Source organism: Salvia hispanica, chromosome 4, assembly GCF_023119035.1.
Source record: "Salvia hispanica cultivar TCC Black 2014 chromosome 4, UniMelb_Shisp_WGS_1.0, whole genome shotgun sequence".
Lineage (NCBI taxonomy): Eukaryota > Viridiplantae > Streptophyta > Magnoliopsida > Lamiales > Lamiaceae > Salvia > Salvia hispanica.
The window spans coordinates 9969346-10041434 of NC_062968.1; the positions used below are offsets into that span (position 1 = coordinate 9969346).

General features: G+C 36.8%; 5 protein-coding genes across 7 annotated transcripts; 3 read left to right on the forward strand and 2 right to left on the reverse strand.

Moving 5' to 3' along the window:
* Positions 1 to 3927: 3927 nt before the first annotated feature.
* Positions 3928 to 5419, forward strand: LOC125218773. 2 transcript variants are annotated; one of them, XM_048120531.1, is made up of 6 exons: positions 3928 to 4119; positions 4361 to 4484; positions 4603 to 4730; positions 4828 to 4890; positions 4968 to 5036; positions 5148 to 5419. In XM_048120531.1, exons 1-6 carry the CDS (start codon positions 3928 to 3930, stop codon positions 5220 to 5222), a joined length of 651 nt encoding a protein of 216 aa, XP_047976488.1. In that variant the 3' UTR covers positions 5223 to 5419. The 2 variants fall into 2 exon arrangements, with proteins under 2 accessions (XP_047976488.1, XP_047976487.1); XM_048120530.1 differs by having other exon boundaries at positions 4968 to 5419.
* Positions 5420 to 30143: 24724 nt separating this feature from the next.
* LOC125222011 (golgin candidate 6-like) lies at positions 30144 to 38111 on the forward strand. Of its 2 annotated transcripts, none has more exons than XM_048124386.1 (20): positions 30144 to 30279; positions 30376 to 30469; positions 30618 to 30670; positions 31064 to 31191; positions 31288 to 31340; positions 32295 to 32441; positions 32507 to 32580; positions 32664 to 32733; positions 32811 to 32864; positions 32983 to 33078; positions 33312 to 33362; positions 33447 to 33533; positions 33642 to 33755; positions 33863 to 33934; positions 34963 to 35148; positions 35380 to 35483; positions 35563 to 35611; positions 36250 to 36315; positions 36453 to 37220; positions 37437 to 38111. In XM_048124386.1, the coding sequence occupies exons 2-20, from the start codon at positions 30446 to 30448 to the stop codon at positions 38001 to 38003; spliced, it is 2763 nt and encodes a 920-aa protein (XP_047980343.1). In that variant the 5' UTR covers positions 30144 to 30279; positions 30376 to 30445; the 3' UTR covers positions 38004 to 38111. The 2 variants fall into 2 exon arrangements, with proteins under 2 accessions (XP_047980343.1, XP_047980344.1); XM_048124387.1 differs by having other exon boundaries at positions 30163 to 30279; positions 30398 to 30469.
* Positions 38112 to 38433: 322 nt separating this feature from the next.
* LOC125185669 lies at positions 38434 to 40353 on the forward strand. Its single transcript, XM_048082239.1, has 6 exons — positions 38434 to 38794; positions 38875 to 38995; positions 39073 to 39154; positions 39236 to 39287; positions 39904 to 39958; positions 40039 to 40353. The coding sequence occupies exons 1-6, from the start codon at positions 38465 to 38467 to the stop codon at positions 40215 to 40217; spliced, it is 819 nt and encodes a 272-aa protein (XP_047938196.1). The 5' UTR covers positions 38434 to 38464; the 3' UTR covers positions 40218 to 40353.
* Positions 40354 to 41125: 772 nt separating this feature from the next.
* Positions 41126 to 44572, reverse strand: LOC125220325 (LEAF RUST 10 DISEASE-RESISTANCE LOCUS RECEPTOR-LIKE PROTEIN KINASE-like 1.3). Its single transcript, XM_048122484.1, has 4 exons — positions 43801 to 44572; positions 42839 to 42865; positions 42443 to 42760; positions 41126 to 42343 (listed from the first exon to the last, which is right to left on the reverse strand). Exons 1-4 carry the CDS (start codon positions 44570 to 44572, stop codon positions 41454 to 41456), a joined length of 2007 nt encoding a protein of 668 aa, XP_047978441.1. The 3' UTR covers positions 41126 to 41453.
* Positions 44573 to 67404: 22832 nt separating this feature from the next.
* Positions 67405 to 68229, reverse strand: LOC125220326. The gene has a single exon (XM_048122485.1). The coding sequence runs from the start codon at positions 68227 to 68229 to the stop codon at positions 67405 to 67407; it is 825 nt and encodes a 274-aa protein (XP_047978442.1).
* Positions 68230 to 72089: the final 3860 nt, after the last annotated feature.

Below are 72089 nucleotides of genomic sequence, written 5' to 3' on the forward strand. Positions count from 1 at the left end.
ATCCAAACCCGAAATCTTAAAAATATTATACCCAATACGAGACCCTTATGTAAATTCGGGTATCCTAATACCCGATGTGGGTACCCGAACCCAATTAATCAGGTACCCATAAACCCAAAATTATTATATTTTAAATTTATTCTATTTATATTTATATTGTTGAGAATAGAAATTATTAAAAATAACACAATGTTACTATTTATTGACAATTATTAAAAGTTTAAACTTCAATTTTAATGCTTTAGCTTTCTCTATAGATTATGATTCTATGACACATCTATCTATACATATATATATAAGGCGAGTTTTGAGAGCTTTTGAATAATTATTTTATGATAAGGATGTAATTGCAATTAAATTTTTTTATTAAATTACCTTAATTCCACTTTAATTGTAACTGTCACAATTGTATTAATACTAATATTCAAATGCGTGAAAATGTTTTGAAATAAGATCCTTATATTTTAGTATAACATAACATATCTTAGGAATTATCTATTAAACGTATTAATATATAGCCTATTCTAACAAACGTGTAAGGTTATTAAACCAGGGAAACATTAGGGTCCTATTACCCCCTTAGTGTCTTTTTCCTTCTTAATATCAACCATTAGATTAGTAGGATGGATGGACTAGATGAAGCATCACAAAATCATCCCGTGTTGCATTATTAGTCTCATTCTGTGCATTATACGTGTATAATTGTAAAACAACAATGAATTAAAACGGAAGGAGCACGATTTCAGCGAGATTTTCATAGACCTTCCATCTACTCACACTCTCTCTCACTCCTCAAACCCACGATTCAACATCGTCTCCCCGAATCCCCTCCCCCCCCCCAATTTCCAAACCCTAGCCACCACTCCATGCCACCGGAAATCAACAACTACACGGAGAAGACGAATTCTGCCGGATTTTGCTCACTCGCTCGACGCAGCAACGTTTTAATCGGTGGAAGACTTGCAATCAACATCAAGGTAGGGTTCCTGATTTTGGGTTTTTCAATTGGGTTTTTCTTCATTACTAATTGATTGGTTTGCTAAATCGGAGCAACTACACGGAGAAAATGAATTATGTCGGATTTTGCTCACTCGCTCGACGCAGCAACGTTTCAATCGGTGGAAGACTTGCAATCCACAACAAGGTAGGGTGATTTTTCAATTGGGTTTTTCTTCATTACTGATTGATTGGTTTGCTAATCGGAGCAACTACACGGAGAAGACAAATTCTGCCGGATTTTGCTCACTCGCTCGACGCAACAACGTTTTAATCGGTGGAAGACTTGCAATCAACAACAAGGTAGGGTTCCTGATTTTGGGTTTTTCAATTGGGTTTTCTTCTCTGATGTAACAAATTCATTATATATACCATTTGTTACATTATTGAACTCTATCTGCTGCATCATTTAGGTCTGCCATTGTTGTAGATTTAATTTATGCTACATTATATGGACTTGTTGGTACATAACTGATTTGCATGAAAAATGTAATAGCATTTGGTACATTTTTTTATGTTTTTCCTTGAATCGTCTACTTCAACTTGGTTGTATTGAAGTTAATAGTTAATTACTGCTTTACAATTGGGTATTGCTCGATTTTTTAGAGGAAATCTTATTGTGCATTATTGGATTGCTTTCGATTGCTTTATTTGATTGCTTTCGTACATTATTTGCTTGCTTTTGTACATTATTGTTTATGTCGTGTCTAATAATCATGTTTATTATAATTGTATTGTACGATTATAGTTATTTAATGCATATTTCTTACCGAGTAATGCACGAATATAGTATTTTAATGTATTTTTTTCTGATTTTGTTTGTGATCAGATGGGCCACCATGAATTGAGAAACTCTACAACACTGAAAGATATAGAGAATGACAAGGAGAAGCATACATGGAAGAGAAAATATTGACATTTTTTAGTTTGTTTTCTAGAAAATATTATTTTTTATACTTCCTTTAGGACGTACATTATTTAGTAGTTAAGTATTACATTGTTTTGGAGTTGTCCTACTTTGTAATTTTATCTCTACTATTATTATGTTATAAATTTACTATATACGTTTGACCCTTGGATTGGTAAACCCAAAGGGCATAAATTCAAGTTCCCTGTAACATTATTCTCTGCAATATGTACATTATTCACCGTTACGAATGTACATTATTAGATACTATTGGTACATTATTCACTGTACCAAATCTAAATCAAACATTAAAAAATGAAATTTAATTCATGTGGTGGTATTATACCCTAGTCCCATGGGTTGCTAAACCCAAGGGGAATGATTCAAACTCTCTGCCCTTTGTGATGGTTCCGTTTGTGAGTGGGTACTACAACCTAGCCCCATGGATATCTAAACCCAAAGTACATGAATTCAATTTCCTGTCATCATTATTCTATTCAATTTATACATTATTCACTGATCCGTGCACATTATTAGATAATATTGGTACATTACTTACTGTACCGAAAATGCCCTCCATGATATTTTGGAGAATTTTCAAATGTAGAGGAGTATAAAAGATCGACAGGTACCGAAAATATAATTTTTAAGGACCAAATAAACTATAAAATTTTTTTACGAACTATTGATGCATTTTTTGATAAGATCAAGAACTATTAGTGTAGTTCACTCTAACTAAAAACAATATAATAATGTGTGTAAAAAAATGATGGCTTGGGTGAAAACGAAGCGCGCGGGCGCCCTTTATATTTCTTGAAACAATTTATTTATTCCAAAAATATTCAAAAAAAAAAAAAAGAAATTGCGGTCCAGCTGGCTGGAGGAAGGAGCGGACTCCAAACAGAAGTTCAAATGTGGCTAATAAAAATTGAGACGAGCCATGCATGACCCAGTCAACCGGTCACAAAAGCTGTGGCGCAACGGCACCAATGAGGGCATGGGTCCACTGCTATTTGGCAGTAGCCGGTCACTTCCATTCCTCTAATGGCAGTTAGTCTGCATTTATTTCATGCTCTCCTCCCTTCTCTACAATCCAATAAAATTCCTCCTCTCTCCAACTGAAACTTCTATTCTCTCAGATCCCTGCTATTTTTATTTTTTTAATTGGATCATCACACTCTCTCTCTCTCTCTAGCAGTCCCACTCCGTACTGCATTTTTGAAGAGAGGTATGCTGTTTCTCACTTCAGTCGTATTACTTCTGAGATCCTGTTTTTTTTCTTTAGTTACTGCTATTGCTGCTCTGTGATTATGCGTTTAATCACCTTAAGTTCTGTGTTATTTAGTGTTTACTGACTTCAGATATAATGTTGATATGCTTTTAGGAATTGTTATAATCCCGTTACTGCTATATTGCTGCTCTGTGATTATGAGTTTAATCACCTTATTTCTATGTAATTTAGTGTTAATGACTTTAGCTATAATGGTGATATGCTTTTAGGAATTGTTATAATCCCCAATCTAACTGCATTCTGTATGTATGCATTTGTATGTGAGAGATTATTTTTTGAATTTATAATTTGAGGCCGCTGATTTGATGCTTCCTTTAATTGGTTCATTTGTTTTAATCAAATGCATTATATTTGTAACTACCGTCAATACGCGCTTAAATTAAACTAATTTGTCATGGACTTTTGTCGTCTTACTCGTAATTACATTTGTAACTACCGTCAATTTTTAATGAATTTCTGTTTGTGATCGAGATTTTGGACTACCTTTATGTCACTGCCTGACAATATTTTCTTAGCATCTGATTCTGTGGTGGAAATTTGGTAATCCAGTTAATATTTTCTCACACCTACTGAAAGGGCTATGACCATGAAGATTGGAATCTGTCTATGAATATATCCACACTATGTTGGGACATATTTGGAGCTGTGTATGTAGCAGTGAAGGTGGCTCTCATGTACGTTGAGTCGTAGAATTTTAAGATATCATTGCTGTTGAGTATCTGCTTAGAGGGATATGATGGAAACTGAATCTTGCCCTTCACGGGTTTTATCACCATTCCGTGAGGAGAGTGGGGATGAGGAGCTCTCTGTTCTTCCGAGGCATACAAAGGTTATTGTGACTGGTAATAATAGAACTAAGAGTGTTTTGGTGGGGCTGCAAGGCGTTGTCAAGAAGGCGGTTGGCCTCGGTGGATGGCATTGGCTGGTATACTTTCCCATCTTGCAGTTTATGTGATCTTAATGTAGTATACTGTCTTTCTTTAACATCAATTGAAATTGAGAGGCTGGATCTGAGTTTTGTTGTGATGTTCATTTTCAATGTAGTTTAAGTATTATATATGATAGATAGTTATAGACATTTTCCTTGTATAGTTAATTCTATTGAGTTCCTCATTTCCCAAAGTTCAGTTTTTAGCTTACTTCCTTTTTATGTAAAACTGAACCAGGTTTTGAAGAATGGGGTTGAGGTGAAGCTCCAAAGGAATGCTCTGAGTGTGCTGGAACCTCCAACTGGAAATGAAGAAGACGATGATTATGATTTTGACGATTCTAGCAGTGGTTCTGATATTGGTGAGAAAGACCATCTTCCCTTCTCTAAGCTATTATTTACATCTGGTTACAGTTATTTGTTCTGTTTTCCCTGATAGCCTATCTTATCCAAAAAACTCTGCGATTCCTTCTCGTCCAGCTTCTGGCTTTCAATTCAGCAAGATAAACAAACCACAAGCTCGGTATAGTAGACCATGGTCTCCAATGAAGTCTGTCAACCGCAATAGTTGCAGAGAAGTTCAGTTCAAATGCCATACAGCCCAACTGGTAAAGAAAAATTGCCACTGGGAAATTACTACTGTGTTAAAAATTTATTTTGATATTTATATGAGTCTGATACGTACATGCTTCTTGATTTGAGTAGAGAGTGAATTTATCGAAGCTTGGAACTGGATCCCTGTGGAGATACTGGCGGAGCTTCCATCTCGTGAGAATCTCAATAATCTCTCAAAGTGTTGCATATTTGTGATCTTGCTTTGGTTTTTCCTGACCGTGGCTCTGCAGGCACATGTTAGTCGTAACCCTACCAAGGAGCAGCTGGTCAGTGCTATCCAGCAGCATTTTTCTTCACAGGTATGTATGCATATTCACACACACACACAATCAAGAAGAGAGTATCATCACAGTCACAAAGTTGAAGAAAATGAAGTAATGTAACATGTTGCGTTTGTGAATATAACACAGCATGTGGATGAGGTACAAGTGATTGTGGATTTTATCCGCACAGCCAAGCGATTACAACCGGTTGGCATAAATTGAGTGAGATATATGCCTCTTTACCTGTAATATATATGTGTATGTAGTAACTACTCTAGCTTTCACCTTTAATTAACTGCTAATTTCAGAGATCAGGTATGTATGTGAGTTTTAACTTATTCCTAGTCTCACAACCCTAACCTTGTATCTTCACATTAATATTATCCTCCACAATTTTCTAATATTTGAAGTTAACCCAACATTTTGATCTAGGTTTAAATTTCTAAAATGCTATATGCCTGAAGTCAAAGAGATATTTTTTGGTTGAGTAATTATATCTTATTGTCTCATTATTGCATGACAAGCAAAGGATATAATATTATAGATTATGCGTTATTCGTGTGGACAGGCTGTCATTTGGTGCTTGATGTTTTGGTGGGATTGGGACAGGGTTTAAATGCCAACCAACTAGAATCGATATGTGGTTTTGCCGTATTTGTAGAAATATTGAGTTCCTAATTGTATTCATAATTTGGAGGTTTTGGACATAAAATTACAGCAAAATCTGAAGTGGGTCCCTTACGACAATTTTGTGGTACGACGTAAGGCGACTACTTTAATATGGCCGGATTTGAAAATCTTTTTTGGGCCCATTCTTTGTTTTTAAAAGTCCTTTGGAAGGTTTCAATTATTCTTATTTGAATAGTGCTCCATGTTTTTAAAAAGATTACTTTATTTTTAGTACCACAATGGTTACTTAATTTTTATTTTCAACACACTAGTTTTATTCCCTCTATGTGCTTTTTCATTTGCGTTGTATATGATTTTTTAAGATGTAGCTATATCCGAAAATGACTTGTGAGTTTAACATCATAAATTGAAATAGGAATTAGTATTACACCCGTGCCATGCACAGTCCATTTGATTTGGCTTCAAACCGCAGTTTTCCAAAAAATTTGTGTATAGTTCTTGCTTTTTATAGTTACACTTTTTTTTATGTGATTATTATATTGCTAATATTTGTTGTTTGTGTTCTTATCAAATAAAGAAAGTTGACACTATGGATCTATAAAAATAAATAAATAAAAATATCTTGTCATAAAAAATCGTTTCCAATATTATATGTGTATACAATTTGTTATTTTAAAAGAAAATATCCCTATAAATTTATAAATCTAGCTCTAAAACCGTTCTATACATTACATATATAAAATTTTATTTTCAAAAGGAAAATATCCCTATAATTTAGCTCTCGAAACCACCATCAACATTACATAAGTAGGCCTTCTCATCTTTTTATTAATCTTTGTTGTTGAAAACCGTTGCTCTCTTTGTAGTTCATCTGCCGGGTATATTCTACAAACACACACAAAAATAATACACACCCTTAAGAATAATTTCATTTCGGTAGAGAATTTGTATAGTTGAGAAGCTCACTCTTCGCCTTCGAAAGACCTCTCATTAGATACGACCCTTCCTCTTGCAAGAACTCGAGCAACTGGAACATCAAACGCCTATCCATGAAAAATAAAGTCGTGAGTGAGTGAATTTTTAGATACCAACTACCAATATTTATAGTTCCTACAAAATGGAGAGTTTCTATCCATATAAACCTATGTGAAACATGGTGAGTGAGTGAATTTCACTGCTTCAAATGGTCAAATTTATAGAAATTTAGTGTTCTTTGGCATTCTTCTCGGTTGGAATATGACTCTTTGACTACAATATCATTTCTATAAATTAAATGAATAGTAAATATTTTGTGGACTAAATTTTCAACCTTTCGGATTAGGGTTTTAATGAAAAATAGTTTTGGAGCCGTTACATCACCGAATGCACACACCGGACTCTAATGACTGATTTGGTATTGCTAGGTGTCAGATCATCATGATGGGATCGTGGAAAATGCATTCCAATGAGATTACATTGGATTTGTCTCCATGTTTAATTAATTCATAAATATGCACGCACCATACTTTAATGATTGATAAAATAGTGCTATGTTGTAGATCGTTAAGGAAGGTGAATTCCTTATTTTTACAAAAAAAAATGTGATGCAATGACGAAAGAATGAAGAAGTGAATTATAATCTTAAAAATATTACATATTTATAGACATAAAATATTGAGAAATCATCATAAACGTAAACGTTGCCGTTACAAATAACAATCAATTATGTTTCCTATGAATTATTGGGATTATTATAATATAAATATGCATATGCATATGCATATGGGTCGTATTACATAGTTGCAATCATTATTTTAATACTTTTACAAATGTTTACAATTTTTTTTAATTAGTGTAACGGCCGTCAATATTCCACTCCTATTTAATTTCTTTTTAATGTCAATTGTCGAATAAACCATTATTATATACTTAATATATTCTAAAATATGGAGTAGTATAAAATAAAACTTTCACATCCAATAAACTTATGACTTTTGTGTATTTAATTTGTAATGATGGCAATTCTTTAAATCTACGTTACTCCTACTATGAATTATAACCTTGTATTTTAGTGATAGAGTCTACACCATATTAACATTCATGATTGTAACTGAAATGATAATCATGAACTTGTAACTGCAATGATAATCATGAACAAAAATATAAAACGCCTGAATTAGAAACGGTTATAAAATTTTGTGACCAAATATATAGATTTATTGAAAATTTTGGCCAAAATTTATATTTATTTAAATTTATACCTAAAACTTACAAATATTCAAAAGTAAGGTCAAAACTCGCCTTTTATATATGTACTAGTATTAATCCACGTGCGATGCACGATTTAACTTATTTCTATATTTGTATATTTAATATCGTCAATTAACAATATAAGTATGAGAGTACATCAGGTCTAGGCACTTGTGAAAAATACCTTTGACAAACCTTTACATTTCTATACTATTAAAACACAAACAATTTTTTCTAACAAATAGTTAATCCACGACTTACAATATTCAAAATATCAAAATTATTACAAAAAAAAATACATTTTGACACAAATATAATTGATTAATAATAATCACTATTGCTAACTTATTTGTTTTCAATTTCAATTGGGAACGCTTTAATGCACTCAAGTCGTATAGTATAAAACAGAAAATTATTGGATTTCACTACATAAGCTAAAATGACATGTAATGAAAATGATATTATGGACTTCTTTAACACTTATACCATAAAAATAATATCACCACATATCAATTCAATGCACTAAAAATGGAACATAAAATGGTAGAAATTTATTGCATTATAATAATGTTAAACGTATATAATTAGACATTTATTCACACTAATTCTAGATGATGAAGAAATGATACAAAGTGGAATGATGAATTTGATGAATTTCTTTTGGATATGAGTTTTAAAAAAATTAATATTCATTGAGTTAAGTGGAAAGAATTAAGTATAAAAGGGGAAAAAAGTAAAAGAGATAAACAGAAAATAAAGTAAAAAAGAGAAAATAAAGTAAGAGAGTGGGAATAAAGTAAAAAAAAGATTAAAGTTCAATTTTGGTCCCCTACATTTATTCTAAAATTCTTTTTGGTCATGTACATTAAGTTTGTGACATTTTGGTCCAAAACATTTTGTTTTGGTCCAAAAAAGCCATTTTCAGTTAAAATAAATGATCAATGTGTTTGACCAACTTAATAACTTAATTATAATCTAATTAACCTAATTAAATTAATTAATTTAATATTAAATTTTATAAAATATTTTTTTATTCAAATAAAAATTGATTAAATTAAAAGGAAATTTATTTTGCTCATTTTTCCTATTATAGATAATAAAATATGCAAACTAATTAGCTTTCCACAAATCGTCACAAAGTTTTAGTGGTTTTTAAATTAAGTGGATAGCAAGTATAACACAGATTATCAAGTATAACACATTATATATGAATCAAACTCATATTGAAAATAGGCAAAACAAAAAAAGAAAGATAGGAAAAAGATGAATTTGTACAAACAGATGTGGCTAGAGCATTGTCGATGATAAGGATGAGAAATTCATTATAAGTTGTTTGTGGCAAAAAAATGGTAGGGTTGTCAAGCGAGGGGGAGCAAGTGAGGTGTTCACGCGGCGACGCGCGGACGAGCGTGGGCTCGTGCACGCCGCCGGCGAGACCACCGGTCCCGGAGTGCTTCAGAAATTGCCGCCGATCAGTGGCAGTATGCGTAGCGATCGACCGACGACATGAATACGAGCATGGGCTCGTCCACGCCGCTAGTAGGACCGCAGTCCAGATGATGCTCCGGCACAGCGGCGATCGACGGTGGTGGAAGACGGCGGAGCTCACTACTCGTCCGAGAGCAGCGGCGGTTCTTCCATCACAAAACCCTATCCCAAACGGAACCCTAACCCTAGTCGAACTCCTAGGATGCGCGACGCTGAACCGAGAGCTGCGCTGGTTCTAGCGAGGTCGGCGACGATGGAGTGAGGTCGGCCGAAGCAGCATAGCTGTGGCTGCGCCGCTGGACGACAACGTTGGAGGGAGCAAACGGCGTTTCATGCCTGAGAGGAAAAAGGAAGCAACAGCGTTTCTCGCTGACTGCCGGTGATAGCTGGATGGTGTTTTTGTCTTTCCGGCGAGCTGATCGCCGGTGATGTTCGTCGTCGTCGATCGTGCGAAAAGATCTTATTATTTAATTTAATCATATATATATCTATCCTTAAAAGGATTCTAGATATATATAATAATTAGGAAACCATTAAATTATTCTTGTCCATATCATCTAGGAATAAAATAATTATATTTATTACCATAGATATAGTCAATAATCAATATTCCTAAAATCTAGGGAAATCTTCCCAAAATATTTTATTTCCATTAAATAATAATATTTTAATGATTTATTTTAATTTCTAGAATTAAATAAAAATAATAATATTTCTAAATATTTAAGCGATAATTACAAACTATGTTTTGTATATGGTCTCCATCGATTGGTCCACAAGTTATGAAGCCATTTTCTAAATATTATCGCCACCCATTGTCACGACCGCATTTTCTAAGGTTAGAAAACATGGTTGTTCGCGACTAGGGGAAGATTTTAAGAAGCGGGGAAGAAAGAGGGGAAACAATCAACGAGCTCGCAACATGAATCAAAACGTTGAATTTCAACCTTTCCAAATCAGAGTGTCAATTTATAGTGGTTCGATGGTTGAAAGAAACAATATTCAATGATATCCACAAATAAATGAAACAACGTTCAGCGGAAGCATTCGAGACACGAATAATATTATGTATGAAGACATAATATATTTGGAACTATTATTTGCTTTTTTTTCACTTTCATGCTCCGCGCTCGTCACAACTCAACCTGCACATAGGGAAAACATATGCAGGGCTGAGTACTTCATGCACACAGTGAACTTATGCCGAAAATATTTTCATAAATTAAAGTCATGTCATGCCATCTTTAAGTGTACTCGAATTATACTTTTAAATCTGCCGAGAAACACTAAATTGTTTTCAACTTTAGAAAAATGGTGATTGGCCGATCTACTATCATCATCATCAACTGTCACATACCATATCCGAACCATCATGTGAAACGAGAATGTAGCCACAAACTCGATCACTGTACCGGCCGACCTGAAAGACGGCTCACGATCCATATCTGCGTACACTAGCCTGAGTAAGGGCTCACCCCCTAGTCAAACCCGAATTCGTAAACTATCAAGGTCTAGAGGGAATCAAACCCTGTACAATCAGATTGGCAGCTCCTCAAAAACCAAAATATGGCAAGACATAACATATTTGCAAAGAGATACATCATTCATAATTTAGCAAAGTATTTCAAAATATTTAAAAAAAAGCCCACCTCAACAGCTTAGTATTTTCCTTTAATCAAATGTCTCTATCCGACCTTAACTTGCGTGCGAACAACCTTTTCGAAAAACAAATAAACTACACACCAATATAGTAAAGATAAATATATTGGAATGCATGATCTTGTGAGATGTTCAATCTTACCCATCGATCTTTCTTAGTAAATTTAGAAATTTTCCGTGACTTTAGAATGTCTTATTCTTCATCTTCCTCTAAATTTTCGCGGCTTCCTCTCCATTGGCCCAACACTTGAACATTATTCCCATTAGTCCAAAATAAATACTACTACAACCAAATCTCCTCTCACCCCAACTCATTTTTCTCAAATTCTGAATAACTGATGCACTATTTTTTAGCACTATTAATACATGCAAGTATACAAAATAGAAATAGTATAACCAAAAGGTCAGTACCGGATATCGAACACGGGGAAGACGAACACAAAGTGTCTATCCTCTATTAGAACTCAATTACTATTTGGAAAATCGAAAGATGTTGTTTTGAAACAGAAAACAATGAAAAGCAAATAACAACTGATTGCAAATAAATCACGGAGATAAAATATAGAGATAAGGGGAATTCCAGGGATGTGCATTCACAGTTATGGTTATACAAATTCCAAACTACAATACCCTAGCACAGTTATTACTTTAATAGAACGAGTCACCTAGCTTATGCTAATGCGATACAAAAGTTGATTACAATATTAGGGTTGTCAATCCTAACACGTAACTCCAAAAAGCTCCTAAGACCATTGAAAAGTCCCCACTCTCAATTAACATTGCCGTTTTAAGTGAAGCTAACTGTAGCGTCTACTAAGTGGACCTAACTCACTAGAGCTCTCTCACAGTTATGAAGCAAGTTGTATTAAATCATACATAATTGTGTCACTCAATCATGTAGCATCAAGATTACTTAGGGAAGAAACAAAGTAAAAACAAAACGGATATGAAATAGAAAACTGGAATTGTATAACCAAAGTCGTTACTAACACATCCCTAGAATCCTATATGTTTAGTTACACATAATGGAATAAGCTAAACACATAGATTGAATGGAAGACAATTTGAACATAAAACTAAAGCAAATAAAACACGTAGGTTGAATCCTTGTCGTTCTTGATGTTCTTGAAATCCTTCTTCAACTCCTTACACAATGACGTACTCTAACTTTTAATCTCTGGGAATTTATGTTGCAAAAAAAAGCTCTAGAATTAGGGTTGGAGGAAAAGTCTTGGAGACTCCCCTTTTGGGGGCTATGGAAGGGTTGAATTCTATGAATTAGGTTATGGGGTATATATAGGTTTGAGAAAGATTTAAATTTGGTATAAAGTCTCCTCAAAGCAATAGGAAAGATGGAATTTTCGTTCCCCATAGTAGAAGGATAAAATTTGGCTTCATAAGGTAATATCTTATTTCCTTCTTCAAATTTCCGCCTAAACTGCATTTGACAGTTTTGTGCGACTTTAGTAGAACGGCCATAATTTTCTCCACAAAACTCCGACTGACGTGATCTTGGTACCAACTTAAAGCTCTTTTCAAGACAAAGAGAATGGTGTGTAGAACGCCTTGATCGGACCTCAGGATCACCAGAAAATTGAGTTTGAATATAGCTGTCGCGCGCCGCGTTTCTGTGGCGGGCCGCCGCACCTTGGCCGGCGGTCGCCGAACATTGATCAGAAGCTTCTGACTCCTTGTGGCGGTCGCCACGAACTTTCCGGCTGTCGCCGGGTGTGTCTTTGTCACCGCTGAGTGCCGGCGGTCGCCGGACGCTACTTGAAGCTCCAGATTTCCTACTTCGTGTTTTTAACTCCCTTTTTAGGCTCAACTATGCACATTTCTCACGAAACACGTTAAAATACCAAAATGGATAAAATATGCAAATAATGGACATGTAATGCAACTTTGATATTAAAAACGGACCAAATAATGACCTTAAAACAGTGCAAAATCCGAGCTTTCAATAACAATGTCTCTTTCTCAAATCAAAATCAGGGGATCCAAATCCTAAACTCATTCCTTTCCCTTTCAATCCCATCGCCGGCATCACTGCCAGATCCGTCGCCTCCGTTTCCTCCACTAGCACCGGTGGTCTCCGCTGTTCGCCTGGGCTCGTCGCTGCTATTCGCAACCGATGCCGGTGCCACTGCTCCCTCAGCTGACATTCCCCTCCTCACCTTCGGTGGTTGTCGCCGGCAAAACACAGCAGCACCACCGCCAATACGGTGATGCAGCAGGATCTGTTGCTGTTCGAGACTCGGCGTGCAGGTGCAGCCGTGGTCGCTGCTGCCAGCACAGAGCTGGTGCTGCCTTCTCCTTCTTGGCTTCCAGCCATCCACCGCCATTGCTGTTGCTGCTGTTCGGGAGTCCCGTTACAACCTCTGCTCTCTTCTCCGCTGATTCAGCGCCATCGGCTCCACGAGCAGCCGCAGCTCCTTCCGTCTGGCCGTCGCTTGGAGTCACTCACCGTGGGGATTGTTTGGGATTAAACATGTGATCAAATTTAGTAAACTTTTGGTAGAAATCAAAGGACTTGTATATTAATGGTATTTAATGTGTTAAAAAAAAAATGAATTCCAAGAGGTGCAACTCTCGTAACTGCTGAGTTGGGGAAGTAAGAAACGATAGATGTGCTTGTGCATGCTTTGGGAGAAACTCAAACTTGAGCCTAAGACGATCTCCAAGGGTATACTAAAACCTAAAATGAGATAGGTATTTAGTTCCAATAGTACTTAAAAATCAATCATATTTTTGGTTTTTTAGAAAAAAATACCTATTTTTAGGTTTACACTAAACCAATACCTAAAAGTTTTTCAAATTTTATAAGTAAAAAAGGCATAATATAGAGAATATTCTTTTAAGTTTGAGTTTAGTGTAAATGATTGGAGTAAAATCAATATTTAGTGTAAGATTTACTCTAAAATGAGTTTGAGTTTAGCGTAAGATTTAAAAATAAGAGTAAAAAAAAAGGAATGGGTTTTGAAGAAGAAAAACGTATTTGGCTCACAAGAATTTATTTGTGAAATGGCTATCCAAATAAGATTGAGATCAAAAAATTGTTATTTGATTTGAACACTATCTTTTTTTCTTTTTTTTTTATAGACAATCCCAAATACAAAAATAAATTCGTTTTGCTCCCAAAGAAACATGGATTAAACATAAATAAAACTTCTCCTTGAAAATCAACTTTGTTTCGAGCTCAACTAAAAATTAGAAAAAGTCGGGGTGTTACACCCATGCTGTGGGAACAATAATCCTAAGAAATAGGGAGTGCGTATATATGGACTTCTCAAATGTGAATAGTATGGACTAGAAAGTAGTTTCCAATATTATCGTCACCCATGCTGTGGGGGCAATAATCTTAAGAAATTACAAGTTTACTAATTAAATTGAGCCCCAATTTAATATAAGTCCAACAGAATATTATTATTCTGGAATAAATTCCAACCGGCCGGATTTTTGAATAATAAATCTTTTTTCGAACACCTCTTGAGGATATTATCAAACTGGACTTACCCAACACATGATTCATTGCAATAACAATACTAGCACTTCTAGACATTGATCATCACTAGCCAAGATGTCAGGATTTTTGGATTACGAAAAATCCGCACCTTTTAATAAATCAAAGTAGTGCATAATCAATATTGTATGCTCAATGTTATATCAACAATGATTAAGAAATAATAATCACCGAGACTTCGTCTTTCAGTAAATATCAAGAAAGACTTATCTCAACGGTTAGATCCATCAGTGCTATACCACACCAATGTCGCTTATTTTCTAAGGTAAGGAAACATGCGGCCTGACACTGTAACCTTTCGCGATAGGTTGCCAAAGTGAAATTCTATTTCTCTTCTACAAAAAACCGACTGCGTTACCTTCTGTGAACATCGTTCACGACCAGTCTACTATGCAGAAGTATTAGACTTGTTTGCTTCTTATAAATTTAAATGTTTGAGAAATATCTTATAAATGCATAAGCAAACACCAATAATATAAAATTACTTCTTCTCGCCTTGAGTTAAAAGTGGATTGTAGAATATATTGTATACAAGCAATTCTATCCCTGCAACATGCTCGAAATATGCTTTTCAGTATACCAATCCTAACAGAGGTTCCCGTATGTTAATTATTTCTTATAATAAAAATATTTTTTTATCTTTTAATTTATAATGATAATTAAATAAGTTAATTAGATTAATTAAATTATAATTAAGTTATTAAGTTGGTCAAATATTTTGACTGTTTATTTTAACTGAAAAGGTCTTTTTTGAACCAAAACAAGCCAAAAGGTCACAAACTTTATGTAAGGGACCAAAAAGAATTTGAGGGCAAATGTAAGGGTTCAAAATTGGAATTTAGTCTAAAAAAAATAAAGATGTTGCTTTTTGCCAAAAAAGGAAATCAAGCAGTTATGATGGGATAACCCAAAATGGAAAATTGATCATTTATAGTGGGACGAGGGAAGTATGCACTCTACAGAAAGTTTCAAATGAAAAACACGTTCTTAAAAATTATGTTCATCATTCTTTTACTTATTATGTAAAAACCATTATAAATGAAATGTTTACTAAAACAGAAACAATACTATTTCTATTTTTTCATCTCTTCTGCTTTACTCTCTATTCATTAACTCGCAAAACAACTCCACTTATAATTTCGTGCCAAAAATCCAAATGTTTCATACTCCCTCCGTCCGCAAATAAGAGTCATGTCTTTCTATTTTAGTCCGACTGCGTATAGAAGTTTCGGCTCATTTTTACTAAATATTAATAGGGTCTCATATTGTACTAATTCATTATTCTCACATGATACGACCATGGAAGCCGCGCATCCAAGTTCGTCCTGCAGCTAGTTTTATTCGGTATTCTTCCTGTCAAGATGACGTCCAAAAGCCTGGAAACTGCCACCATTGTCTTCTACTTTGAGAGAGCTTCGCGTGAGTATCTTACACGCCCCGATTGGAGTCCGGAGGAGGGAGATATGGCCGCTTTACGGAAGTCGCGCAGTGCAGAAAAAGATCCACCTGGCCGGGTGGCTTTTGGTAACCCAAATTCCACCCGGGCGGGTGGCTACCTGAAGGCATGGTAGAAACAACAAGTTCCACCCGGGAGGGTGGCTATCGGCCACCAAATTCCACCCGGGCGGGTGGCCCACGAAGAGACTAGATTGTTTGGGCATTTTTCTTGGAATTTGGCCTCCAACTATAAATAGGACGTAATCTCATTTTTCTTCTTAGATTGTTATTTAATTAAGATATCTCCTTTGTGAGTTTTTCCTCTTTGAGGAATGTATCCAATTCCTTCCTTGAAGGTTGCTTGTTTCAATTCCATAGATTGATTCAAGTAGAGGTATGCATCAATGGAGTGTATCCATTGAGTAGTGGAGCCAAGGGATGATAGAGCTAATGAAAGATGCCTAGGGATGTCTCCATCTTTTTGGTTAAGGTCCTATGGTTGTAGCTCTTTTATCTCATCCTTATACACATGCTTTCCATTCCTAATCTACCATCCTTTCTAGTTTAGTTTCAATTTTTGTGGTTGGGTCTATCTTATTCTTTGTTTTATTGATAAATTGAAAATCAATCCCTCACAAAAATATCTAGATCAAACATCATAAATGGGTAATTTCTTGGAAGATGGATCCTAAAATACTTGGATCCACATCGTTTGGTATCTATGGCTAGTACCCACTAGGTGCTTGATCTATTGCTTCCTTGAATTTTCTTTTATTCCTTGTTTTGATCTGTTTTTGTGTGGATGATCGGATTGATCAAATGTGCTTAGATTAAGCTGATCTTTTATGTGAATTATCTATGTTATGTGACCTATCCTCCTGCAAAATTTCATCGAAAAGTTCTCTCTTTTGCCTAGTTAACTGTGGGGATTAACATCATTGCCATGTTTTGGCATAGTTAGGAAAAACCATACAAAACCTATCCAATTATCAAAACTGACTATATATGACTATTTTTTCCTTGATCTAGATTTGTTTGTGAATCTACCCACAAAAATTCATCCAAATTGGGCTGGGGAATCAATACCAAAAAAATTCATAAAGATCAGCCAAATTTCAGCAAAAGCTTCATCCCTTTTCCTGTGTCTTTGGTGTGTGTGTGTGTTTACCTTAGGCCTAGTTGCCTTGCTTTCATATGTTTAATCATTATTACTTTGGTATTTACTACTTGGTGTCTATATTTTCTTGAGATGTATACCTTGATTGAGTTGTCCGGGCACCAACGAGTGGGAATTGGATCGAGAGTGTGTGATACTAGCCCCACTATCTTCTAAACCTACCGACTGACATTGGTGAGTGACTTGGGGGGGGGGGGATACTACATTGGGGTGAGTTAAATCTCTCTATCTTATTTCACTAATCTCTAAGGCTAGTCCCTAGTATTTGTCTTTGTGTTTGTAGGTAACTTGGATGCCTCCTATTACTCGATCCAACAAGATGGGGGACATCCACGAGGAGGAGGTATGGAAGGGCACGGCCTCAAGTAGTTCCAAGCCCGAAGGGGATGTCGTCAGCATGATGGCCCGGATGATGAAGGAATTCAAACAAGATGTGATGACCCAAATGGATGCTCGGGCGAAGGAATCCGAAGCTCGTATTTTTGAAGAGTTCAACACTTTGAAGGAAGAGTGGAGAACTAGACCTCCCACTCCTGTGGGCAATGCCATGCCCAATGAGGTCCCGGAGAAAGTTGTTGAAGAGGAGGTATATGAGGGATGGCAAGGAGGGAATGTTCATGATAGAGTTAACAACTTGGAAAATGAAAGGTTTGGTGGGAATAATGGAGCCAATAGACGGTTTGGAGGAGGGAATGAAAGGTTTGGAATAGGCAATCAACGAGGGAGAGTTGAGCTCTATGGTAATGTAGAGTGGCATTCTAGGAGGGTGAGAGACCATGTTAGCCATAAGGGGTTTGAGAGGCCAATTGAAGAAGAAGTCTCATATAGAGCTCGATTGAGGCCTACCTACCCACTTGGTGGTGTTGACACAAATTAAAGAGGTAACCCATCAAGTCATTTGACTACATCCTCTTCTTTCCATTTCTCACATGAGCCTCTTGATGTATATGGAAATGTCTCCTCTTCGATGAACTTAAACCAAATTAGTAGAGAAAAAGAACGAGAGAGGGAGAGAAAAGGCTTGAGAGTAAAAGAGCGTGATAAAAGACAAGAGTGTGAGGTGCAAAAGTCAAGAGAGAGTGGTGGGGGTGAGAGAAAGGAAAAATATCAAATGAGAGAAAAACCACAAGCACAAGTGAGTAAAGGTGCTTGTTAGATTCAAAGGCCAACCTTGGGTGGACACCAAATGATCCTTTGCCTCTTTCCCTTGTTGAGGAAAATAAACCCTTACCCACTAACACTTCTTCTATGTCTTTTTGTGTTGATGAATTTGTAGAAAATTTAATTGAAGGCATGGAAATGAAGCATCAAATTGCACATGGCTTGGAAACTATGCCCCCGGAGAAGGATCAAGAGGAACAAGGGCAAGTGGATGAACTCCTTGCCCAAGGTTCAAGTGCACTATCCTTATCTCCTTGTGGTGATTCGTTGAATGTAATTACATTAGAGAAGCCCATTTGTGTTGATAGAATTGTTATTGATGGCTTGTGTAAAAAGTGGTTGCATGAGCTTAAATCTTTGGATGCTAAATCTATTTTTGCCCCATATATTGATCATTTCTTGATAAGCACAAGCATTGAGAGACATGAAATTTCTCTTGTGGATTCAACCTTGAATGTTGGAGTTACTTCATTACATGCTAAGATGTCTAAGCTTTCATTTGTTAGTAATTTTGAGCTTCATGAATTTGTCGATGGGAATTGTAGGACCAAGAGACGTGAAATTGTTGATTGCTTTAGGACTTGGTGTTTGCTATATTTTCATGGCAAAGTGATTAAACCCTTCAATGGGATTGGAGTGTTATATGGCCGTTTTGTGAAGGATTTTTCACTCACATGTCTCTTGTGGATTGTGTTGTGTTTAATGGCATAAGGATACATTGTTCCCATAGTTGTGGTTGTATTCTAAAAGTTTTGGAGCAATTATTTGGGGATTATTTTAAAAAGTTTCTCATTACTTGATATTGTTTTTTATAAGTGTCACATGCATGGTGTTGTGCCTTATCTGCATGTTGTGCATAGTGGTTTATGGACACATTGCTCCCTTATTTTTGATAATCTCTTGGTTGGGGCAATGGAATGAAATACATTTTGATGAGGTTGGTTTGTTGGTTGATACACCTTCTTGCAAGCTTGGTGTTAGTTGTGATGAACGTACTCTATGTGTTGAATATGGGCTTGTCAATTTGTGGAGTAGCTGATCAAGAATGATGTATCAATGGATCCTTATGATCTTTTATTGCATAATCTTGAGAATAGGAACCTTCTGATTAGACCTTGCTTGGTTACTTTTGAATATACACACTATGAGGATCCTTTCTTTTATATGCCTAGTGATGAGAATGTCAAATCTTTTGTCAAGATGTTCAAGAATTTGGGCATCATTTGTATGAGAAATGATCGAGCCAAATAGAAACAAGGTGCTTGGGGCATGTGTGTTTTGGCATGTTTATTGCTTTTATTGCATGTCCATCAAATCGTTCAATGGAATCGGGATGTTTTATGGTCTTTTTGTTAAGAACTTTGTATCTAATGGCTTGGTTTGGGACTACATAGTGATGTTTACTTGTACCCACATCTTGTTGCTGGGGTTTGGTGCCCCTTGCACAGCGGAAGACTAGTACAAAACAAATAAATCAGATAAGGATCTATTTGATCGATTATGCGATTAATTAATTCACATGTTAAACAGATAATTGCATGCTAGAACGCAAATAATTCATGCTCAAAGAATATAAATCCTAAACATGAATACTACGGTTTAGAGTTATCGATTTGATTCTCCAAAGAATCGACGATTGCTCGCGCCTTCTCCACGTGATGATCTTCGATACTAGACCACGGATCTTCTCTCTGGTTCCCGAACTGTATCTCGATATTAGGGTGGGTTGATCTTATCAAAATACTAGGACTCGAATAAAGAAGACAGAAGAAATCCTTCTCCAATTAGGAGAGAAATTCGAACTCCTCTAGGTAGAGGGGGACGAAAATTATGAGTAATAATAATTAATGATTTCTGTCTCCTTTATTCTCCTATTTATATTAAGTTCCTTTTGAGCCCAGACAGGGATCTATGGAAGGTTTTGGATATGGGCTCCCCCAATTAGCTTTTTACTAATTAAATTGAACTCACAATTTAATACAAGCTTATATTGGAATATTACGAGCAGCCACTACAGAAGTATTATTGAACTCTCCCCATCCAAATCTGAAATGACAAGTAATCCAGGTTTCCACTTTTATTATTGATTTCCCGCGTTTAAGATATAAATGTCCATTAATTAATTAATGTCTGCTATGGACTTAATTAATTAATATCTTATTAATTCCAAGAGTGGACTTAGCAAGAAACATTTATTTATTATTCATAGAGTAATAAAACTCCAACTGGCCAGTTTTCCGAATAATAAAACCTTGTTCGAGCTCCTCTTGAGGACATTATCAAACGAGACTCACCTCGCGCACGTTTCAACATAATAGCAATCCTAGCACTGCTAGATATTAATCACCACTACCCAATATATCAGGATTATTGGGTTGCGAAAAATCCGCACCATTTGATAAGTCAAAGTAGTGCATAATCAATGCCGTATGCTCAATGCTAACATATGTAGATTAAGAAATAGTATTTTACCAAGACCTAGTCTTTCAGTAGATAGCATAAAGACACGTCTTGCTGTTAGATCCGTACCACACCAATGTCATCTTATTTCAATAAGGCTTAGAAATATGCGGACTGACATTGCAACCTTTCACGATAGGTAGTCTAAGCCTATCTAGGTTGTGAAATTCTTCTTTTTCTTTTGCAAAGCATTGCATAGATCTGACCGTGTTACCTTAAAGTGGACGCCGCCCACAACCGGTCTACTAAGCAAAAGACTTAGACTTTGTTTGCTTCTTATACATTTAAATATTTATAAAACATCTTATAAATGCACAAGCAAACACAATGTAATAATATACTGATTATATTCGTGCAAAACTGCTCGAATAATACTGAATCGGGTTAAAAGTGGATTATAGAGTTTTACGTATACAAGCAAGATTCTATTCGAGCGAAACTTGCTCGTAACATGCTTTTCAGTATACCAAACCTAACACTTGTACCTATATTGTTAGGTTATTTGAGTTTTGGTATGAAGGATATCTTGATGAATTTGTCTTGATTCCTTATGGGTGGGATTTGGGCTCGAAAGAATTCATGTTTTTGTGTTCCCACATTTATTGTGACTTGGCCTTGATCTTAATGGAACATGAATTTGGAGGTTCATACAAGGTCTTTGATGTAGTATTGTCTCTTAGAGCCGTTAGTGGTTTTAACCCTTTTCATCATACCTTGATATTTGATTTGCTCTCGTTCCATTTTATAGGTGTGCGGAATCCGGATTTGAGGGCAAAATTGATTTGGCGACTAAGATTGTGGACAAGATGTTGGCACCCAAATTCTTCCTTTCCAACAGATTTTGGGTGAGGATTGACCCTTTTCTTGAAGGCCTTTGTACATGTTTTTTTTCTTTTGGGCTGTTTTTGTTTTTTGTTGGCTTTCTCCTAGGTTCTTTTGCATTAGTGTAATGGTCTTTATAGGGTTTGGTAGCGTTTGAGTTCTAAGGAAGTTTGATAGTTGGGATAGTTTTTGTGCTTGGTTTTGCCGCCTTGCGAACCTGTGCTCACCACTCATGGTTTGAGCCTTTTATTTTTATATAAAAAAAATATTATGTTAGTTTTTAATCATTAGTCACACACATCATCATACTATCACTTATCCACCTCAATATACTTATTAGGCTTTTTTTTTCTTTCTCGTATCATATTATTGATACTATATTAAGGTCATGTATTCATAACTTCCACATGTCACATAATAAATAAATACTCCCTCCGTCCACAAACAATAGATCTATTGTTGTTCGGCACGGGTTTTAATGTAGAATTGGTAAAGTAAGAGAGATAAAGAGAAAAAGTAGGTAAAGTAAGAGAGATAGGGAGAAAAAGTGAGTAAAGTATGAGAGAGGGAAGAAAAAGTGGGAAAATTATGAGAGATAAACTTTCCATTTTAAGAAAGTGATCTATTTTTTGTGGACGTCCCAAAATGGCAACAATGATATATTTTTTGTGGACGGAGGGAGTATGAAACTTATATTTTCATAACTTTTATATGTCAAATGCATTTATCGTTACTCCCTCCATATTTTTTCAAAATAGGAACTTTTGAAACGTCACAGGTTTTAATGCATAATTGGTAAAATAAGAAAGACATAGAAAAAAAAAGTGTGTTAGTGAAAAATATGACCCAGCTCATTCGAGAGAAAGAAAATATTTCAAGAGAGTTCTTGAAAGTTGTGTGCTGTTGGCCTGCAATGGAGCTTACCAAATAAGTCTCAAAACTCTAAAAAAAACTATAGAATTGAAACAAGAATCAAACAAAATAAATCAAACAGAAATAAAATAAAATATTTTTAAATCAAATCAAACCTAAATACCTGATCATCCAAGAAATCGAACCAAGATACATGAAGCAAATCCAAAAACGCCGTCGTGTTGGGGTTATCGCAGCAGAAGACATGGAAAACAAACATTTTCTTATGGGCCTATTTAGGTGATTATGTATTCGACTCCAATTTCATGCAAATTAAATTAGATCTAAAAAAACACATCAAAAACATATACCGTATGCTATTTGATGTAGATTTGTTTGTTACCTCTTTATCCATTGAAGGATTGTCGTTGCTAGCTGCATCTCCCGGTAATCCTTGATTACTCTACCACCAATCTTCCATTCTATTCCCACGTCCTTGATTGTTCATCCGTGTGGGCGGATCTTGAAGAATCAACAATAGTTTTGTTAGGATTGTCGGCGTCGACAGTATTAGTTTGATATTGTCCGCATTGGGTCAAGCCCGCCGGATTTGTTTTTGGGTCACTCCCAAAAGGCCTCAAACTAATTAGGGTTGGACAGGAATTATATACACCTTCCAACTTCCCTCAAATGTCTTAGGTTTGTACTAACAAACCTCTCCCTCAAACCGAGACCACATCGAAACACATAATGGGCTCCGACTCAGACGGATCGTCGGCCCCACTCAAACATGGGCTCTGATACCACTTGTCAGGATTGTCGGCATCGGCAGTATTAGTTTGATATTGTCCGCTTTAGGTCAAACCTGCAGGGATTTGATTTTGGGTCACTCCCAAAAGGCCTCAAACTAATTGGGGTTGGACGGAAATTATATACATCTTCCAACTTCCCTCAAATGTCTGATGTGTGATATGTTTGTACTAACATGTTTGATAAGATCTAGGAAGAACATTACACAAAACAATTTATCTCGATTCAATTCTATGGATTTGAATGAACAAGACAAGACAAAACCAAAAACTCTAGATCTCCATTTTAGTGTGGCTCGAAAATCGAGCCTTAGGGAGAGAGAGAGGTCGAGTCAACGGCGGCTAGGGTTAGGGTTTGGGAGTTGTGAAATGTGTGTTCTTGTTTTTCCCATCTCTTCTCACTATTTATAGGTTTGATTTGGTTTGGGTTAGAATGAGGATCCACTGAGTGAATTAGATGTTGGGCTCACCCATTAGATAAACTTCTAATTAAATTAATTAACCCATGATATATTAATAGAATATTATTTTGTTCCACTAAAGAATAATATTGAACTCCCATCGGAATCACCAAATTACGAAGAACTTGGGTTCCATTTTGTTTTATAAATATTTCTCGCGTTTAAGATTATCTTGATCCATTAATTTAATTCTTTGTCTACTATGTGACTTGAATTAAATTAATTCTCCAAAGAGTTTTTTTAGTTTGAAACTGTATTTATTATTCATGGAATAAAATTCCAACTGCGTAGTTTTCTGAATAAAAATTCCTTTTTCAAACATCTTTTGGGGATAAAATTATACCACAATGGGCATGCGAATTCTATGAAATAATATTCTAATATTTTCATGTTATTCAATTACTACCACCCAAGATACCATGATTGAGTTGCGAAAAACTCTCACATATTGATAAGTCAAAGTGGCATCTGATTAAATAAACAATATTAATATTATTTCCACAGACTACGAAATACTAAAATTTCTGAAGTATATATAGATAGCAATAAAGAATATATTTCGTGTTAATCATTTCAGTGCTTTATCACACCAGTGTTACTAATCTCTTTTTAGGTAAGAGAGAATTATCACAAACACTGCAACCATACCAATAGTTAGCCAAGGCATATCTAAGTTTTGAACTTGTTTTTCTTCTTACTAGATCTGGTCAAGTCCCCTACTGGAGAACCTATGAGATTCCCTACTTTAACATTCTTAGTCAAAAGCCTTAGACCTGTTTATTTATATTTTGATAAATAAACCATTATACTATATTATTTATTCTCATAATTAGGTAAATTGGTAGACGTGACATTTCTCGTATACATGCACAAGCTGACTGTAAAAGGGCATGTACGCTCGAAGCATCTTTTAGTATATAAACCCAACAATCTCCCACTTATACTCAAAGAATGCTTTCGAGTATACTAACCGATTTATTGGCCTTGTGCTACACATTCACACATTTTCTCCCACTTATACTCAAAGCAGGATTCGACCACTATATACTCAAACTATAATTCTATAATCTTATCTACCAATATAGTTTGCTAGAGTACACAAAAACGAAAATACAAACTTGTTATTTATATCCTTAATTCTTACTTAGTAGCACGTTTATTTATTCAAGATATTACTAGGTCCTCTGATCAAGTGGAATAATTTTATGTGTCTTTCTCAAGTGTACTTATACATATTCCTCAATCAAAATTCAATAGTCTTGATCATTCTGAATTTCTACTGATTGTACGTAGAATACTTATAGCAACATAAAGTTCTAATTATGCCGAATATACTTTCATAAAAACATTAATTGTATAATCCCAATTTAACTTGGTATTATCCTTGCTTTAAAAACATTAACTCGTGATGAAAATATATGTATGAACATAATTGTTTCACCACAATGACTAATTGAAAATTAGTCCTTATAACAAAATAAAATTGAATGATTGCATCCTTTGTTTTTATAGTCATAAATTCTAAGAGTTTATTATTTAATCATTTTTATGATTTGTAACTTGAAATACTTTCTTTGGAAATCCAAAGTATTTCTAAGTTTTAATAGTTAAATGGAAAAAATTTAATGTTATTAGAGTTTTGAAAGTTGTGTAAATCACCACTCATTTCATTATAGGGTGTGAGCCCTTTTAACTCTGTCGAACATTATTTTAATTCCATTTATGAACATTCTATGAGATAAAATTTAGCTCCCACTTTTAAAAGTAGAAAATTAGAAGTCTCAATATTCTCTAAGCTATTAAAACAAATTAAACAGCGTTTGGAGTTAAATTCATCCTAGTTTAATAAAATGAGCTATGAAGCTCTTATTAAATACTTAGAATTTAATTATTCTTTAAGAAATGTTCCCACTATTTTAATTATCACTTTCACAACAAAATAAATAAACACCAATTTAAATAGTTAACTCTTAACTTGGATCTTTAAAATAAATTTTAATGTGCACACTGTATTTACTACTCCCTCCATTCCTTCATAGTTGAGGCGGAACTTTTCGACACGAAGTTTAAGAAATAAATGTTGAGAGTGTTAAAACATATAGATAAAAAAATAAGAAAGAGAAAAAATAGAGATAATAAAGTAGAAAATGAATAAAGTAGAGACAATAAAGTAAGAGTGAGAAAAAGTATTACTCCCTCCATCCCAAAAAAGATGTCACACTTTCCTTTTTAGTTTGTCCCATAAAAAGATGTCACATTTCCATTTTTGGAAAAAGTTCTCTCTCACATAAATATAAAAATAATATTTTCTCTCTCCATTTAACACACAAAATAAATCCTCCTAAAATCTCGTGCCGCCCACAAGTGTGACATCTTTTATGGGACGAATGAAGTACTATATATGGAAATGACTCAACTATGAGGGAATTGAGGTATTATAACATACAAGACTTTCTAGTATTTAAAATAAATATTTTTCTTGTTAATAATTGAATTAATTTACTTGTCTTGTAATCAATTATATTGGTTATCTTTCTTTTATCCTTATTTGAACAAACACGACCAAATGATCATTTTGTTTTGTTTTGAATTCATGTCAAACATAAAATGTTCTACTGATTCATTTACAAAATAATGGTTCAAAATCTAAAGGAAGAAATTGAATAATAAACAACTTAGGAGTAAAACTTCTTAATAATTGAATCAACAAGAATATACACAAGTAAACATTTTGATATTAAATTTGGTTTCATTCGATGTTATTGCTAATTGGATAGTCAAAATTCATTTTTCCAATAATGTCAGCATTATAACATGATATTGATACTCCAAAACAGTAGTTGATAATTTAGGAATAAATTCCAAACCAATAATCCAATGTGACATCAAAAATAAAATCCAAAATATCAAAAAACTAAAATTCAACATCAGTAAATATAAGCAAAATAAACTCCCACTTTTCAAAAACACAAAAGTGCTACGACTATATCGAAATTAAACCTTTCTTCCATTCATATGAACTAGACTTGAACTTTCTGCCATGTCAGATTCGCGTCCTAGGTCAGAAGAGTTCTCTGTCACATTTCTTTGCATTTTCCTCATCTTGATTTGAGCATCAATAAGCTTGCTGAAGAGTACTAGAATAGATGTTGGCCAACAAGTGTACAAAATCTCATTCTTTACATCTTCATAGTGTTGGAGTTTGTATACTAGAAATCACCTTTCGAGTGATTGAATACTGTAAAAACTCTTATTTTATTTTTCAAGAAATAAAACAGATTATATTTGTCGTAATGTTGTTATGTTTACCTTTAATGGATGTTTATTGCATATTTAAATGTATAAGCAACTTAACAAAGTCTAAGTCTTTATTTTAGTAGACCGGTTGTGGGTGACATCCACCTTATGGTAACACGGTCAGTTCTGAACAAAGAAAAAGAAGAATTTCACAACCCAGATAGGCCTAGACTACCTATCGTAAAAGGTTGCAATGTCAGTCCGTATATTTCTAAGCCTTACTGAAATAAGATAACATTGGTGTGGTAGGGAACTGAACAGATCTAACAGCGAGACGAGTCTTTATGCTATCTACTGAAAGACGAGGTCTTGATAAATGTTTACTTCTTAATCAATGTACATTAGCATTGGACATACGGTATTGATTATACACTACTTTGACTTATTAAATGGTGCGGATTTTTCGCAACCCAATAATCCTGATATAGGGTAGTGGTGATTAATATCTAGCGGTGCTAGAATTGCAATTATGTTGAATCGTGTGCAAGGTGAGTCTCGTTTGATAATGTCCTCCAGAGAAGCGCGAAACAAGGTTTTATTATTATGAATAATAAATGAGTGTTTCAAGCTGGTCCGCTATTGGAATTAATAAGATGTTAATTGATTAAGTCTATAGCACACATTAATTAATTAATGCACATTTATATCTTAAGCACGAGAAATGAACAACAACACGGAAACCCGGATTACTTGTAATTTCGAATTTGGATGGGCAGTGCAATATTATTTCTGTAGTGACTGCTAATAATATACAAATATAAGCTTGTATTAAATTGTGTATTCAATTTAATTAGTAAAAAGCTAATTGGGGGATGTCATATCCAAAACCTTCCATAGATCCCTGTTTGGGCCCAATATGAACTTAATATAAATAGGAGAATAAATGAGACTGAAAATATACTTTATTTCACTCAAAAATTTTTGTCCCCTTCTCTATGCAGAAGAAGAAGATTTCTTCAGCTCTCCTCTGTGAGATTTTTCTGTCTTCTTTATTTAAGTCCTAGTATCTCAGTCCACACTAATATCGGAATACATTCGGGAACCAGTCAAAAGGTTTGTGGTCTAGTACTCAAGATATTCACGTGGAGAAGTAGCGAGCTATCGTCGATTCTTTGGAGAATCATCAAGGTATTATTCTTACTCCATAGAAAAGCATGTTTTAGGTTTCGATTATATCTAAAGCATGTTTTAATTCAAGTTATGAGCATGATTAGGGGTGTGCATTCGGTTTTTCGGTTCGATTTTTGCCCAAACCGAACCGAACCGAAAAACCGAATTTCCTTGAAAATCAAAACCGAACCGAACCGAAAAACCGAACTTAAAAAACCGAATTAAACCGAAAAATCGAAATTTTTAATAAAAACTGAAAAACTGAAAAAAATGTGGAGTATATATTAATATATAATAAATTAAAATATATAATATAAAATTAATAGAATATATATAATACATACTATATAAAATATATTTAAAGTATATATTATATATATGATATACTATATTTAAATTAATAGAATAAATATATATAATATTATATTTAAAATATAATTCGGTTTTTCAGTTTTTTTTCGCCCGAACCGAACCGAATAGAAAAGCTGAATTTTTTTTATTTTTAAAACCGAACTGAACTGAAAAACTGAAAAAACCGAACCGAATTTCAAAATTTTGGTTTGGTTCGGTTTGGATATTCGGTTTTTTTGCTCACCCCTAAGCATGATACATGTGATAATTACGCGAATAGGTTTTATCTAAATAATCTGCTAAATAGATCGAAATTATTATCTGATTTATTTGATACGCGCTTCCGTTGCCAACCTCTTCAATTGGTATCAGAGCCAGTCTTTGATTGTGATTATTTGGATTTAAATTTCGCGAAATTCATATATACATGTGTTATTTGATTTCGGAGAATGTTCTCGTCTTTAGTTGTTATTTTATTAGCATGATGAACTCAAGAACTATCAAATCAAAGAACTTGAATTGTTCGAATATACGAGATGTGCGATCCATCGGCGCTCGCGCCAAGATGGATCGCGCTGTGTATGATCGAAGTAGGGATGTCAACGTAGTGGGAGCAAGGGAGGTGATCACACGACAAGGGCTCATGCGCGCCGCTGGCGAGACCGCCGGTCCCGGGGAGCTCCGGGAACTACAGACGGATAGTGGGAGAACGAGGCAGCGATCAAGCGGCGACGTGCATACGACCAAGGGCTTGTCCACGCCGCCGGCAAGACCACGATGCCGATGGAACTCCAGCACAACGACAGTCGACGATGGGTTGACATCGACAGAACCACTATTCGTCTGAGAGCAGCGGGAGTTTTCCATCGCAATACCCTAACCCACACGGAATTCTAACCCTAGTCGAGCCCTGACTTGTGCAACGCTGAACCGAGAGCTACACCGCCTAGGGCGGTCGCCGCTGGTTGAGGCAAGGTCACTGACGGAGGAGCGACATCGACCGGAGTAGCGCGGCGCCGCCGGAGGGTGCGAGTGATGCCATGCGCATCCTCGTGTTGAACGGCGTCTTCGCCGCTGAGGGAAGCCGAAGGCAGCCACGTTTGTCGCGGGCTACCGGTGGGAGCATGGCGACGCGTCACTATGCCGGTGAAGTGGTCGTTGGATATTCATCGACATCGATTCGTGCAAACCTCGATCGACGAGATATCGATAAATATATTATTTTATAATTTTTAATTCTTGAAATTAAAAGAAATCATTAATATTTTTTTGAGAAGATTTCCCTAGATTTTAGGAATATTTTAATTATTGACTATATCTATTGAAATAAATATATTTTATTTACTCCTAGATGATATGGACAGGAATAATTTTAATAGTTTCCTAAATATTATATATCTACAATCCTAAGATAGATATGTAGGAATCAGATGTTGTAGCATTATTTTACCAATTTTTGCATAAAAGTGAAAGAGGTAATATGAGTTTAGGAGTTTTAATTAAATAATTTTTAAATTCGTAATTATTTTTTTCTTTTAAAATACTAAAATTTAACTAAAAATATAAGCAAAGTAATTAAACAAAATGAACTAATAAAAGACATGAAATTGATGTCCACTTTGTGACGTGGCACTATAAGTCAAGATTTTGTATCAAGCTCTCAGCCCAACCCAAATTGATTTTCTTGACCCGATCCATTTATATACCATCCCCTTTCTCTCCGACGATCTCTTTCTCCTTCTCTTTCATTCTCCTACTTCTCAGTTTGGGGCTTTTCTCCGGTCTTCACGTGTTTGCTTCTCTTCTTAAATTCTCGGTATATATTCGTGAATTATTGCCCTTCTGTTTCCAAATTGCGAGTTTTTTCAAACATCTCTCTTAATGTTGCGATCAAAACCTTTGACCTGTGCAGTTGGAATATTCGGTTTGTGCAGTACTTTGCTTGGAGCTCGGGAAGCTTCAATTCTTTCGGGGAGGGCAGGATGGATTTCGTATCGAAGTATCAGGTAATGTTTTGTTTATAGTCGACTAATCTACTGTTAACCCCTATTTTCTCTCTGTCTACGATCTTTTAAAACTAACTTAGGGTTTTTTTTTGCTTAGCTAATTTAAAGTTTTGGGTGCTATTATCTGCATTTTTGAATGTTGCTGCAGGGTGTGGTGGGGCGCGTTTTTGGGAATGATAATTCGACTTCGGATGATGACAGGTGATTTTATCCATCCATGCTTCTTTTATTCATAATGTGTATGTGATGCACGTCCCACTGAATATACTAATAACTGCTTTACAATTGGAGTAACATTGATGAATCTTGTCTTTCTCGGTTTCTGCTCAACTTCATACAGAATGCCTCCTCTTAAGATTGGGGTTCCTTTTGTTCTGCTTTTTTAGTAGGATTGGTATTTATGTTCTCCAATTGCAACCTCAATAAACAAATTATACTGATAAGAGATCATTTGATGAGGAAAATAAAATAGATGTTTTTTTTTCTATATGTGCTATATTTGTTATCTTCCTTTGATTGAGCAGTTTGAAGTTTGTCTTGTTTTGTTTGGCCGCTTCTCAAATTTAATTTGTTCATGGCCATTTTTATCGACAGCTATGTGGAGCGCTTGCTTGATCGCATTAGCAATGGCACACTAGCTGACGACAGGAGGAATGCCATGACTGAACTTCAGTCTATTGTGGCAGAAAGTCATGCTGCACAATTAGCTTTTGGTGCAATGGGTTAGTTCATTTTTTCTTAATGGAACAGCTAGCTCTCTGATTCTACGCTTTATCATGTAAAATGTCATTTATGCCCTAAACTCAATGTTAGTGCAGGCTTTCCGGTACTGTTGAGTGTCTTAAAGGAGGAGCGCGATGATGTAGAAATGGTCTGAACTCTTTGCCCCTTGACTTGAGTTTTTCTAAATTCATCACTTTGTTACCTAGTATTTAGTGTTACATTCTGGAAAATATATCCATTGTTGGCAATTCTCCATTATACTCAATTTGAACATGCATTTATTATTTGAATAGGATGTGGATACAAGTCTGTTCTTGAACCAAAGGCTTGACAACTACATATTTTTCCCTCCGTCCACCAATAAACGTCCATGACTATCATTTTCGTCCGTCCACCAATAAATTTCCCATTTGCTTTTTTACTACTTTGGTAATGGACCCCACAATCCACTAACTCTTCACTCACATTTTATTATAAAATTAATACATAAAAGTAGGACCCACCTTTCACTATCTTTTTTCATTCCATTTTTATTACATTTCTTAAAACCCGTGCCCAGTCAAATTTGGCCTTATAATCGTGGACGGAGGGAGTAGCTCTTAAAAGCAGTATTTGCAATGTCTTCAACTGATTCATTTTGTTGACAGTTTTTGACACCATTCACAGATATTTTTAGTACCTCATGTGTAAGAGTTCCTCAAGTGGCTGTGGACTCTAATATGATATTCTGTCCATAATGTTTTTATGTAAACTTCTATGGCCAATAGATACTATCCCTAGCTGTTAGCTGATACTCCCTCCGGCCACTAAAAATAATCCCATTTGTGGGCGACGCAGGTTTTAATGTGAAATTGGTAAAGTATGTGAGAGAAAGATATAAAGTAGGTAAAGTAGGAGAGAGAAAGAAAATGTGGATAACGTATGAGAGAGATAAAAAATGAGTAATAAATAGGGAGTAACTTTTCATTTTTAGTATGAGACTAATTTTGGTGGACATACGAAAATAAAAAGAGAGACTATTTCTGCATTGTGCATTATCGATTGAGTATCCACTTTAGTACTGGTTTATTATTTATCCTGATTCGGTACTGTATTTATGAAGTTACGGGGGGCTATTGAAACTCTTGTAAGTGCTGTAAGTCCTACTCAGCATCCAAAATTATCGAAGAATGAGGTTCAGCCAGCTTTGATGAACAGTGACCTACTTTCTAGGGAAGTAGAAAACATCTCTCTTCTACTGTCTCTTCTGGTAAGAGTGCTTTCTTACATTGAACTTGTATCTTATCGTCAGTGAATAATTTGATACTTTTGCAGTCCGAGGAGGATTTCTATATACGATATTATACGTTGCAGTTGTTGACAGCACTTCTAACAAAGTCTCCAACTAGGTATTTTATTTCTTTTTTTGTTCATGAAAAGACATTGATCCTCTCAAGCTAGTCTAAGAGCATGCTGTTGGGTATTTCCATAGGCTGCAGGAAGCTATTCTAACTATTCCCCGTGGTATAACAAGGCTTGTGGATATGCTCATGGATCGTGAGGTATTTTTTTACTGGATACCTATTTATTTTTCACCATTCAGACTGATATATAATTGCACTCGTCTATGTATTTGAAGGTTATACGCAATGAGGCTTTGCTGCTTCTAACATACTTGACTCGTGAAGCTGAGGCAAGTTTGTTTCTAAAATATATAATATATATCACTGTTATAAGTTTCTTTTTCTCTCTCTGATAATAATATACTTCATTTCTTATTACTGGCATTCATTGTGACATTTGACATCCAGGAGATTCAAAAGATTCTGGTCTTTGAAGGCGCTTTTGAGAAGATATTTAGTATCATAAGTGAGGAGGGTGGTTCTGAAGGAGGTGTTGTAGTACAGGTGTTCAGCACACTTATTACTGATTGTTTGTATATGTTTTATGATTTTCAATTAAGCATTTGTAGTTAACTATATATAATTTTTGACAATCTAGTAAATTTGATCTGTGTGTTACGACCTGTATTTATAGGAGAATATGTAATCAATCTGTAAATACAGCTATATGTAAATACAGATAACATTGTATTTATAGGAGAATATGTAATCAATCTGCTCTTTGATCTTGCAAACAGGACTGTCTGGAACTGTTAAACAATCTTCTTCGAAATAACACCTCAAATCAGGTTCTGCACATTTATAATCCACCTTTCTCATACGATTCTAAATACAGCTATATGAATTTTCTTACCGCTTTTAAGGTGCTGTAGGTATTGCTTAGGGAGACAATTGGCTTTGATCCACTGGTACCAATCTTGAAGCTCAGAGGAACCACGTATAAGTTCACACAGCAAAAGGTTAATTCTTTTCTTACTGCTAGCTGGCTCATATTTTTTACTTCCAGCAAATGAGGTTGCTTAAGCGCTCATTCTAACTTTCTCCTGCATTCTACTCATTGCCAATAGACTATCAATCTACTCAGTGTATTGGATACGATAACTTTGTTGGTAAATGCTGATCTACAAACTGATCCTGGAAGAGACTCCAACGGGTTGACAAATAGGACTGTCTTGGTGCAGGTTTGAGTTCGATGTTTAAAATTTTACATTATGAATCTGACAGATTCTACCTAATCTTACTTTGCACTAGTTTTAGTCTCACAGATAACCTTTTTCTATACTTTCAGAAAAAAGTGTTGGACCATCTTTTGATGCTTGGCGTAGAGAGTCAATGGGCTCCTGTTTCTCTTCGTTGTATGGTGAGATAGCCATTCCTTATGAATGAATTATTTCTCATACTCTGAGTCCATTCTTTATCCAGTGCTCTATCATTTCTCTGCAATGGTGTGAATGGATTTTAATGTTTTATGAACGCTGATGTGAATGGATTTTAATGTAAACATCCACTTTTTTGTTTTAATTTCTTTTAGAATGTATCTATGAGCTTTACCAGGAGCCATCAAGGTGATTCAAACTATAGAAAATTTCATTAGGTGTTTTTGAAGTTTTTCCTGCACCAAAAACATGTTGAAATGTCTGAAGGAAGCAATTTTTCAGTTGTCAAAGACTCAAACGATATATATCAGAGACTACTATTATGATTTATCAAATCAGAATGAGTTAGAAGGGTAGATAAGATCCTAAGACAGTTAAGTATTACTTTGATTAAATAATAAGTGGTTGACATTTTACTCTATATCTTATGGTTTTCTCTGGAAGCAATGCACACCTCATAAGTTACAAGCAGAATATATGTGAGGGAGAGGGAGGCCCGCATAGCTGCACCTGACTGGCTCATTCTATGTTATGATTAGTTATTTTACTATGTATACAGTTAGTTTTGTGATTTAATTGTTAGTTTGGCAGTGGAATCCTTTCGTGGGCTTTGGCTTAACCTAGGAAATGAAAGGGTTCTTCTTAAAAGAAGTTGTCTAGGGTATTATTCTTGATCTAATCATGGTGCCTGGCCCTTGGGCAGAAGAGAATTATGATGATTGCTTCGTGTTTATTTGGATATTGTTTATGTTTATTCACTTGTAATCCAGCACAAGCTTATATTTTTGGTCTGAATCCCCTTTACTCTACATTATATACAATATTGTATAACCTCAATATGACTACTTTGAGTAAAGAATGAGTTTTTCCCCACAATTGTACATGCTTCCTTTGGTGAACCACTAGCTAAAAGTTGGTTGACACACAACATGTTGGAATTTTTAAGAAGTGCATGGTATTTGTAATTTTCTTGAAGTGCATATTTTCACTTGCATTGCTATAACCATTTCAGGCACTCAGATGCATTGCAGATCTGGTGATTAATCATGCAAAAAATCGTGATGCCCTTGCAAGTAAATTACTTGGAGAGGAGCCACAAGTTGAGCCCGCATTAAATTCTATCCTCAGAATTATCTTGCGTGCTTCTAGCACACAAGAGTTCGTTGCAGCTGACTATGTTCTTAAGAACTTCTGTGAGGTTTGTATTATTAGTCTTAGGCCAGCTATATTATTGTTAAGCAAGTAGACATAAATGTTGGATATCCATGTTTTTATCAACAACTATGTTTCCTAAATTTGGTAAATTCTAATATCCACGCATGTAAGATGCCAATTTTCGAACTGTTTTATTACTCTTTTTTGTATACACTCATATTTTATTTTTCTAATATGAGCCCTTATGTCCTTATGATCTTCCACCTTGGAATAGAAAAATCCTGATGGCCAATCAATGCTTGTTTCAAGCTTACATCCTCAATCAAGCTCAACAGTTCGTTCTCCCTTTGAGGAGGATGTTAATGCATCATTCGGGAGGTTATATTTATTTTCAGATGTCTATCTATTCTACCCTTTTAGCTGTTGATTAAATGTCTGATATTACTGAATTTTGCAGCATGCTACTGAATGGCCTGACGTCGAGTGAAAGTGATGATGACCTTGAGGTAATGCTGTAGATTTCATGTGAATTGCTCCTTGAGGCACAATAAATTAGGAGCAGAAATAACAACTATAACAAACTAACGAAAGCTAGGAACCTAAATAACAACTATAACAAATGCCGAGATTGCTGCTTCCGGATCCTTCTCTACCCGCTAGGTCTCTTTGTCCTCCACGTTGTTGCTTGGCCAAACAATTCCCCGATCCCCGCGCTTGTAAATCTTCCATCCGTTATCCGTAACTGAAACCATTTAGAAAAATATGTCCTCTTGAGCTGGATTGGTTATCTATCTGGCCATTGTATTTTTATGAATTTTGAATTAGGGAATATTTGCCATTTCATTGCATAAGAAGATCTGATTTGTCCTTTCTTTGTTTTCCTTCTGCAATCAGTAAATCTGTGATCCTGAGGCTACTGAGTTTTATCTGACTTGGTCAGACATTTCATTGCACGGGAAAATCTGATTTTGAGTTTTGCTTTTGGTCTCCAAAATTTTGAAATAGTCAGGCACCTTCTATATAGTTGTGGTAGTTCACTATCTGTAAAATCAAGGATACAATGTGAAAGAGGTTTGACTGTTTGGTGATGTTGATCGAATTTCATTAAGTATCCACTGTCAAATCATCTCCCCAATTTGTACAGATTTGCTGCAGAGCTGCAAGTGTCCTATCTCATCTTTTGAAAGATAATATCCAGTGCAAGGAGACGGTATGAAATTTCATTTCATGTACATGTGTGTATATCTTTTTTCAACATAAATATTTGTATATCCTTGTTCTCTAAGAGTTGCTCGTTCTATCCAAGAGCCATAGCGACTCAGTCTGACTGACAATGGGCTGATGCAGGTTCTTCAAGTTGAACTTGAAGCTCCTACGCGATCATTGGGATGTGCAGAGCCTTTGATGCACCGTTTGGTAAAGTACCTGGCACTTGCGTCGTCCAAGAAAAGTGAAGATGGAAAAGCTAGCACATTTGGATCTGTGTATAGTCATCCAGTTATCTTGAAATTGCTAATTATTTGGCTGTTTGACTGTCCACCTGCTGTTGATTGCTTCCTCGATTCACATCCCCATCTAACATATCTGCTGGAGTTAATGTCCGATCAAACTGCGACTGTATGTGTAAGGGGATTGGCTGCTGTACTCTTAGGAGTGTGTATATCATACAATAAAACGATTGACAATGGAAAGAATGCTTTTAGCATTGTAGATGCCGTAAGTCAGAAAATCGGTCTCACATCATACTTTTCCAAGTTCAATGAAATGCAGAACAGCTCGCTTTTCACTTCTGCAAAACCATCTCTGACTCGCAAGCCATTGAGTAGGTCAAATGCTGCTAGCATGTCTGAGATTGAGAATGTTGAAGAAGATGACAGCATTGATCCTAACAGTGATGACTATTCGATGCTTTCAATGGTCTTTGATTCACAGTTTGTTGACTTTGTGAAGAGATTAGATGCTAAGATCAGAGAGCAAATTGTGGAAATATATAGTCACCCAAAGACCCAAGTTGCTGTGGTACCCGCAGAACTTGAACAGAAATCTGGGGAAATTGACGAGGAGTATATCCAACGTCTAAAAAGATTTGTGGAGAAGCAATGCCTTGAAATACAGGTACTTTCATTGATCTAGTAATGAAAATTCTCTGTTTCGTTTATAGCTGCTAATATAGGAAGGGTTTTTAGTAAATTAGTTTTATCAAGTTTAACTATGGACCGTTTGTGCAAGTTCAACCTTTTGCTCATCATATGCTCAACTTGAGGTCCCATTTCTGAGGAACCTACTCTTTTGCATTTTATCTTACATTCTTTGGATATAAATCTTCTGAAGGAACTTTTGAGTCGGAATGCTACTCTGGCTGAGGACCTGGCAAGAGTAGGGGGGAGTGAACCGTCCCAGCTTGAACGTAAAGTTAGTGCTGGCTCAGAAAGAGTTCAAGTTGAAACTCTGCGTCGTGATCTTCATGAGACTTCCCAACGATTTGAAGCCCTCAAAGCAGAGAAAAGCAGAATTGAAGCTGAAGCATCAATGCACCAAAGTGCCGCGAGTAAAATGGAATCTGATCTAAAAAGTTTGTCTGCCGCATATAATAGCCTTGAAGAGGTTAATTTTCAACTAGAACGTGAAGTCAAAGCATTGAAGAGTGGTGGATCAGTCCTCGCCTCTGCTGACGTCGAGGCAATAAAAGCTGAAGCAAGGGAAGAAGCCCAAAGGGAGAGTGAAGCTGAATTGAATGACTTGCTGGTCTGCCTTGGGCAAGAACAGAGCAAGGTGGAGAAGCTTAGCGCGAGGCTGTCGGAGTTGGGGGTTGATGCCGCTACATTGCTGGACGGCATCGGAGAAGATATGGGACTTGATGGAGACGATGATGACGACGAGGAGGATGAAGAAGACTGATTCTCAAATTATTAATCTTTCTTTTATTTGTACATGAACATGATGTGGTAACTGTACAGTGTTGTAATAATTTATCATTTGGAAATTTATCGAATGTGTTTATGTTTTTGTTGTAAATACTAACCGAGGACTGATTTGTCTCCCTCTTTCTGAAAACCATATTTGTTCATCTTCTCTCAAAAATCCAATATATATATATATATGAAAGTAAACACATGAATCATTATAAAAGCAAACCAAAGTGATTTATTCCTATGTATTGATTTGCTAGAAGCAATTCCTAGTTTACAATTCAAGGCATGGACATCTAATCAAGCCCACAAAAAGAGCAACAGACCATTATTCCTTTTCCAACTCCGAAGCAACTATACATGTTTTTGTATACCCACAAATAATAGTATGTCTCATTGCATCAATGCAAAAATACTATTCGCAGCTAAATCAGATATCAATCTTCTACAATGGCAGCTGCCATAGGATTCAGCACTTCCATTTCTGTGCAGTTTATACCAACAAAAGGAACATCAAACCTTTCCATTTCTAACATCCCACTTAGACAATCAAACACAGTTCAACCACTTAAGCCTACAAGAAGAAAACCATACAACCTATTTGTGGTTCCACCAAGCAGTCCTACCTCCGACACTAGTTCACTTTCTCCTGCAGCTCGAACGATCATGGAGTTCTACTCTTCCATTAATCAAAAGAACTTGACGAAACTGGAAGCGTTGGTAGCTAATGATTGTTGCTTCCGGGACTATTTTTTCCCTAAACCGTTCCAAGGGAAAAAGGTCTCTTCTGTTTTCCTATAAGACATAACGGGACTTCTTCATTTCTTCCTAACCACTTTTCTCTTGCATGCTAAATTCAGGAAGTTATGCATTTCCTCGAACAACTTACCACGTGCATGGGTGATCACAGAAACATGAGATTTAATGTTGAGCTTGTATGCGAAGGGAACGACTATACAGTTGCTTTCAATTGGCACTTGGGTATCTTTCTAATCTGTTCATTCATTATTGTTTATTGATGCTTATCAAGCCCCAAACATGTTTCAATCTGATTGCAGATTGGAAAAAGATAGAGGTCCCTTTTACTAGAGGAAGCAGCTGTTTCTCACTATCAGTGAATGAAGATAAACTACTTATCAAGTATCTTGGCTCAATTCTTTACCATCTCCTTTATAATGTTATCAGAGAAACATAAATAACATTTTAAATAAACACTTGCAGGAAAGCACAAGTTTTCATTGAATCACCTATCAAATTAGGAGTTGTGGCACTGGTACTAAAATCTATCTTTTTGAACAACATTCATAAATGCAATACACAAGATTCATTGTAAAAATGAAACATTTAGCATATTTGTTATTAGGCATGGTACAGTTTCTTCTTTTCTCCATCGAGAGAACTACATCTTTTGTCCTTGAACATTGCACTATTATCATCCGCGGTCCCTATTCTTTAAAAATATCACCAGATATCTATGTCTATGGATATTGATATAGTACCGCTGGAAGGACTTTTGCACTATTTTGAGTCTTTTTTGCCCCTTTGATATTTTTTTTTACTTAAAGGGCAATTTTGTACATTAACCATTAAGGAGAACTACATTTTTAGCCCCTAAACTCTTGCTAAAAATATCATCTATGGCCCCTATTTTTTAGAAATATCGCCACACATATGTGAACTTTGGTGTAATATCACTAGAAGGATTTTTGCACATTTGGAAAAAAAAAAAATTCTTTCCAAAATGCTTTCAGCCTTTAAAGGCTAGTTTTTCAAAAAACTGGACGTTCTTACCAAAAACATGTGGAAAGAATTGATGGATAATATCCTTTTAACACAGGTGTAGATTGTGACGATTTTCTTACTTGTTAATGCTGTTCACTGAAAATCAGGCTATATTCAAGAGTGTGACTTCAATATTCGATGCATTTCCAGCAGCTACAGAATGTAATAAACCAATCCCCATTTCAGAATCCTTATTCCTGAACATACAATACTAACACAACGTCGCCCGTTTGCTCATACAGGGTTCTTAAAGAGCCCGCATACTATGTTTCGCGTACTAATAAAGGCATACAGCATCGGCATACATCCTGTGATAAGTCCATTCCTAGCCTGGTACATCAAGCTACTGAATCTCACAGCTTGCATTCTAACCACTACTCTCAATATTCTGCATTACATAGCCAAGATTTTTCACAAGTAATCCACAGAGTGTGGTGGCCTGTTTCACCACCAATCACCATCTACATTTCTTTGTATTTTGGAATCATTGTGACAAAAATTCGCCTAACAATGATGAACCATTTTTATTCTAATTAAATACACTGATTATCCCTCTATGTCCATGACATTCCATGATAGTAATTCATAAAAAATGAAAAGGCTACACGCAATTGTTCCACAACTATTTATAGTTTACTCTAAAATTTCAAGGAAACCAAACAGCTAAAAAAGAGTTCGAAAATGTACTTTTCCATCATTTCACGCAAACCAAACTCGTCCTAAAAAAATAAAAATCCAACAAAAATAAGTTTTAAAAATTTTAAAATGCAAACAAAAGTGGACATGCAATAGTTAGCTTAATATAACAGTTCGGCTCCGATACTGGATCCTATAGGACACTTCCACTTCAGCACTTCATGTTAAGATTTATCGATGATCGACAAGAAACGAGCAATAAAGATGACACACGGTTTACGTGGTTCTGCTTGTGTATTATGTAGACCTCACCGTGCACTGTCTTAATTTATGTTATATTCTCATTCCGGGCTATCTGTCAATTAAAATCTTATTTTCCATTTTTGATAAGTGGACCTCATACTCCACAAGTCATTATACTTACATTTTACTATTTAATTAAAATATAAAATATGATCATATTCAATTAACTTTTTTTTTTATTATTAATTTTCTTGTTAAAGTCAAACAATTTGTTAAATCCGTCAGTTTAAACGTATCTTTAAATAGCGGACAGAGAGTATAAATAACCTATGTAGTTATATAAAGAATGTCATGTACGTAACGGAATTTTGTCTATAAGTTTTTATATAAGAGAAATGCACTTGGAAAAACTTTGACAAAAATAATTTTAGGTTTATGGTACACAGTTTGAGCAGTGTCAAGTCTATTCTTTAGGAATGTTGCACTTGATAAAGTCCAATGGGAAGACATGATACATTACTATACAAAATGTGGCATTGTTCTTGCACATGATCATACACTCTTCACAATTAACATGTTTATATACTACTCACTTTCAAGATCTTTGAGATTTGTACATACCTGGGAATCTGCCAAATCAAGATTCAAGTACATATTCAACTTCAAGTGCATGTGTGCGCCTTACTTTATCAGCTATATTAGGTCGAGGTGGTGGCATCCATTCATCCCGAAGCAGCTCAAAGCCGCATAGATTGGCAGTGAAGACACTTGAGCAGTGTCAAGGAAGTGAATCTTGTGACTTGGGTGTAGTGCTACCCTTGAGTAGACCAGCGTCGCCGTCCATGAAGAGGTCGACAATTTCTACCTTATGAGCATTCGAATCTTCATTCTGGATCCCTTTCAAAGCATCCAGCACTTCTTGCATCGAAGGTCTCATATCCTTCTCTTGCTGCAGACATCTGAAAGCCAATTCTGAAACCAACGTAACCATCCTTCTCGCAGAACTATTCGTGTTGAATCCAAGACTTGAATCAACCAGCTCGTGCAATGTATGGTTTTGAATCTTGTTGACAGCCATGTTCGATAAATTGATGTCCTGGCGTTGCCTGTTGGTATCCACTGCCTGCAGTGATGATATAAGCTCAATTAGCACAACCCCAAAACTGTACACGTCGCTCTTTTCTGTGAGTTGGTAGCACTGGTAGTACTCAGGGTCGACATAGCCGGGAGTCCCTTGTGGAGCAGTGGACACATGAGTTACGTTGCTTGGGAATAGCCTCGACAACCCAAAATCAGCAACTTTTACATGGAAATCATTGTCCAGAAGAATGTTGCTGGTTTTGACATCCCGGTGTATGCAATCTGATGTATGTAGATAAGATAGAGCATCAGCAGTTTCGACAGCGATTTGCAACCTAATAGACCAAGACAACAAGCCCGATTTGGCACGTTTTCCATGCAGATGATCCGCTACCGTCCCATTTGGTACATATTCATACACAAGCAGTAGCTCTTGGCTTCTTCTAGAGGTGCAACCATAGAGTGTCACAAGGTAATGATGCCTTAACCGTGCTAAAATCTCAACTTCATTGATGAACTGCTCTGTGCGCTTGTAATTGTTCTCGTATAAGCGCTTAACTGCAACTACACGACCGTCTGAAAGTAGCCCTGTTTGAAATGTTGTTTTCAGCTCTTGTGCTCGAAAAAGAGAAGACAAAATAATGAAATTTATCCATGTGGATGATGAAGGGGAGTGAGTATACGAACCATAATATACAGTACCAAATCCACCATCTCCAAGCTGTCTAGAAGGATCAAATTTGTTAGTGGCTTCTTCAAGTTCGGTGCAGCTGAAGACCTGCACCCCAAAATACGAACTTCCCCTACCAAAGTCCGACTTGGGAGATGGATATGACGGGATGCTATTACTCGAAGGCAGGGAAAGGAGGCCTTTCGTGGAAGGGGAAGAAGTGACTTCCTTGGTTGCGGTTCGAGATGACAGCATCTGCTTCCTCTTTTGTCTGCAATGGAAAGCCATCCATCCCAGGCCAACACCAGCAAGAACAGCCCCACCGACGAAAAGACCTGCAAATTAAGCTTCCTTTTTTAGCATAACATTTTGTGTGAAAGAACATATAGTATAGAGTTGGGATGGCATGCCACCTATAGTCCTTGCTGTATTTGTGTTTCCTGCATCAGCCAAGAAATCACAAAATAAGAGTGTGTACCAACCCAACCTTAGGATTTTTATAAGCAAAACTAGGCCTACTTTCAAACATCCATAACACAACTCAGAAAGAGATAAACTTAAATAGCCTAACTATTCATACAACCAATAAGTTTATGATCTATTTCAATAGTAAGCAGGACAATAATGCAAGTAGAGACACAAATTTTATGCAACTAATGTTATCTACACGAATCAATGATATAATCTAACTTAGAAGAGTAAAATAAAGTGGATTGAAAAAGTTAATAGAATATGACTCACATTTTTATGTATCAGTTACTAAAATATGAGTTGAATATGTTATTGGAATGCGAGATTTATTTACCATTTGTGGTTAAAAAAAAGTAAAAGTGAACAATTAATCGAGGATAGACGAAAATAACAAATGTGGACAATTAATAAGGGACGAACGAAGTATTTCATTTCAATTTTATTTATACTTGGAAAATGAACCTTACATTAATTCACCTACTTTCATTATATTCACATTTTATTATAAAACCAATGTATAAAAGTAAAATTTGCATTTCATTATTTCTCTCTCACTTTTTCTTTACAAAATCAAAATTATTTTCGAAATCTAAGCTAATAAATAATGGGATATTTATTACTGAACGAATGAGTGCTATATTTGACTGGACACATTGTGTGTCCAGTTAAATACTAAATTTGACTGAATTGAAGGCACTTCTACATATTCCAAACTCTCAACTATGATCTAGATTGCAAAATTTGATCATTTGATGTATGACAAATCTTTAAATTTAATGGTCTATATTATAGTTTAGAGTTTGTAGAATGTATAGAGTTTTGCGTTTAGGTAAATGTATTTATATGAAATGCAATCATGTAAGTTAAAATGAAAATAATTAAAAGTAGGCAGAGTCGTTGATACCCTTGGAAGTCGGGGGCGATGAAGGGGCGCAAGAATGAGAAATATAGGGCGGATGAGGGCAATAGCACACAGTCTTGTTGGCCGCCAAATCATAACCGCAGCGGCCACCCGACGCCCTACAGTCGCCGCAGCTCTGGCTCTCCATCTTCCACCTGATCTGGAAACCATGCTTCAGAGCCTCCCCCAATTCCTTCGCGTCCAGAGGCTTATCCACCGGCATCAAAGCCCCCGACACCACCACGCTAGCACCACAAACCCTCCCAGGAGGCGGAGGCACCACCCAAGGCGCCACATACGCGTCTCCTCCATCTCCACCGCAAGCCACGCGCGTCATGTGCACAGCCTCAGGGTCGACGTCGAAACGGCAGCCGTAGAAAAACGTGTAGTTCATGCAGGTGGCAGCGTAGTCGAACACCGAGTAGTCGAGGGTGGTGTTCGCCATCACGGCTGGGCAGGCGCTGCTCATCGTCTCCTCCCTCGCGATCCTCAGCGTCTCCTGATCCATTTCCAGCACGCGGTATGTCAGCCCCGCCATCTCCATCGTCGTCGCATTACTGCGCTCGTCGCACCTCAGGACTAAGCTGCGATGGCCGCAGTAGTCTGGATCGGTGGAGCCCCGGAAGGGGTAGCCGATGCCGCTGATATTGGCGCCGCAGCTGAAGGTGTTGCTGCATTTCCAGTACAGTTCGCTGTCGGATTCGCTTGGTCCGATGGAGAATTTGATGAGGAGGAGAAGGAGGAGAAGGAATGTGTTTTGGGATTGCATTGGCATGGGAGGTGTGAGGGTAGCGATGTGGTGTTGTATGAGGATATAATTAGGCAGTGGTTGGAGAGAATAAAAATATGGGGGAGGTTGGTGCATGATATTGTATACTAATAGTTGGACTTTGAAAGTTTCTTTGATTTCTGTCTATTTAATCTTGAGTGGGTAATTACATTTACGTATATGCTTCAGATTTTTAAAAATGGTTCCACCTAACTCTGTATAACTAGTTATATTCACACTTTTGTAATACCAACCAGATAGTTCATGTCAATAAAAGTAGAGTAAAGTACTATTTTGATCCTAAATAAATGGCTAAAATACGATTTTAGTCAATAATATTTATTTTTTGAAAATAAGCACTTAAACATACAAAAACACTGTCGGTTTGGTCCTAAACATACGGTTCCGTCAATTTTCTGCGAATTAGCAAAATTTTGACTATAGTAATTAATTAAAACAAAATAAAAAAATTTAAAAAAAATTCTAAAATAGAATTTCTCACATCTCTCTTCCTCTCTTGCCGGCGACCAATTCATCACTCTCCCTCACCAATTCTAAAGGGGTACCTCTCCTGCAAAATCAACTTCTCCAATTCCCATTCCCACCCCATCAAAATCCAAGAATTCACCTACAAAGACCTCCTATGAGTCACCGCCAACTTCTCCGCCTCCTAGCTCCTTAGGTTGCACGGGAATTTTGCAAATTTATTTTGTGTGTTAGTGGTGAGAGTAAAAGTAAGAGAGATGGAATAAAGTAAAGATAAAGGTGTTTCCATTTTTAGTAATGGTTCATCTTGGTTGGGACAAACCAAAAAGAAAAGTGGATCATCTTCAGTGGGATAGAAGGAATATCCACTTTCTTTTTTATCAGTCCTATCGAAAATGACCCCTTACTGATTTAGAAAATAATAAAATATACTCCTACTTCTTTATCTCTCTTACTTTATCCCCCTCTCTTGATTTAAAACACTCAACAATCTTTTCTTCCTCTTACTTTATTCATCTCGTACTTTAAAACATCCAACAATATTTTCTTTATCTTATTTTATTCATCTTTTTCACTTTAAAACATTCAACAATCTTTTTTATTTTTACTTAAACTCTTTAAATTAAAAGTGTATACAATCCTGTAGTGTCTCAAGAAGGTATTGTTCTCTGGGACGAATGGAGTACTTTCTTAGTTACAATTCAAATATGAGCGTGTGTTATATATTATATGTATACGAACATATACTCCATCCGTCCCACAAAAGATGTCACACTTGTGGGACGGCACGGGATTTTAGAAGATTTTGTTTTGTGTGTCAAATGGAGAGAGAAAATATAATTTTCGAGAACTTTTTCCAAAAAGGAAAATGTGACATCTTTTGTGGGACAAACTAAAAAGGAGAGTGTGACATCTTTTGTGGGACAAAGGGAGTAATAAATATACACGGTAGAAAATCCAGGATTCGGAAATGGAGGGTGCGGGATACATACTATTTAGCTTGGTTTATGGTGGACATGACTATTTTTTCGATTTTCAGAGTAACGTTGGAGGAAAACAGAGGAAGCAGACATAATAATTTTACATCCAAAAAAAAAAAAAAGTTAGTCGCACGGAGGGGGTGATCACCTCCTCCCGCCCCCAGATCCCCCACTAAATACACAAAAGACTTCAGATATGAGCCTTAGTTAAAAATTATGTATACTAATACTAATATACAATAAATACACAAAAAGATAATAAAAAAACAATTTATTCATGCATATTTAGAAGTTGACCAGAAACAAACAGCTTATTAAAGCATTATTTAGAAGTTGACTTCTAATAAAATTATAGTACTAGCATTAAATAAGAGTAAGCATTAAAACTGACCTAATCACGACAAAGAAAATCTTTTTTTCGTCTAAGCTGTTGGTAGATAAAATATGTTTTATAATTAATGTGAAATACTCCATCCGTCCGCTTAAAGTTTTGTAAACTTTTTCCATTTTAAATAAGTAGATTCCAATTAAATTATTTTATTATAAAATTAATACTCCTCCGTCCTATAAGAATATGTAATTTTAGTTGGATGCGGGTTTTATTGCACAATTGGTAAAAGTATTATTAGTACAGAATGAGTCTCACCTCATTAGAGAGAAAAGTGTTTCTAAAATTAAAAAGTGTATATTTTTGTGGGACGAATTAAAAAGAAAAAAATGCATTTTCTTGTAACGGAGGGAGTAGTATATAAAGTAGAGTCCAACGTTCTACTAATTTTTACTCTCATTTTTCTTTACAAAGTCAAACAATTTATTCAAACTTTATGCCGAATTTAAAAGGGACTATAAATAACGGATGGAAGGAGTAGAATATTTATTTATAATGATTAAATTAATATGGATAAAAGTCAATTTTGTCTTATTCTTTAGTGCGTTTACTCAAAATTATATCATCGTTTAGGTAATTTACCGTTTCATTTTTTTGGGAAGAAAATGTCCTGCAAAAAAATTGGCTATCATAAGACAAAAACACATGGTATAGAATTGCAAATAACGTCATATATTGGCTATCATATACTAACGTCATATATTTCTATTTAGAGACACATAGTTTTGGATTTTAAATTATGAAACTAAATAGAAATAAATAAAATAAAAGAAACAAAACACAAAAACAAATAAGATGGAATTAGACAAATAGTAGAATTTCAAGGATAAAGATTTCACTAACTTTTTAGTTATTCTAATTAATTCTATATTCATCTGACTCAATACAATGATTTCTCTATCATGCATCAATACTCATGTCACAATTCTTGTATGAACACATAAAGATTAACCAATCAAAGATATCACCGATCAGTGAATTACTTAATCAAGGTAACGGCCATTTAGTCGAACAAAAGCTCAGGAAAAATCAAGTGCAGCGAGTTTTGGACATTAAACATAAAAAGAACTACATAAAAGTCAATTACTATCCATCCTCAAAATTCTAATTGTTTAGCATCCATAGACAAATGAACTAAACAATAATTAAAGTACAAGATATGAAATAAATAAACAAAACCCAAGGTTGAATCTTCAAGAATGATGGAAGAATTAGGTTATGGAATAGAGAGGGAGGAGCCTTGGAGTCTCCCCAAAGGAAGGCTATGAATGATTCATATTATGAGTTAGGATAAGGGGTATTTATAGGCTTGAAAAATGTTTAGACTTGGTAATTTTCGTGTCCTAATGAATGGAAAAGATTTAGCTTCAATGCTTAAAAATGTCTTGCACGACATATGTAGCCAACACATTCGCAATTTTCTCTTTTCACTTGTTTGTTATTCCTAATAAATCTCCCGTACTCAACATTTTAGGCCTACCAATTAAAAAAGATATATATATTACTCCCTCCACCTGACAAAATGTATCATTTTTTATACCGGCTCAGATTTTAAGAAATTATTTAACTTTGTAAAATAAAGTGGGTAGAACAAGGTAGTGAAATATGGGTCCTACTCTTATATATTGATTTTGTTGGAATCGTATAAGGTTAAAGGGTTTTGATCGGATCATACATGTGATGGGACATTTAATTCAAACGTGCTTTCTTATGCAACCTCTTTGCCTTCTTCTCAAGTTCAATATCACGCATCAACCTTGGCGATGAGGACCTACTCAAAAACAAAAAGAAAAAAGAATAACAATAAAACAAGTAAAAATCCATATACATTAAATGTAGAAAGATATAACAAGATAACAACACCGGGAGCAGTGCCATTTCGAAGTGGATCTCACGTGTGTCATTTGCACGCGTCCTACTTCTCAACAAGATCTAAAACTGTTCTTACTCTTCCCAAGATACTATAGATTATTATATGGTAAATTGGGATATCGAACTCATGAGGAACGGTAGTATCTGTTAAGTATCTCTACAATTAGAAAGGTTGGCAATGCCCCACACTCTAATTTCGGAACTAACTACGAACATGAACGAAACTAACTTAACTAAGTAGGAACTTGGACAATTTAAAGAAAATTTGAATGTAATTTAAATAACTTGGGGAAAGTAACTAAAATGAGCAACCTAGACTTAATTAAGGCATGCAACGATAAAGGTTTGTTAAAATAGAGGGACATGTCAAACACTTAACAAGTAAGAAAGTAAACAGATAAACCACTTGGACAAGTTATGTAAATGAGCAAGTTTGAACAATACTCAGAATCGTTTGTCTAAAAATAAATCTAACATAACACACATAACACGACCTACCTTACCCATGTGTGTGTACATATGCTTAACCTAAACCATGTTGAGTAAGTACATAAAGGACGATAAGTGCAATGATTACTATTCCTAAACACAAATTTTTTGGAAATGGAGTGGTGCTTGCACCCAAAACACAATCTACACGCCAACACTACACAAATAAGATTAATTTTACCAACTAACACACTACAAGATCAAACATCAGAAAATCAAACTTGGTTAATAAGAAAATTAAGCACAAATGCTCTCCTAGACTAACAAGCTTGAGGACAGTGACAATGGAAACAAAATACGAAGAACATAAACAACCTGGTAAGCATAAATCAACATAAGATCAAAGAAACAACTAAAGCATGTAAACAAGAACTCTTGAAAATACTATAGATTTCTATTTTACCAACAACATTCCATTACATAAACATAAATGCACTAAATTTACGGAAATGATTACATCATAAATGCATAACAAACGAAGTAGAAAGAGGCGGTAAAATTCATAAGCAAAAGTAGAAATCAGCAAAGAACAAAATACGAGAGTTTGTTAACTAGGTAAAAGATAATTCGAAAGCAAAATAAGCTAAGAAGAGAAATCTAAGTAATGCTCGATTAAAAATAACTAAGGATTGAAAAGTGATAGCGAGGCGGAAAATGAAAAGGCCAGCCACTCCTCACCTCGGGAAAATTGAAGGTAATACAAAACGAAATGCTCTTGTCTCATTGATGGAGACCGGGCGGGTGAGGAAGAAGATTGTGTTTGAGCTCGAAGAGCTTGCTGCCGGAAGTAATGGTGGAACTAATGCCCTTGCCGGAGAGGTCAAGGTGAGCTCGCCGACCGGTGATAGAAAGGGAGACCGGTGGATTAGGAAGGCGCGACCTGGTCCGTTCGAGGCCAACAATGGCGCTTCCGAAATGGTGCCGGGAGCTCTCCCATTGGTCGCGAGGGAGCTGGGCTTCTCTATGGGCCGAAAGGAAGGCTCGGCCTGGAGCCAGCCGGAAGTTGTTGCCGGAACAGGGCAGATGAGCTCGGCCGGAGGATGACCGACCGGAGGGGAATAGTGCCGTTGCACTAGACATGTCTCGGTCAACACAAGTGGAGGTAGCTGCAAGTCCAGCTACAATGGATGAGGACAAAATCCAGATCGGGGATGGTGCCAACATGCTTTCCGAGTCAACCATTCTTGTTGCACCATTTCCGGAAATGTCTAGTTGTGCACTAGATAGTGAGACATGTGACTTGTCTCATAGTGAAAGAAATTTTGAATTCAAATCTGATGCAAGTACAGTCACCTTGCCCAAGGAAGCCAACGTGGATGGCGAGGCTGAGGCCGACGGGAAGCTGCCGACGCCGGCGCCAGACAACTCGCCGGAGCAAAATACGGCCCAGCATGATAATGGTCATTCCCAACCCGAAAACCCGGTATTTGAGGAAGGCAGCGCGGCTGCACCCTTCGGGGGTCCAACGGTGCCGATGGTTTCCAATGATGACCCACTCGGTAAGGCTTGGAACCACCGTGTCAAACCGGCGCTTGGGGACAAGTTCGAGAACCAAAGTGCCGAGGTAGAGAATGGAGGAGCAGCAGATACCGACCCGGTGACTCTTGTTGCCGGACATGATAAGGAGCTGGGAACAGCCAGGAGGTGCGAGGGGGTTCCATCGCTCACTTTCTCAAATGACGAAACAAAGCTTTTGGCGGACAAGATTGGACACGCCATCATCGGGAAGTTCTCCCACACCATCCCGACACCACAACAAATCCAAAAATCCCTATCCCACATCCAATTCATTGATGGCTTCAAGTGGAAGTTTGTTAATGCCAAACACATCCTCATTCAATTCCGGGATGCCCGATACTACAGCCAAATGCTCAATGGCCCTAACGGAGTGCCGGTGTGGTATATAGAGCAACATCATATGCGGGTGTTCAAGTGGACACTGGATTTTGACACTTTCTTTGAATCCCCGATTGCCGTGGTGTGGTGTAGGGTGATTGGTCTCCCAATCCACCTCTACGACCAATCAGCCCTTATTGCGATTGACAAGCTTTTAGGGAAGCCAATTCAAGCCGATCGTGCAACACTGAACCAAAACCGACTCACCTTTGCCCGGATTTGTATTGAGATTGATATCTCGACACCTACCGGAAGAGATCATCCTCAACATCCTAGGCAAGGACACTAGGTACAAGGTGGTGTGGGAGTGTATCCCTTTGTATTGTGTGGAATGCAAGTATGTTGGGAACGTCAAGGAAGCATGCTTCACATTGAGGAAGAAAAAGGCGGAGCAGCCCACGAAGGAGCCTAGTCGACCCTCTCATACCCGTCCCAACCTCGGGTCGGATTCCAACCGACGGGCTTGGAGGCCAAAAAAGCCTTCGTCCGACGCCCACACCCCGAACCCGGACCGAGAGGCCTCGTCCAGGGAGGCAACCGGGCCGAGGACAAGCAAAGAGAAGGGGGGTGCGGACGGGACATCAAGAGTGAAAGCACCAACAAAGGTGCAAATCCAAGTTGACGAAGATGGGTTCCAATTGGTGTCAAACCGACGGAAAGGAAAACCGACATACACCTTTCACCAACCACAAGGGGTGCTCATAAAGCTAACTATTAGGAGACTCTCCTCAAGGGGAGCAACGTGGCGACGATGTCTTTTGGGATAGGCAATGTTGAGGTGATCGATCCGGGAGGAAGTTCGACCAACCTCAATTTGTGAGGTCAATGGATACCTTGATTTTGTGATGCGGGTGGCATCATTCCAACTGTAATAGGGTTCGTTAAGAGTAGATAGGTGGCCACTCTAGTTGATAGTATAGCCCTCATTGTACTCTCAATGGTCTTGGCGACTCGTCACTTTTGGGCGAGTCGGTGTTTGTTTTTATTGTCTTTGGTAATGCATAGGTGTGGGTCCGCCTTAACCCTCCACCCCTGGGGTGAATTTAAATAAATAAAAAAAAATCGTCATCCTGCGGAACTCTCTTTCCATCTTCTCTATTTCGAACACTCCTATCTGTGTTCTTCGCGAATTTCCACGATTTTCACACCAGAAGTCGCATCTACACATACAAATATACACCATTACAGTACAAGTGGTCGACAACATGTGACACAAATCAACCTATCAATCTCCATAAGCACTATACAATCTTCATAATTCAAAACACATTGTTTAATAATTACCTTAGGATATAGTGACGTTAAAAGTTAGTTCATCGGAGTTCGACAAGTCCTACTTCAAATCACTTCCAGCCTCTAGTAATTTACTCTTGTAGAAATAAGACCATCCCTTTGAGATGAGAATCTTTTCTCCATCCATTCGTAATCTGAAACCGCTTCTCCTTGCGCACTCACAATTCACAAGTAAATTAAAACACGCAGAGTACACAACATGATCAAGCTAACCGACAACCTGTTCAAGTTGGATAACTACTACCGGTCGCTGGCTGTGAACGAGAGATGAAGAGAGCGTTCAAGACCTTAACCCACAATACTAATTAACCTAGTAAAGGGAAACAAGGGTCGAATCCCTCAGAGATGGATGCGGTTGAGGTTGGGAATGAGACATTTGGAAGGTTGGCTGCGACCACACTTTACTTTTGGGGTTAAGACTAAACTAGGGGAAACTGATCAATTAGCTAGAAACATTTTAAAACTAGGGAATCGATTGGATCGACTAAGCTAAAAAGGGGAAGAATAAAGGTACGCAGGACCACTGACACAGCCGCACGCACGGCTCAAAAAGCTGACAACAACGAAAAGGTAACGAAGACGGCGGTTTTAACTGACTTCCTTCTACGTCTACTCTAAGCAACTGGACGGAAAACAAGAGCATAAATCTAAAACAAAGCATAGGCATAAAACACGAAATAAAGCAGAATAAACATAGAGCCATTAGAAATGCACGTAAACGAAGACAGATCTAAGCTAATTAAACTAAATTCATGCAAGTTGACAAATGAAAATGTAGATCTACCTACGGGAAAGCAGTAACAGAGGAGATCCAAAGCGAATAAAAGCGATCAACACAGAAAACACTAGATCAAACAAAGCTTGAACTAAAAACTCCATTTCATTAAAAGTTCTTCGGTAAAAAGCAACGAAACAAAATTCTAGCACAAATTAAACGACAACAAGAAAGAAACGAAGTAGCAACTAGAAGGAAAACAAGATTAAACTACCAAACTAAGAAAGCGAAAAAAAACACAACGAAATGTAAATTATTTAAACCCTCACAAACTACACAAGAGCTGAGCTAGGATGACTTCTACGTGGATCTGGTCTCGTCTCCCTGGATGAGGAAAAAGAGATGAGAACTTGAAGGTGGAACGGCGACTCCTCGGCAGCTGGCTACTTCTACTCCATAAGAAAACTAGACTAAGTTTGAGTGACTAAAGATGGTGAGTGATTAAGCGATGATGAGTCTGTGCATCCTTGCCATATTTATAGAGTAAATTTTGGGCCCAAATCCCTAGGATAAGCCCATTTTGTTCTTTGACAATTTTGCCCTTCTATGGTAGTCTTTGCTCCTTCTCTCTCCTGTTACTCAGCAATGCATGACTGATGCACTTTTTATTAGCACTAAATATACCTGCAAGTATACATGGTAGATCTAGTATAGCTAAAGTTCAGTATTGGGTTGTCGAACACGGGGAATAATATCACCGACTGGCTACCTAACTAAGCTTCTTTTACTATTTGGAGAAACAATGGGTTTTGAAAAACTTTTGAAAACAAGAATGCTGAAAGCGGTAAACAGCTAATTGCAACTAAGACTAGAGGTAAAATATATGAGATAAGAGAATTTCAGGGATGCACGTTCTCAGTTATGGTTATACAAATTCCAACTACAACACCCTAGGACAATTTATACTTCGATAGAACGAGTCACACTAGTTATGCCCATGCGGTACAAGCGTAGATTACTAACACTAGGGTTGTTAATCCTAGATTCGTAACTCTTAAAAGCTCCTAAGACCCTTGAAAAGTCCTCACTATCAATTAACAGTGTCATTTTAAGGAAAGCTAATTGTAGTGTCTATTAAGTGAATCTAACTCGCCAACCTCCTCTCACGATTATGTAGCAAGTTATATTAAATCTGCATCGGATGTTTCACTCAAACATGCAGTATTACGGAACAACTTAAGGAAGAAACGAAGTAAAAACAAAACAGATATTAAATAGAAAAAGGAATTATATTACCAAAGTCGTTACTAACACATCCCTAGAATCTTATGAATTTAGTTACACATGATAGAATAATCTAAAAACATAGTTTGAAGGGAAAACAAAGTAAATATAAGAACTAAAGCGATAAAACTCAAAGGTAGAATCCTCGTAGCCTTGATCTTCACTTGAATCCGTCTTCAACCTCTTGCACAGCGAAGAACTCTCAAATATTATGCTCTAGAATTGTGAGGCAAAAAGCGTGTAAAGTAAAGTATTCGTGTGTCCGTAATGAAGAGCTTTAGAGGGTATATATAGTGAATGGGTCGAATCCTATTGGTAGAAGGAAAAAGGTGGCTAATTTTGCTAAACTCTGGAGAGAAAATAGGTCAACTCATGTGCCGCATTTTCGCAGCGGACCCCTGCACCTTGGCCAACGATCGATGTGCGTTGTCCGCAGCGGGCCGCTGGACGTCTCGAACGCTCCAGACTTCTATCTTCGACTTTTTCTTATCTTTTTGACTCAAATATGCACAATTCTCACAAAATATGTTAAAATACCAAAATAGTAAAACATGTAAAATACGGACATGGTTTGGGAATTAGACATTTAAAACATACCAAATAAGGGTCTTAAAACAGTGCAAAATCCGAGCGTATCAATGACTTCACTGGATCAGTTCAGCGGCTCAGCGGATCAACTTGACTCTTTTTTCACGTTATTTTCATCCCTTTTCTGAGTTAATCTGGTAATCCTTGCACTCTCTAGTTCTTCGTTTTCTAGCTTCTTCACACTCAAATTTGTCATTCTTTTTGCACATTGTTAGCCATGTTAGTGTAATAAACCCAATAAAACCATGAATGTATCGAGCCCGATCATAATCCAACATGCCAAATCTCGTACTCCCACGTGTAATTTAGTTTCCTTTGCAGACTTGTTATTGATATGCTCTCTCCACAAATCAATTAAAGCCATTGGCATTGTCTGTATATATTTTAAAATTTGAAAATTGTATGCATGTATTGAGATAGAAAAGATCTGAAAAATAGTATGAACACGTCTTACTAATGTTTGGCGTTGGACTTCCCAATGACGTATGAGAAAGTTGAATTTTGACCTACTCTTGACGATGATACAATGTTGGTCAATTTTTTTGTTCTCTGCAATGCAAATAGATGCATTGGTGATTGATAAATACATCGTTTTTTTTGGGATATTGGCCCTTAATATCATGAAACTTTCAAAAGTTGGGTTCTTCTCATGAATTTTAAATTTTACAAATAATATCACGAACTTTACCTGAGTTTGTTATTTCCCACCAACGAAAAAATTCTAGCTATATTAATGGATGGAAGAACAATTTTGGAGGGTGTACTTCAAGAAAAACTATCCTCAAATATTGAAGAACTTGAAACTCTTGAAGTTGTTATCGAGAAATTAAGAAAAAAAATCCGTATTATGATATTATTTGCCGTAATTTTTTCAGCGGTGGGAAATAACAAAGTCAGGTGAAGTTCGTGATATTATTGGCCAAATTTAAAGTTCATGGGAAAAACCCAACTTTTTGAAAGTTCCATGATATTAGGGGTCAATATCCCTTTTTTTTATCAAAAACATCCAAAGTGGGCGGGAGGTTTAGGCAGACCCCCAATATGTAAATAAAATCAAAATATATTGTTCCAAGTGACTAGGATCCAAAGATAGAAAAAGAAAAAATAAACTGGAAGTCCCACAAGTCGGGTACCTCTATGCTATCAAAGCTGAACTAGAACTATAATGGACAAGTGCAAAAACGAAGAGCAAAATAACAAAGACTAAACATAATAACAAAATCAGTCCACATCCCTATGTCGGAAGTGGAAGATAGAATATCTCAGCTGGTCCATCCTAACAAGAGCCTTCGGGTACTGAGGCGTAGAGACTAAATCTTAGAAGGACAAGGCAAGGGTCTACCCCCTTCTCTGCAAGGAAGTCGGCAACACGGATTTCCTCTTTGTAGATGTGTGAGAATCTAACCTGCCACTGAGAAATCATGCTCCGAATCAAAGCCATATAATGTCAGAGATCTGCAGAGCCAAGCTGTTCACATTACAGTAAGTAACAAGAGCCGCTGAGTCCAGCTCGATCCAAATAAGAGTGGAGAGCTCCATAGCCATCCGAAAACCTTGAAGAAGAGTCTCAAAACTCGACGATGCAACAACAACAGGAGAACAGAAGGCCCTCAAAAAGATCTCCATTAGAATCACGAACCAAGCCACCACCTCCGGCCTCTAGTGTCAATGTAGAGAAGGCTCCGTCAGTGTCCAGCTTCACCCATGGAGCATCAGGAGGATGCCAGAGGACCATGAGCGAATATAGAACACGCTGTCTGGGAAATGATGTCATCAAATTAACCGACGACGAGCATCCTGCTAGGGTTTGGTGCCCCTTGCACAGCGGAAGACTTGTAAAAAATAAATAAATCAGACAAGGATCTATTTGACCGATTATGCGATTAATCAATTCACATGTTAAACAGATAATTGCATGCTAGAACGCAAATAATTCATGCTTAAAGAAAGTAAATCCTAAACATGAATACTACGGTTTAGAGTTACCGATTTGATTCTCCAAAGAATCGCCGATTGCTCGCGCCTTCCCCACGTGATGATCTTGAGTACTAGACCACAGATCTTCTCTTTGGTTCCCGACCTGTATTCCGATATCAGTGTGGGCTGATCTTATAAAAATACTAGGATTCGAATAAAGAAGACGGAAAATTCCTCACGGAGGAAGAGCTGAAATTTTCACGGAGGAGAAAATAAAAGAAAAAATCGTCCCTGCTCTGAAAAGAGCGGACGCTATTTTTCATAATGAATAATCAAAATATCTGTCTCCTTTATTCTCCTATTTATATTAAGTTCCTTTTGGGCCCAGACAGAGATCTATGGAAGGTTTTGGATATGGGCTCCCCCAATTAGTTTTTTACTAATTAAATTGGACCCACAATTTAATACAAGCTTATATTGAAATATTACGAGCAGCCACTACAGAAGAAATATTGCACTTCCCATCTAAATCCGAAATTACAAGTAATCCGGGCTTCTGTTTTATTTGTTATTTATTTCGCGCTTAAGATAGAAATGTCCATTAATTAATTAGTGTCTGCTATAGACTTAATTAATTAAAATCCTTTAATTCCAAGAGTGGACTTAGCAAGAAACAGTTTTTATTATTCATGGAATAATTAAATTCCAAGTGGCCAGTTTTCTGAATAATAAAATCTTGTTCGAGCTCCTCTTGAGGACATTATCAAACGAGACTCACCTCGCGCACGATTCAAAATAATAGCAATCCTAGCACCGCTAGATATTAATCACCACTAGCCAATATATCAGGATTATTGGTTTGCGGAAAAACCTGCACCATTTGATAAGTCAAAGTAGTGCATGATCAACACCGTATGCTCAATGCTAACGTATGTAGATTAAGAAATAGTTATTTATCAAGACCTAGTCTTTCAGTAGATAGCATAAAGACACGTCTTGCTGTTAGATCCATTCAGTGCTATACCACACCAACGTCATCTTATTTCGGTAAGGCTTAGAAATAATCGAACTGACATTGCAACCTTTCACGATAGGTAGTCTAAGCCAATCTGGGTTGTGAAATTCTTCATTTTCTTTTGCATAGCATTGCATAGAACTGACTGTGTTACCTTAAAGTGGACGTCGCCCACAACCAGTCTACTAAGCAAAAGACTTAGACTTTGTTTGCTTCTTATACATATAAATGTTTATAAAACATCTTATAAATGCACAAGCAAACACAATGTAATAATATATTGATTCTATTCGTGCGAAACTGCTCGAATAATACTGAATCGGGTTAAAAGTGGATTATAGAGTTTTACGTATACAAGCAAGATTCTATTCGAGCGAAATTTGCTCGAAACATGCTTTCCAGTATACCAAACCTAACAATCTCTCACTTATACTCAAAACATGCTTTCGAGTATACCCACTGCCAAAAACTCTCCCACTTATACACAAAGCAGGTATTGGTACTAGATATATCGAACCACCATTCATTTCACATCATGTTTGAACATGTTGCCACAAAGGCATTTTATGTAAAAAATCTGCTTGGTTGTTCTCTGATCATATCTTTTCCACCATAATGTCTTTGCTGCATACTTGATCTTTAATTAATTTTATCACTCTATATGATTGCTTAGCTTTATTAGCTCGTGTGTCCCTTGAGTTAGCCTTCAATAGAGTAATCACAACCAAATGTAATACTCATAGGCATACTCAAACTTACGATTAAAGCTATTAGGAAGATACTCCTACGGTAAACACATATTTAGAGGATGACTTACTCGATCACTGATTAGTCATAAAACTAAGTCAGTGTAACCCCAAGGACATTACATGAATGACAGGTAAACTAGAATATAGCAATTAGTCTTTCTCAAGCACTATTGTATACTCTTTACCTCAATCAAAGTCCTTTGTCATGGTTAATATGATATATACTTGTCATGCATAAGCACAACTAATATCAAACTTAGTATACATTATAGCATACACGAGACAACTATATCCGAAACTAGTCTCATAATTGTTGATCTCACTAAGCGTCAAACGACACTTGACTAGAGACAAGGCAACTCCATCTTGAAAGGTATAAACCTTTTCATGGAATTTCTAATGCTAAAATGTTCTAAGGAATGTACAAATATAGGATTCCTAAGAGAATCTCAACATTCTTTCTAGCAATCTTAAAAGGACTTAGATGCTGAGAATGTAATTAGTTTCTATTTAATCCTGTATCTTAAAACTGGGTAGACAACCGGTTTTCCTACGCCAGATGCCAATCTTAGTTGTTTGCAACTTTTGTAGATATCATCATCGTAGAGTACCAATAATACCATATTAAATGCACTTTCAACTTCCTTGTGCTTACAACACTTTTAAGGACACAAGTCAAATTCCAAATATTTGACAATTTTGATAAAACACATATACTCTGATTTAGATGCTTGTCTAAGACCACGAAGGTCTTTATAAGCTTCCAATCATGCGTTTCTTGCCCTTAATTACATATCTATTAGGATGTTCTAGTAGATGATTTCCTCTAGACATCTATTTATAGAAGGTTGTCTTGACAATCATAATACATATATTCTAATTAATGTAAGTTCTAATAGACAATAGGATCGAATAAATCTTGGCACAACGATAGCGAGAAGATTAATTCTCTTTGGGCATAACCCATTGTCATTGTCTGGCCATTTGAGATCCACATTTACACGTGCAAACATACTTGCTCCCACTGACTGACACAGCCTGTAGGTAGTATTGCAAGTCTTGTAAAACATGTTGTCTATCTTAGATTGTAAGACTGACACAGCCTGTAGGTAGTATTGCAAGTCTTGTAAAACATGTTGTCTATCTTAGATTGTAATATGGAATCTATCACCTTTTCAAAGATGATTATCCAAATTAACCAATACTACATTGTAGTTAAAGGGATTATGTTCAAGTTAATCTAAGACTGAGTCTTACGACACTCTTAGACCCATGAACTTGTTGTGTTCCAGTGGAACGCTCCCACTACGATATGGTTCTTACAATCTTAGGTACTGAAGTTGATTTTATTATAGCAAAAGTTTCTAATGGTATGACTTCTTGGTAATGTGGAAAATCCGATATCTCTCTCTTTATTTTGAGAGTTATCACGTTGTTAGGCTTGTAGTTCATCTCTTGATCTTCATACAAGAATTATATCTTTGAAGATTACAGAATTTATAACCTTTCATCATTTGGGAAAAACCTTAAAACATGCCTCAGTACTCAACTCCAGTTTCTTAGGCACTTTTCCAACACGTGTTGGAAAAACATTACACCTTGAGATATGCTAGACTAGAGACGCTCTAGTCCACAACACGTGTTTTGTAGAAGGTACTGATGTTGGTAGTTTCTTTAATGTTTATCCCATCAATAATAAGATTTTAATGAGTACAACTCATCACTTAATCAAACTTGTCTTAGAAAGACTTCGATTCCTTCTTACATAACTATCTCATTCATTAGATAAATGCTTGGATTAGTTAATGGATATTAGACTCCCACTACTGATCATAACCCTTTGCTCGTCTCCTTATGGTGTAAACCATTGAGACTTGCTAGTCTTTCTATGTTGCACTTCTATAAGTATCCTGAATCTCTTGAAAAATCAAATGATTCTAACTCATAGTGCATCAAACAGACTTTCTCAACTCTCAAGCTATTTAACGAAATGTTAAAATCTTGATAGTCTAGATCAGTTCGAACAATTGCTAAGTATTTTCTTGGCCTTAAGACTAAGAGCCATAAATACTTTATCATTCAATGATTAAGAAGTTGATGTGTTGTTGAATACTCAACCTTGTCGCACTTATATTATTTTAATACTATTATGCCTTAAGCATCAACCATGCAATAATAGTTGAGCATTAATAGCTCCCACTGCAACAAAAACGTAACTGGATCAAGATCTCTTACTTAAAAGTTGCAGTGTCATGTAAGTCATTGTCCTTCTATAAAATAGGTCAATCCAACTCACAAAGCATCTTTTCTCGCTTTAAACAAACTTTGATGACAATTCAGGCTCTCCCATTTTCATATCTAGTCTTTTGTTCAAATGAACTAGGACTTAAGAAAAATGCAGCCTTTATGAATTCGTCATCTATCATGTTACTTTCCTCTAACAGTAATATAACGACTATTATTCTGAAGATTTTCGACTTTTCAGTTAAACCTTCTTGTAGTCATTACTTATTACTTTAGGCGATGCCTTATGTCAGAAACTATTTGAGTGATCAAAAGATCCTAAAAACTTACTTATTACTTTAGGATATTCCAATCGAATCATCTTGACAGATTCTATTGATATCCATCTTTTATCGTCATTAACCAAGACTTGTCGAGCTACTTAAAGGAAAATAGCTTGACCTTATTCCTCAAAGAGCTTGTGAAGTACATGCATAATGCATTCTCGAACATTCTTCGTGGAATTATGTCGAGGAAATGGAGGACATGAATCATTGACTATAAACTGCAAGCTTTCAGCGATGAGAATCTTATCCATTTTCGTTTCCGGTCTACATAATTTAGGCATTCGAGTTTACTTTCTTTAAGGATCGCAGACAAATATTAAATGACATAATGAAGATTTGGCAAATAAACTTATTATCACATACTCATGCTCAATACATAATCGCAATAACCACAAAACAATTATGTATCTTGCAAATGTAAAATTAAAATTTTGTACCCTCAAGCATAGGACAATACACATTAAAATTTTAGCAATTTTACTGGTCACAACACTGACGAATAGTCCAGAGACCGCAACACGGCATGGCCGCCAAATGTTGCCTAAGCACAAACATCAGATTTAGAATTACAAAATCTTGTTTCTACAACACACTCCCATAACAATGCTCATGTGCTGATAACAAAACCAAGCTATCTCATAAATTCTGTTTGAACATCTGCAACTTGTAATTTCTTAGGATTATTGTCCCCACATCATGGGTGACGATAATATAAGAAACTACTTTCTAGTTCACACTATTTATATTTGAGAAGTTTGTCCTTATGAACTTGCTATTTCTTAAGATTATTGTCCCCACAGCATGGGTGTCGATAATATTAGAAAATGGCTCACAAATTTGCAAACCAATCGATGGAGACCGTATACAACACACTTGTTATAATTATCACTTAGATATTTTATATGGTTTTTGCATAATTATCACATAAGCAGATAAAGCAGATAATCCACTTAAAATAGATAAACACCAAATAAACAGATAAATCCATTTAATGCATGGCATTTAAATATACTAAATAATTATCAAAAATTATTTAATCTAGTCAAGGGAGAATCAATTAAATAATTAAGTTTTATCTTGGATAATAATTATCCAAATTCATTTAGGATTTATCAAGATAGAGTTAACTATCTAAACCTATTTAGGATTATTCTAGATTTTATTTCGATAAAATCAAATCCTTCAATTCAAGACAACGTTGATCTAGGATTATCATTATTTAAATCGTACTATGATATTACTAGACATAAACAATTCCATCATAATCCATAAGATAAAAATAAAATCCTATCAACCAAGATTTATACAAATCTTAATTCAATTTAGAATAGACTTCTAGAATATATCAAACATTACATAGGATTTCTTCGATAAATTAATTTATCTAAATCCAATTAAATAGAGATTTTCTTATATATTATCTTTATCCTAATCTATCTAAGATATAAATCCAAAAGATAAGTATAACATGGATTAAAGTTTATTTCAATCCATCTAGGATTTATCTTAATAGAGTTAAATCTATTCAAATCCATAGGATAAAATAAATTAATATTAATGTTTATCCTAATTCATCTAGGATTTATCTTGGAATAAACCCATAGAATAAGATAAAATTATATTATAATCATTCAGATCTATACAAGATTTATCTAGGAACAAATCCATATAAATCTATATGATAAGAATAAAATATTATATTATCACTATCCAAATCCATCTAGAATTTATTGATACACTCGGATTTTGCACTGCTTTAAGGCCATTATTTGGTCCATTTTTTTTATGTCAAAGTCACTTTACATGTCGATTATTTGCATATTTTATCTATTTTGGTATTTTTGACGTGTTTTTGTGAGAAATGTGCATATTTGAGCCGAAAAAAGGAGTCAAAACGCAAAGTCTGAAAATCTGGAATTCGGACGGCGACCGACGACCGCCGCAAAGTTGTACGGCGACCACCGTATTTAATATAACTTGCTTAATAACTGTGAGAGAGTTCTAGCGAGTTAAGTTCACTTAGTAGACGTTACAGTTAGCTTCCCTTAAAACGACACTGTTAATTGAGAGTGAGGACTTTTCAAGGGTCTTAGGAGATTTTTGGAGTTACGTGTTAGGATTGACAACCCTAATCTTGTAATCAACGTTTGTATCACATGAGCATAAGCTAGGCGACTCGTCCTATCAAAGTAATAACTGTGCTAGGGTATTACAGTTTGGAATTTGTATAACCATAACTGTGAACGCATATCCCTGGAATTCCCTTATCTCTATATTTTATCTCCGTGTTTTATTTGCAATTAGTTGTTATTTGTTTTCAATTGTTTTCTGTTTTCAAATTTCCCAAAAACTTTCGGTTTTCCAAATAGTGATTAAGTCTTAGTAGAAGATAGACTGTCCGTGTTTGCTTTCCCCGTGTTCGATATCATGTACCGACCTTTAGCTATATTATATATATTCTGTATACTTGTAGGTTTATTTAGTGCTAAAAAAGAGTGCATCATTATCTATGAATAAATTCATATAAACTCATAGGATATAGATAAAAAAAAAATAGATTATTAATTTTCAAATATGACTAGGATTCATCTAGGAATAAAATCCATACAAATCCATAATATAAGGAAATAATCTAGTTAATCCATGATTTAATTCATAATTAAATCTTATATAATATATAAAATCCATAAAAGATATATTCAAATCTTATTTCTAAATTTATCTTAAATTATTTTCCAAAATTAATTCCAAGGGTTAGAAAACACTAATATTATTTTGTGTGTCCAAAATCACAACACCCAATTATGCCAATTTCATAAATCACGTGAGATCACAAGTGATAGAATCATGAAATCATGTAACGGCATATTGAAACAAATCCTTGTAATGATTACAAAAGGATTAATGAATTCTTCCAAATTGATCAAATCGCACAGTGATGCACTATTTTTTATCAATAAATAAACCTGCAAGTATAAAGAGTATATATAGTATAGCTAAAGGTCAATATCGGATATCGAACACGGAGAAGACAAACATGGACTGTCTATCTCCTACTAAGACTCAATTACTATCTGAAAAAACGGAAGGTTTTGAAAACTTTTTGAAAACAGAAAACAATTAAAAACAAATAACAACTAAATGCAATTAAGACACAGAGATAAACGATAGAGATAAGGGAATTCCAGGGATGTGCGTTCACAGTTATGGTTATACAAATTCCAAACTACAATACCCTAGCACACTTATTACTTTGATAGGACGAGTCGCCTAGCTTATGCTCATGCGATATAAACGTTGATTACAAGATTAGGGTTGTCAATCCTAATACGTAACTCCATAAAGCTCCTAAGACCCTTGAAAAGTCCTCACTCTCAATTAACAGTGCCGTTTTAAGAGAAACTAATTGTAGCGTCTACTAAGTGGATCTAACTCGCTAAAACTCTCTCACAGTTACGAAGCGAGCTATATTAAATCATACACGATCGTGTCACTCAATCATGAAGCATCAAGATTAACTTAGGGAAGAAACAAAGTAAAAAAAAAAAAACAGATATTAAATAGAAAATTGGAATTGTATACCCAAAGTCGTTACTAACACATCCCTAGAATCCTATGAGTTTAGTTACACATAATGAAATAAGCTAAACACATAGATTGAAGGGAAAACAATTTGAACATAAAACTAAAGCAAATAGAACCCGTAGGTTGAATCCTTGTCGTTTTTGATGTTCTTGAAATCCTTCTTCAACACCTTGCATAATTGAAGTACTCTAGCTTTTGATCTCTATGAATTATTTTGCAAGTAGAAGCTCTCTCTCTTTTGATGAAGCTTGAGGTCTTATTTATAGGGGAAAGTCAATCATCATTGTAGAAGGAAAAGATCTTTAAAATATGGTAAATCTTGGAGCAGATCAAGGGCAAATCAGATTCGCCGCCTTTTTCCGGCGGGCCGCCGCACCTTGGCCGGCGGTCTCCGCGTTGGAGTCCAGAGTCTATGTTTCTCCGGCGGCGGACCGCCGCACGACTTCCGGCGGTCGCCGATCGAGACTCTCTTCCAAGACTGCAGCTGGCAGCTTTGCGCGACTTTGGTAGAACGGCCATAACTCTCTCCACAGAACTCTGATTGAGGTGATTCTTGTACCACCTTGAAGATATTTTCAGTACAAAGAGAATGGTGTGTAGAACGCCTTGATCGGAGTTCAGGATCACCAGAAAATTGAGTTTGAAGACAGCTGTCGCGTGCCGCATTTTTGTGGCGGGCCGCCGCACCTTGGCCGACGGTCGCCGCGCGTAGTCCAGAAGCTTCTGACTCTTTGTGGCGGTCGCCACTCACTTCCCGGTGGTCGCCAGGCGTGTCGTTGTCTTCGCTAAGTACCGGCGATTGCCGGAAGTGTTGTGGCGGTCGCCGGAGAAGCTCCAGATTTCTTACTTTGCGTTTTTACTTCATTTTTAGGCTCAAATATGCACATTTCTCACAAAACATGTCAAAATACCAAAATAGATAAAATATGCAAATAATGGACATGTAATGCAATTTTGACATTAAAAACGGACCAATTAATGGCCTTAAAATAGTGCAAAATCCGATCGTATCAACTCCCCCAAACTTACATTGTTGTTTGTCCTCGAACAAAACGATAAAGACACAAAAATAGACGCACGGAATGCACAAGGACTAGACGTCATAATTGTCTCAAAAGATGAAAGAATAGCTTAAGCATGTATTAACGCAATCAAATCAAGCAAGACTTATTAGTGCACTTTCATTACTAACTCGTGGAACACCTTGAAATCAAGCACTCACATGTGACAAACTTCCAAAGATGGGAGGTGTTCTCTCACTCTCAAAGTGTATAAGGGTAATGTGTATATAAGCACTCAAATCATGCATCATGCAAAGTTTACCATAGGCTTGCTCAAAGTCTAATCTCTCCTCTACTAGATGTGATTAAGCATCAAAAGTCCAAAAGGTCTTTATCTTTGGTTGTAATGTAGGCTCTTTGGTAGATGGGGAATATTTGGCTAAAAAGTGACTAAAAATAAAATATCCCAAGTAGAGTTAAATTGACTCCGCTTTTCTAAAACCCAAGACACTTTTAATATTTTATTTTTCTCCTTCAACTCACTGTCCAAACCTTTGATTTTCTTTTTCTTTTCTTTTCACAACCTTTCACACTTTTTTCTTCTTTTTTTCTTTCTTTCTTTTTCAACCTTTCTTTCTCTTTCATAAGCATCCTTTCTAAGATTAAGCACATATTTGAAATTTTTCTATTTCACAACATTTACTCTCTTTACATTAAGCACACTACTTTTTATATTTTCCTCCTTATCTCTCCAACTAACTAACCCAATTGTCATCATTATGTTGGCTTCCAAAGAATAGGCATAAAGGCTCAAAATTGGCTTCAAAGGGAAAAATTTTAAAAATTTGAGAGGGTCGAAAATTTGGGAATAAAAGTAGGCTAGAAAAGATGGCCAATCATCCTCCTAAATCAACTTAAACACTATGTAAACTTAGGCAAGACTAAGAGCAAGTTCTAGAAACAAATACATGCATGCAGATAAATCACACAAGAATGAAATTAAGGCTCAAATCCTCACAAGGTATAAAGCATGAATCAAGGCGAACAAACAATTCACTAATTATGCACCTTTTCACCAAACCATCAAATCAAAACATTAAGCCACACTTAAACATAGATGGAATGTAATATCATTGGCAAGTCGGTCTAAACTGCGTCCCTAAGCATGCGTGTTTCTAAGTTCTTCATGTTAAGCTCACGACATGGATTCCAGAAAATATTTTTTTAGAACACAAAATTCTCCAACAGGGTTTTGAAAAAAAACAAAAAACAAAAGCAAAAACTTAAAACAAAAAGAAAACCCTAAACAAAAACCTAAGCTCATGGTCCACCACTTCATCCCCCCAAACTTATTTACAACAAAGTGTAAAATAAGTTTCGCGTAGAGACTTGACGGGACGAAAATTCAAAAAATTTTGAAAAATCGCGCTGGAGACTGTGCCCAGGTGGCGGGCCACCGCAGCGCTTGCGGCGGTCACCACGTAGAGGTCAGAACCTGCAAAAAAATTTTCAAAGCACAAATTTAAACCAAAACCAAAAATACTTAGAATTAAATCTAAATTGTCAAAAACATAAAAAGAAATTGTCTCAAAACATCCCAAAACATGATAGAAGTGTTCATTTAAAGTTATTGAACTTGACTTCTTCAATCTTGAGGAGGAGGAGGGAAACGGGCGTTGAGGTCGTCGAACGCGCCAATAAGATAGGCGATGTCGCCACTCATGATTTGGTGCTCTTTTTTTTTTTTAATTCCTTCGTCTCTGATTTATTGCAAATAGGGTCATAAACAAAAGTCATATGAAAGTGCATAAAATCAAATGCAATACTGCATACGACCTTTGCAATCAGAATTCCATGTTGTCAAAACCATCTGGAAATAGATATTGAGTTAGACAGCTTGTAAAAGGATTATTGGCAGGCAGCTACTCTTCCAAAACAACGATCTTGTTCCGTCTTGTTTGCTCGATGAAGTGTCCTCAAATTTGAACATCGAATCAAAACATTTGTTTCTTACTTCTCCTCCAGCAGCATGGATGTGCAACGTAAAAGCGACGACACCTCCTCCTCTGTTGGAGCAGTACCTGACCACCGTATTCTACCAGAATTGTCGAGTAAGAATGCATATCCTGAAAGAAGATTTACTGTTTTAAGCTCCTTCCTGAAGTAATAATGATCGCCATAGGAATAAACGATCTGCCTCTGCAGAGCATCTTGATTCTCTGTATGCGCAGGTTTCCTCATGTACTTAAGAAGTAGTTTCCTTATGAGCTTACGTGACAATAACCATTGATCCGTTAAGGACACCTCGTACAGACGAACATCACTTGAATGTGCAAATGCTTTCAAGAAGGGTGAGGTCCACGAGTCAACCATAGCCCGCGAGTTTTCCCGAAAAGATAGACATATTAAAGACGCCTTAGCACTGTCTATTTCAGCAATATCTGACGTCAACACATTCGTATCATTAGTTTTCGAGGTTAGGGACAGCTTAGCCATATTTGATGAGGACAAATTTGCTTCATCTTCTTTGGAGGTCACGGGAAGTTTAAGCTTAGAACCATTCGTGAAGTAGACTTCAAGGGAAGGAAACTTGAGTGCTGACACTGCAGGAACTATAACCTTATTCGCTTTTGATACCTTCCCACAATGTTTCTCAAATTCATTTATGTCAGTAAATATACTCCTATTCATCTCATCTTTAATTCGAGCTCGTGATTGCTTAACAGCCGCCTCATGCGCCGTCATCCTGGAATCGTAGGGAAGTCCATCGAAAAGGGTTGCAGGGAGGGATAATGGAGGAAAACTTCTCCTCTCTGAAAAGCAAGCTTCCGCCATTAGCATTTCGTAATGCTGCTGAGAGAATTTTCCTCGATCTCAGCATATTCTTCTTCGTTTGGAAAAACCCTTTGGTTTGGTTTGGCGCTCTTGTCGAGCCTCGGCGGCCATCCTTTGGAGCTCTTCAATTTATTGACGGCGATGCACGTCTTCCAATCGTTGTTTCTCCCAAAATTGTTGCTCCGCCGTGTGCCAATCGCCTTGAGCCGTCCATCCTTGGCGGTTGTAGGTGTTCTCCCTTTGTTGCTCAGCCCAACGGGTGTCCCAAGTGTTGGACACATTTTGCATGTAGGAGTAGATGTCTCCTAGTTTGGGCGGAGGTGTTCGCTTGGAACTCATCATTGGGGTTCGGCCTTTCGCGGTGATGGTTTGCTCGAGTCCGGCGGCGATAGCCCTCCCATTCCTCTTCTTCTTCTTCTTGGTGATGTTGGGGCGGCGGTGGTGGCGGCACTTCACTATCTTGGGCATGCGAGTGCTCCCCTTCCTCATTATAGTGATCAATGGCCTCATAAGTGGAGTCATCCTCGGCCTCAAAGACGGGGATACGGGCCGGAATATTTCTCTTCCTAAACTCCCATTGATGGGGTTGGCCTCCATGGCTCTTCGGTGAGCCGGAGTGTCGAGCTTCCAATTGACTTGGTTCGCCCAAACATCGACCTTGGTCAACTGCGGGATTGGAACGGGGAAGTGATCCCCCGCCACTTGTAGGAAGAATCCTTGACCCCAATAGTCGGTCTTCAATAACCCCACCGAGAAAAGTACCTCATAAGTGATAAAGCGCTCCCCGCCATCTTCCGTCAATCCGGCGAAAGATATGTCCAAGTGTTCGGCGATCGCCGTGATCAAGCCCCGACAACATATAACGCCTCCATCTTTCTTCGTGATCCGGTCCACATAGAGAGTGAAGAGGGTTCCATAGTCGAATCCCTTCTTATTGAGAAGACACCAAATCACATTGAGCTTCGTTTGGGAGACACTTCCTCCATCGACCCTAGCAAATATGAGTTGGGTCATAGCGCGGTGGAGGTACCTCGAAACGGGGTTGCGAATCGAAGAAGACTTGGCATAGCCCGCGGTGTGCTCGTGCTCATTCATCATCGCACCCCAAACTTTGTCGAAATCGTAGTCATTGTCTTCCTCGGAGTTGGGGTCGAAGTAATGGAACACTCCACTAAGCTCATCCATGGTAAGCGAGTGCCAACGGTTGCCTAGGCGAAAATCGATGCTAAGCGGGACATTTTGACGGCGGTCCTTGGTGACCTTCAATGAGCTAAGGAACTCAAGAGTCTACTTCCTAAATGACGGCCACTTCCTCTCGATTATGTAGCCAAGACCATTCCCGTTGCCTACGTCACACAACGCCTAAAAGTCCTCCGCGATCCCCAAAGTTTGGAGAGGGAGATTGTGGGGGTATCTCGAGGGCGCCGTCTCTCTCGCCGACACCTTCTTCCACATAGCGTTTTGCTCATCCGTGGCAAGGCTAATTCCATAGTCCTTCGCATTCTCTGGTTTTCCCTTTGATCCCATTATCCTACAAAAAAAATATATATTCTTAAAAAGAATACCAACAAATAGGCTATCAAAGGGTCCCCCAAACTTGCACTTAATATAACAAAAACCAAGAATCAAAAATCATGTGCAAGTTTGTATATCATAGCATCCTATATGGTGACATGTAAACATGTAGAGTATAATCAACCAAAATAGAACACTTTAATCCATCCCCCAACGTGAATTCATCCCCCATGCAGAGACGTATCAACAATAAATCAATACTAATCAACAATCTCTTAGAAATTCATAAGTATTGCAATTCATGGAAGTAATAATAGCCTCACAATGCTATGAACATGATTACAACATATTATCAATTATAAACAAGAGGGAGTCACTATTCACCAACCTTGAATTCACCATCAAAACACAAATTAACCATGGAAGTTCGAAAATAAGCACACACAATCATCCCCCATCATATAATAAGAGTTTCAACCAAAAAAATCATCGAATACATACCAAAATTCATGAGAGAATTAAAGCAAAGCTCAGAAATTGAGTTAGGATTCATACCTTGTGTTGATGAGAATTATAGGAGAAGAACTCTAAACTTGGAGAGAATTGAGAGAATGAGAGTGTGGGTGTGTGAATTTGGTGATTTATAAAGGTGGGGGTTGTGTGCAAGGAAGGAATTTGAGAAGGAATGGGAAAAGGAATGGAAAACATACCTTATATTGAGCCATTCCCGTTTCTGGACTGCACGCGGCGGTCGCCGCGTGCTGCATGGCGGGCTGCCACACGGGCCTTCGTAAAACGGCATTTTCTGGCGGGCCGCCGTGGCCCGTACAGCGGTTTCTCTGGCCCGCCCTAGGCCCGTCCTATCCTGCACATGTGAACACACATGTGGCGACCGCTGTGTTAAGTGCGGCGACCGCCACTCGTCAATTTTTTTTACTTATTTAGAAAAGAAAAACGAAATTAATGCAAAAAACGAGAAATTTAAAAAAATAAATAAAAGATATTGGGTTGCCTCCCAACAAGCGCTTTTTTTTAGTCGTTAGCTCGACTTGAAGTGACCCACTAATTGGGCGGGTCAGCGACCCGAGTGTTGAAAATTGGCGTAGGGAGCAACTTGGTCCCTAGCTTCTTCCACCACTTGTATTTTCTCTTTTTGGTTTTGATAACATATATCTCGGGGTCCTTCTTGGGTCCTTTCTTCTTCTGCGGAACAAAGGTAGAGGAGTTAGGGTCGTCCTTTTTGGGAGAACGTCTTAACTCGTTGATAATGTAGATAGTGGAGGTAGAAGGATCCTCCGCTTTAAATGGGTCTTGGGGCTTGGTCAAGTCCGTGACCATGACTGCCCTGCATTGCCGTTCCATCTTCACCCGCTTTGCCTCCTCAACCTTGAGCATCTCGCTCTCGATCTTTTAGGTGGAGCGACTATAGTTGTCACTAATTGTGGTCTCGCCACGACCTACATCTGTCAAAGCTTTGCAAGTGGCAAGAAAATCTCTCCCCAAGATTAGAGGGACATTCTTGTCTACTTTCATGTCAAGCACAATAAAGTCGGCGGGGAAAATAAAATCATCAACCTTAACTAAGACATCCTCAATCATACATTCTGTTTTGATGGACGAGTTATCAGCCAACCTTAGCGTCACGTCTGAAGTTTTGAGCGGCCCGATGTTGAGCTTTTCGTAGTACTTCAGTGGCTTGAGATTGATGGATGATCCTAGATCGCACAGGGCCTTGTCAACTTTCCCTTCTCCAATCCGGCATCTAATAATGAACTGGTCCGGATCTCTCTGCTTCACTGTCCTTTCTTATTGGATGATCTCGCTGCAATGATGCGGTAGCTTAAGGTCAGCTTTAGTCGGCTGGGCAGTCCCCAGATTTCTGCTTCACCACCCACTTCTTGTTGATGTCATCCACTCGTGCGGCTGCCTTCGCCTTGTCTTCATCTAACTTCTTTTGGATTTGCTCCATTTGAGTGTTGATGTTTGCTATGGCAGTTGAGATCGTGTTCATTCCTTGCTCGAGGTTTTTTATTCTAGCTTCAACCACTCCGATCTTGGTATCATTAACTTTCCTGTCTTGTGTAATCACTTCCAAGATCCTTGTGATTCCTTGGTTATACTTCTCCTCCTTTTTGATTGGTTCAATTACTCCTCCTTTGCCAATGTTAAATCATGCAAGGGGTTGCAAGAAATTATTTTTAGAATATGAAAGGTTTGGATGAGGTTGGTTTCCATTATAATTGTTGAAATTACCGTCCCCCTGATTAGGGCGATAATTATTGTTGTAATTTCTGTTGGACCCGCCTCCTTGCATGTAGTTGATTTCCTCCACTATCGGGGCAGGG

Coding starts and splice junctions, on each gene's coding strand:
- LOC125218773 (XM_048120530.1), top strand. CDS start 3,928: ATGATGGAAACTGAATCTTGCCCTTCACGGGTTTTATCACCATTCCGT. Junction 4,120..4,360: donor TCGGTGGATGGCATTGGCTG/GTATACTTTCCC, acceptor AAACTGAACCAG/GTTTTGAAGAATGGGGTTGA. Junction 4,891..4,967: donor ACTGGCGGAGCTTCCATCTC/GTGAGAATCTCA, acceptor GTGGCTCTGCAG/GCACATGTTAGTCGTAACCC.
- LOC125222011 (XM_048124386.1), top strand. CDS start 30,446: ATGGATTTCGTATCGAAGTATCAG. Junction 31,341..32,294: donor AGCGCGATGATGTAGAAATG/GTCTGAACTCTT, acceptor GTATTTATGAAG/TTACGGGGGGCTATTGAAAC. Junction 32,581..32,663: donor CTAACAAAGTCTCCAACTAG/GTATTTTATTTC, acceptor GTATTTCCATAG/GCTGCAGGAAGCTATTCTAA.
- LOC125185669 (XM_048082239.1), top strand. CDS start 38,465: ATGGCAGCTGCCATAGGATTCAGCACTTCCATTTCTGTGCAGTTTATA. Junction 38,795..38,874: donor AACCGTTCCAAGGGAAAAAG/GTCTCTTCTGTT, acceptor TGCTAAATTCAG/GAAGTTATGCATTTCCTCGA. Junction 39,288..39,903: donor AATTAGGAGTTGTGGCACTG/GTACTAAAATCT, acceptor ACTGAAAATCAG/GCTATATTCAAGAGTGTGAC.
- LOC125220325 (XM_048122484.1), bottom strand. CDS start 44,572: ATGCCAATGCAATCCCAAAACACATTCCTTCTCCTCCTTCTCCTCCTC. Junction 42,866..43,800: donor ATCGCCCCCGACTTCCAAGG/GTATCAACGACT, acceptor TGGCTGATGCAG/GAAACACAAATACAGCAAGG. Junction 42,344..42,442: donor ATTTGGTACTGTATATTATG/GTTCGTATACTC, acceptor CATTTCAAACAG/GGCTACTTTCAGACGGTCGT.
- LOC125220326 (XM_048122485.1), bottom strand. CDS start 68,229: ATGGCGGAAGCTTGCTTTTCAGAGAGGAGAAGTTTTCCTCCATTATCC.